The following is a 72,089-nucleotide window of genomic DNA, read 5'->3' as shown; positions in this document are numbered from 1 at the left end:
TCTCACAGCACTCCTTGGAAACCCTGATCTTTGCCTTTCCATTGCTGACAGTGAGAATCCTATGCACTTGTGGTCTTCTGGATTACAGCCAATCTATAGGAGCTAATATGGTTTAGTGCCATTAAACTTAGTGGTGCTTAATACAGACAAAATGAAGCGATACTTGTGCCCAATATGTTGAGGTTTTCCATTAGAACTTAGATGCTGGCCGTAAGAAAAGACGTATAGGATCATTAATGATACCTTAGTTGCATTTAAGAATGTTGTTAAGGCTTTACTCTGAGACTGATATTTAAAATGTATCTCTGTGTTACATACAAGGCATTAAAGGTCTCTATTGGGTCTTTGTAGGGGGTTGGTGACATCCCACATGATACCTCTATCAAATGACCATTCAGGTACCAGGTGTTTTCAGATCCTGTCCCATTATTTAAAAGGATATTTCTGCATTCCAGAAGCTGCACATTCCAGGGCACATTCCAGAGTCATGTTCTGCATTTCAAGTATTCTATTAGGTTCAGCTGGCTTAATTGCAGTTCATGCAGCCTATTAAAAAGTTCAGGAGCTTATGTAAACATTATAGCAGAGATCTGAAACAATGGGCAGATTCAGGGGTTTAGTGGTCCGGCAATACCAGCTGCATGGTGGATAGCCAGGTGGGAAACCTGGGATAAAAGAATCCTAGCATCTGCCTGGGAACATCAGGACTGAATGGAGTAGTAGAAACCCCATCACCTCTGAATCCCTTATACTTGCATTGGTCAAGGTTGAAGGGATGGGGGGGGGGCAGTGGAAATGTGGATTCTCACTGTTCCAGTTCCAGGTTGATGCAGCAGAGAGGTCTGCATTGGGCCTATGACTAATAGCTGAACCAGTTTATGATTCAGGATCTCCTTGACTGAACCAGTTCCTGATCATCATTAAGTTCTGCGGAACTAAGTAAATGGGCTATAATCTGGGATATGATTGTGATGAAGCAAAACCAATGAAAGCAATGATATTTTAGCTTCCAGAAAAGCTGAATTACATACCCCCCCAACATTTTCCCAATAAAAATAGGGACATCCCTTACTATTATTATTATTATTATTATTATTATTATTATTATTATTATTATTATTATTATTCCCTGCCAATGAAAATAGGCATGTCCTAAACAACAACAACAACAACTCCCCTATCAATTGGCTTGGATGCCCAGCCACTCTGAGTGGCCTCCAACATATATTGAAACATACTCAAACATTAAACATTAAGAAACTTCCCTATGTAGGTCTACCTTCAGATGTCTCCTTCTTTGGAGGTCTTTAAGCAGAGGCTTGACAACCATATGTCAGGAGTGCTCTGATGGTGTTTACTGCTTGGCAGAGGGTTGGACTCGATGGCCCTTGTGGTCTATTCCAACTCTATGATTCTACGATTCTATGTCTTCTAAAGGTTGGGTAGTTACTTATCTCCTTGGCTCAGGGTTTGTGTAATTCCATGCCCTCCAACATTTCTCTGGTGAAAATAGGGATGTCCTAAGGAAAAGTGGAACATTCCACGATCAAATCAGAAACCAGGATGGCGTCTGTAAATCTGGGACTGTCCCTGGAAAACAGGGACACTTGGAGGGTCTGGAATGGGTTTTTAATGAAAAGATTTTGTAGGTAAAAATATGCAATCATAACACAAACTAGAAATGTACAGTATTGCCCATTCTTAGTCCTGAGAAGATTTGTTAAAAATATAATTAGATAAGCTAAGGTCTTGTCAACAGAACAGTTTTGGATGAGCTGGCTAGTCCTGGTCAATTGATTCAGCTCCAATTCATCTCTCTGATGAAGGAACACACAGGGACTCCAGATCACTTTATTTTGAGATTGCGGCACAAAGGAAACATCAAAGAAAAAAAATCTTGCCAGCAAATAAGCTAAACAGGAGCTGTTTGGCAGAAATCCAAATGATTAGCATATTGCAAGCTACTGTACTATCAAGCAGGCTTTAGAAAACGGAACAGATTGACCAGGGGAAGATCTGTTATTACTTGCAAGGGTTTGTCGACAAGATTTTCTTCTTTTTTTTTTTAAGGAAGGTGGGGGTGGAAATTGTTCAGAACGAGTACAAGAATGAGCAACCAGCCTTTCCACATATGATTCAGGGGGATGTGACTGCAAGGTCACGTTCCTCTATGAACCCATGAAATATTTAAAATTAATTTCATTTGTCAGCCTCCTTTGTCATTAATAATTAACCGGAAATCATTTCCTGGAGTTCAGCGGGTCCCTCTCGCCTCAGAAACGCTTCTCCATAGACACGCCAGCACCTGTTTTATAAGCTTCAAATGATACTTAGAATTATTTCCTGCGTCTTTCTTGCGCTAAATAAATAAAGAATACCGGGCACAACTACCATAAATCAAACAGCATTATAACAGGGCTTGTGGATGAGGGTGGCGGATTGGAAAGAGAGAGAGAGAGAATGTATATTTGACAAAGATAAACTCCATCTCTGCAATAGCTCTAAGCAGCCTCCTGCGGTCTAAGCGTGCAAGGTTCAGTGGTCCAGGCCTGACATGCTTGCTAGGTTTGTGCCTGTGGGGGTGTGAGTTAGGAGAAGGCTCAGAGCTCTGTGGTAGAACAGATGTTTTGTGTAGAACGTGGCAGGTTGAATCTACTTAAAAGGATGTAGCCGGCTGCACACATACACACACGCACCCCAAACCTAAGACCGGTGAGAGGCACCGTCAGTCATGGCAGACAGAACTGGGAAAGACTGATCAATAGCTCTGCAAAAGGAAACTTCATATGTCTCTCTGATTTGAGGAGGGCTATAACAAGGTGCAAGGCACGCGGGTGGCGCTGTGGGTAAAACCTCAGCGCCTAGGACTTGCCGATCACATGGTCGGCGGTTCGAATCCCCGCAGCGGGGTGCACTCCCGTCATTCGGTCCCAGCACCTGCCAACCTAGCAGTTTGAAAGCACCCCCGGGTGCAAGTAGATAAATAGGGACCGCTTACCAGCGGGAAGGTAAACGGCGTTCCGTGTGCTGCGCTGGCTTGCCAGATGCAGCTTGTCACGCTGGCCATGTGACTTGGAAGTGTCTGCAGACAGCGCTGGCTCCGGGCCTATAGAGTGAGATGAGCGCACAACCCTAGAGTCTGGCAAGACTGGCCCGTACGGGCAGGGGTACCTTTACCTTTACCTTTATAATAAGGTGCATCTCAAAGTTAAAAAGTTCTAGCCTCACCTCCAGCAAAAGGATACTGGGTAGAATACCTGAGCAAACCCCCTCCCGAGACATTAAAAACCCACAGTGTATCAAATCAGATGCTTCTCAACGTACACACCATATTGCCAGGATGCTGTCAGCAGTTCCCGGCTGGTTGCCCAGAAAAGTTTAAAGACAAGGAAAAGTTCCTTATAGTCCTTTTTTAATCTTTACAGAGAGAGGCTATAGAACCCAGTCTCTTGGATAATGGCATTGTCCCGAGTGAATCTCCAGCCCCCCATCTCTCCCACTTCCTCATTCATCAGCATCATCCCCTCCTCTATGGGTGCTACTAAGCTCTTTGAGCTCTTTGCTCTCCTACTTTTCAGGCTCGCCAGGTTCTGGGAGATGGAGGGTCTGGAATGCATTCTAATGGCAACATGTCAGCCAACTGTTGCTCTGGTTCTCCCATGATTTCCCCACTTTTCCCCGCAACTGCCACTGAGCTGTGACCTCCCGCAAACCCCTGTTGTAAACCTATGCTGTTTCTTCTTCTTCTTCCTCCTCCTCCTCCTCCTCCTCCTCCCTGGAAGGGTCAGGATGGGGAGGTAGTCTCCACCATTCCTCCTCTGCCCAGTCCCTGACATGTCTATAGAATCTTAGAGTTGGAAGGAACCCCAAGAGTCATCTAGTCAACCCCCTGCAATGCAGGAATCTCAGCTAAAGCATCCATGGCAGGTGGCCATCTAACCTCTGCCTAAAAATCTCCAAGGAAGGAGAGTCCACCACCTTTTGTGGGAGTCTGCTCCATTGCCAAACAGCTCTTACTGTCAGAAAGTTCTTCCTGGTGTTTAGTCGGATTCTCCTTTCTTGTAACTTGAATCCATTGGTTCAGGTCTTACTCTGGGGAGCAGGAGAAAACAAGCTTGTTCCATCTTCCATGTGACAGTGCTTGAGATATTGGAATATGGCTATCACATCTCTTCTCTGTCTCTTCTTTTGTCAGGCTAAACATACCCAGCTCCTTCAACCATTCCTCATAAGGCTTGGTTTCCAGACCCTTGATCATCTTGGTTGCACACATTCCAGCTTGTCAATATCCTTCTTAAATTGTGGTGCCCATAAAGGGACACAGTATTCCAGGTGTGGTCTGACCAAGGCAGAAAACAGCGGGACTATTGCTTTCCTTGACCTGGACACTATCCTTGTGTTGATGTCCCCCCATCTTATATTTGTGCCGTGAGCACTCTAGTATTCTGTGCTTTCCTCTGGGACCTCTCCCCAGGAAGTATTCCCTCTTTCCAAGTCACACCACTTGATTCCACTGATTTTAATAAACTGCCCCCCAATCTTGTTGGCATCTGTCTGTCTCAGGAGAAAATGGAGGAGTACATCTTTGAGGGTGAAGTCAAACCATTGGTTGCACACATAAATGTACACATTAACCTTTCATATGGATTACTAGGAAGAACAAACACAAGTTTCCATTGCAAATATGTTCTTCGTTCCGAATAAATGCCTCAAGTTAGAGAAGCTAAAAAATCATGCCAACTTCTTACAGGAGAATGACAAAGCTTGTCACATTTGCTATAAATTCATTTTAAATAGTTAATCAGTACAAAATTATGTTTCACCATTAACAGCAATCAAACAGTAGTTCATAGCTTGCTGCCAACTCCCCCGCCCCAAGACTGTGGCAGGAATGTAACACTCTGCATTTCTTTTGAGCTGCAATTGTCATTTCCTTCCCCTTTCAATCATTCCTTCATTTGTAGTTAAGAATATCTGACTAGTACTTGTTGCAAATCTAGAGCACAGTGTACAGAGCAATGTGCACATTACTGGCACAGAGCAAAGCAACATAATGGAGCCTTCAGCATTCTCATCTGTCTTAGATGAATAGTGGATAATTGCATTAGGAGAAGGGGGATTTTTTTTTTAATAATAATAATAAACAGGAAATGTGAAACATTTGTCAACAAGGTACTGGGATGTTTGTAAGAAGAAGGCAAGTGAGTTCTCAGCATAATGAAACTTTACACAAATGCAAAGGCATCTGAGGTCCCATCTAAGTTATTTGGTTCCAGTAATTTGAATTTGTCAGATATGCTGGTGACACAACCTTGATGGCAGAAAGTGAGGAGGAATTAAAGAACCTTTTAATGAGGGTGAAAGAGGAGAGTGCAAAATATGGTCTGAAGCTCAGCATAAAAAAACCCTAAGATCATGGCCACTGGTCCCATCACCTCCTGGCAAATAGAAGGGGAAGAAATAGAGGCAGTGAGAGATTTTACTTTCTTGGGTTCCATGATTACTGCAGATGGTAACAGCAGTCACGAAATTAAAAGACGCCTGCTTCTTGGGAGAAAAGCGATGACAAACCTAGACAGCATATTAAAAAGCAGAGCCATCACCTTGCCAACAAAGGTCCATATAGTTAAAGCTATGGTTTTCCCAGTAGTGATGTATGGAAGTGAGAGCTGGACCATAAAGAAGGCTGATTGTCGAAGAATTGATGCTTTTGAATTATGGTGCTGGAGGAGACTCTTGAGAGTCCCATGGAATGCAAGAAGATCAAACTTATCCATTCTTAAGGAAATCAGCCCTGAGTGCTCACCGGAAGGACAGATCCAATACTTTGGCCACCTCATGAGAAGAGAAGACTCCCAGGAAAAGACCCTGATGTTGGGAAAGAATGAGGGCACAAGGAGAAGGGGATGACAGAGGATAAGATGGTTGGACAGTGTTCTCGAAGCTACCAACATGAGGCTGACCAAACTGTGGGAGGCAGTGGAAGACCGGAGTGCCTGGCGTGCTCTGGTCCATGGGGTCATGAAGAGTCGGACACGACTAAACGACTAAACAACAACAACAACAATTTGAATTTGAATATTGAATTCATAAATGTGCAAATATTTCTGTGTGAAACATATAAAAATGAAAGTAGACAACACATTGTGTCCATGTTGTTGTAACCTGCAGCAAAGCGCACAGAAAATGCCCCTCAAAAAGGATGCTTTTAAATTATTCTACTGTGTTTTCTGAAATATTGATTGTATGTAATCTACAGGGTCAGCACAGCTTGCTGGGTGATGTAGTCTGGTTGTTTAATGAGACAAGAGTATGGAGATCTGGATCACAATTATATCACAATTTTACATTTTTTTAAAGTATTCAAATTTTTAAAACACAAGTAGAAATTTTCTTCTTACAAACATTGCAAGTTCTATCTCAATCCTGCTAGCATTTTTTCAAATGTGTACACTGATTTTCTATATATGAAATAAATTTACTCCAGTCTCTCTGGAACACTTGGTCACTCTGATGTTGGATTTTTTCTGTCAGGTTTTCTGTCATCTTCATCTGCCAATCCTGTATCGTCTGTAAACACAGGTGGGAATCCTATGACCTTCCAGATGTTGCTGAACCACCACTTCCAGCAGCCTCGACCAGCATGGCCAATGATGAGGCATGATGGGAGGTGGAGTCCCACAACCTCTGGAGGGGCAGAGGCACCCATTCTTATCATCATAGAATTGTAGAATTGGAAGGGACCCTGAGGATCATCTGCTCCACGCCCCTGAAATACAGGAATATGCAGGGATTCGATAATAGATTCGGGTGGCACGCCTATCTAGGGCAAGAGAGGAAAAAGGGATATAAATCGTTTGAAAATCATATATTCCGGAAATCTTTAATCAAAGTTTGGGACAGATATAAAAACATATTAGAAAGGGGGGTACCACATTGGCTATCCCCACTAGAGGCAACGGGAGTCAAAAAAATTAACATGAGAAGTAATTGGATTACGTATGGAGATCTGGTGATAAAAGAAGGAGAGAAACGGAGAGTAAAACCATATGAGCAAGTAAAAGAACATGTATTTGATTGGCTGCACTATCTTCAGATAAGTGATATGTTTAAAAAGGAGGTGAAAGAAAAAGGGTATAATGAAAAAGATTCGAGGTTTCAATCAGAAATTGTCAATAATGATTGTAAATTAATATCTAAAATGTACAAAATTTTATTGGAATGGCATACGATGGATGAGGAAGTCAAAGAGGTAATGATCCATTGGGCCAGAGACTTAGGGTATAGTATAGAGCTGGAAGAATGGCAAAAAATATGGAAGGAAAATCTGAAGTTCACCGCATGTATAACGTTGAAAGAAAATGCCATGAAAATGGTATACAGATGGTATATGACACCGGCTAAGTTGGGAAAAATATACAAAATCTGTAACAAATGTTGGAGATGTAGAGAGAAAGAGGGTACGTTCATGCACATGTGGTGGGAATGTAAGAAAGTGAAGGGATTCTGGGAAGCAATATATAATGAGTTAAAAAAAATGCTGAAGTACAGTTTTGTAAAGAAGCCAGAGACCTTCTTGTTAGGGATAACCAGAAAGGAAATAAAAAGAAGGGACTTTAAACTCTTCCAGTATGCAATTACAGCAGCAAGAACATTGATAGCTCAAAGGTGGAAACAAGAACAAGTACCGACCCTGGACGAATGGAGAAGCAAACTAACAGACTATGCGGAACTGGACAAACTAACTGGAAAAATCAGACTTCAAAGAGATCATAAGTTTTTGGAGGACTGGGGAAAATTTAAGGAGTATTTGAAAACTGTATGTGAGGAGAATATAACGCTAGTGTGTTTTAAAGAAGCTTTGTGAAATTTAAGGAAGATTGCAAGATGGTAAATGAGGATAATTTTTTTTTATTTATAAGCGATACTTGAAATAAGGAATGTGTAGATAAGAGAATAACTTTGGATGATTCTCAGGGGAGTTGTGGGAATTTCAACAAAATAGAATATGTGATGTGTAAAATGAAATGACTAGAGATTTTATGGAAAAATTCAATAAAAATTTAAAGCAAAAAAAAAAAAAAGAAAGAAAGAAATACAGGAATATGCAGCTGTCCTCTACAGGAATTGAACCTGCAACCTTGGCATTATTAGCACCATGCTCTAACCAACTTGTGGGATGTGAAACACAAGAGCAGTCAAGTACAACATCCCTAGAGTGGACATAAAAAGGGATGTCTGGACCAGCCAGTCGGAACTTCCTGTTTCTCCTAAACTGGGACAGACTTCCTCTGCATGTGACTAGAGGTGGGCGTGACCTCACCTGCCCAGGTAACAAAAGAGCAGGATTGGTCAGCCATCTCTCTCTCTCTGACCACATTCGCCGAAGAAGCAACATCTGCTTAGCCTAAGATGCTCTCTTGGCTTCCAGCCAAGAGAGGAAGAAGGGACTATCTCCTTATGGGATAGTTTCCAGGTGTATATTACTTTTGTAACTTAAGTCTGCCTTCTGGGATCCATTTGTGAACAGAATGTGAGTGAGTAAACTCTTTTTTATACTTTTATAGAAGACTATGTTGTGTCTATCTTTTTATGAGGGACTAAATGGGGAATTACCAAAGAAACGTATTTTAGAGGCTTTAGCGAGCCTAAGCAAACGCATCCGCTGTGCAAGTTTTAAAAAGGGGAATGTTACTCTGCTAAATTGTAGAACTTGTTAACACAAGTTGGAAAGGATGTAATCAAACAATATATCCTCTCCTGCATCCCTGAACATTCCCACACAATTGAGCTATCCAGGCATATTCTCTTTAATGAATACACCGAATCTAAGACTAAAACAGAGGCTTGTATGTCATGTAGCAAGCTTGGTAGTGGACGCTGGGTTTCTGAATTCAGGGTCAAGCCCCTAGCCATTCCCCCCCCCCCCTGTTTTCTTTGTATATATAAAAAACTGAATAGTAGCACTGTAAGTAGGTAACATTATTTTGCTTTGTACTCAAAGGAAACCACAGTAAGCTGACTACTCCAACTTATACTTCACTTTAAATTTTAATCAGTCTGACTTCAGGGGAGGGGGGGAGGTTTTAAAGCCTTCATATTAAAATAAAAATCCTGCCTTTGGGGGTTTGAGTAGTAATTTGTAGTTTTAGGATATCATTTATCATTCCGTTTCCTCTAATCCCAGGAGGTTATGAGTTGGATTTGCTAGCAGAATGCTGACATTTTTTAGCTACCCCCCCCCCAGAAGATAAACTAAATGTAACAAGCAGAATGAAATCTTTATGGTATGAAATTAAAGGTCATCTTGCAAGCATAAAATGACCTTTCTTCCAGGAATCCATTAGGCTAAAATTTGTAAAATGCTACTAATAAAAAAAGACTTTTACGCTCTTAGATGAATAAATAGGGGCGGCTATACAAATGTAGGAGATAAAAGTTTAAACCCCACCATAGATAAGGAAAACTACCCGAGGAAGCAACGCATAAAAATAATTAGACATATCACTTGTCAATTAGCTCAGAGTCATTTCTTTTAAAAATATATATATATACAAATTTCTGTTTACACAATAAAAAGTTTCTTACATATTTCAGCATTAATTAAATGAACATCAAAATAAGCAAGCAGAAGAAGAAATGTTTTCTGCCACATGTAGTTTGCTATATTGGGCTTTAAGAATGGGACTTAGTAAGTTACATCTTGTTATGTTATCATTCGTTTATATCTAGCCTTTCAGCCAAAAAGGGTCTCGAGAATAAACAGATACAAATACAATAATGCAAATACAAAATAATGCAAACAAAACAAATTCAAAATATTTAAATAGTATTAAAAGCCAAACACATACATGTTTGCCTAAAAGGCAAAGAACGTCCCCTGTAAAAATAAATAAATTAATTTAAAAAAATTGTCCAGTAGCACCTTAGAGACCAACTAAGTTTGTTCTGGGTATAACCTTTTGTGTGCATGAACACAAAAGCTTATACCCAGAACAAACTTAGTTGGTCTCTAAGGTGCTACTGAACAATTTTTAAATTTTATTTATTTATTTATTTATTCATTCATTCATTCATTTATTTTGACTGTGTCAGACCAACATGGCTACCTACCTGAACCCTGTAAATATGTTAAGAGAAGACAATAATACGTAAGCAGCATCTTTGCCTTATAAGATCCTAAGCGAGGCGGAGGGGAAGGCAAGGCAGGTGGAAAAGTTATTTCCTCTGTAGCAATGCTTGCCAGGCAGAACCTCCTCTTTTCCTCCCTGATCTTCTCGTTTGCAAAATATCCAGCCTGAGAAGGAGTTTTGTAGAGCTCAAAAACATACTTTTGTCTGTCATAATAATGAGAATGCTGAACTATAGATTTTGGATTCTTTTTTTCCTGAAAGGAAGGACCATTGCACCTTCCTTTGCTTTTTAGGTGTACGGGGGGCATTCATTAAAGATTTCCCCTGACGTACTTCCTGCGGACTGAGACAAACAAAACTGGGCACAGTTATTAGTCCTTCTCTAGATAGCTGCCAGCAAGAGTCACACACTTCTCCCATCGCTTTATGCAGCTGTGGAGACCTCATCTGTAAAAGTCGGCAGGTTGCATCAGAAGCCACAACGTGACCTCAGAAATCAGCATTTCAACGTCTGTTAAAAGCTTGCCCTTCAAAAATAACTTCATGGTTGGAAAGAGGTGGAAGTCCGATGGTGTGAGGTTGGGAGAATAAGGAGGATGAGGAAGGATTTCATTGCCACAGAACTGTGCTTCTGTCTGAGCAACAATTGTGAACGGGGGTGTTATCCTGCAGGAGGCAGACACCTTTGGTCAGCATACCACACCTCTCAATTTTGATGGCCTTCCACAATTTCTGCAGCAGTGAAGTGTAGTATGTCCCGGTAATTGTGGTACCCCTTGCCAGGAAATCCATCATCACTACTCCGCCCTAGTCCCAAAAGACCACTGCCCACTGACAGCTGGACACGTTCCTACTTTGGAGGTGGTGAGGCAGAGTGCTTCCATTGTTTGGACTGGGATTTAGTTTCAGAGTCATAATGATGGACCCATGTTTCGTCCTGAGAAATTAGTCTGGTGAAGAAGTCATAATGGTTTTCGTGACATGTGGCCAAAAGAGCCCATGAGCATGTGACTTGTTCCTGCTTCAGGAAAGGCATCAGCAGACAGGGAACCCACCGTGCAGACACCTTTCCCATGTGCAAATGGCCATGGATGTTTTTTTTTCTACAGAGCCCACACTGATCTTGACATCTGCAGCTAGTTGGTGAATGGTTATGTGGCGATCCTCCAAAATGGCGGCCTCCACTTGCCGGATGGTGTCTTCATCAATGGCGGACTGTGGTGACCCAGGAATGGGAGCTATTCCACTGAAGTCCAACCACACATGAACTGACGATGCCAGTTATACTATGGGGAACCATCCCCATAAGTCCCTTTCATCTCATCAAACGTCCCGTTTCAAGTACAGCAACCTGATAACCACTTTGCATTCAACTGGTTCCATTATCAGAGGTTACTCCACGTTAGCACCCGCAACAGAGAAACTGCTAGGAGTTCAGAGCTACAAATTACGACATTACCTATGGAGAGATGTACAATTTTATCCTCCTACGATAACGGGAAGTAGGTCGGGGAAATCTTTAATGAACGACCCTCAATACAGGAAGCTAGGCTGACTTATATTTTAACATCTGTTGGATCCAGGCGTTATAAGGGTCTTGCTTACAGTCAGTACTTTTTTCTGGGGGGGATGCAGGGGGGCGCATACCCCTAAACATTTTGTGAATCTAAGTTTGGCCTCGTTGAGGGGCAATATTTCAATATGAGTAGCAAAATGAGAGTACCCCTAAACATTTTTAAAGAAAAAAGCACTGCTTACAGCCAACTTCCTCCCCACCCCAGCTCATAACACTATTATTATTTTTTTACCAAGTTTGAATGCCACCCCTAGCTTTCAGATATTTCATATGACAGCCAATTTCTTGTGTGTGTCAGAGCAGCTGGGGCGGGGCGGTGGTCATTACAGAGCTTCAGCTGGAGGATCAAAAAGAGTGTGGGAAATTTCTGCTTAGTGTTTAAATATATGTCTTCAGTAGGGAGTTAGGAACTGAAAAAAGATCTCCTGGAGGCAGAGACTAACACCAGAAGGAGTCATCTCACATGTTCACACTTGAGTGTATGGAAGACTGAAGAAAATTTCTATTAAATTCCATGTCTGATCCATAAATACTACCTATGATGCCTCTACTGAGCTGACTGTGACACTCCTGGGAACCTCGAAAACAGTCACAAGTCTTTACTGATAGGACTGGTATCTAGGACCTCTCCTGGGACAAGAAGTTGGGTCACAACAAGAAGCACACCACCAGCTGGGGTGCACCCACCACACTTGTCTCCTGGTAGATGGATTGCTATTGCCTATAGTGAGGGGAAGGGGCCAGGATGGGGCTAGGGCTGGCCCAAGACTTTTTGCACCTGATGCAAAATAAAAAACAGCGCGCACACATCCTACCACCACTTCCTGCACATCTGCCCCTACCCTCCTTTCTGGGTTTGCTGCCCTGCTGTCCTGCCACTGTTCCCAGCCTGCTGCCTGAGGTGACTGCCTCAGTGAGGCTAATGGGTAGACCAGCTCTGGAAAGCAGGGAGACCAGTGTGGTGTAAATGGACCAGCAGAAGCACTGGATTGGCTCTGCCAGTGAATTTGCACTGTGCCAGCCTCCCCACCTCTTTGCACCTATTGCTCCTAGTAAACAACGACCTAGCTGCTGGTAAGGTAGAACAGTGGTTCTGCCCAACTCAGGAAGCCACTTTTGTTCACAGCATAGAAATGTAGTTGACAGATGAGGGAAGAGAAAAAACTGGGTGAATTCTGCAGGGAGGAGGCTGGATGTTTAAAGCAGTTTGTACAACTCATACAGCTAAAAAGAACAATTTGACATTAAACTCAAATTGAGTGACATACAACTAAAAGTAGAGTGACATACAACTACAAAGAAGAGTTTGGTCTCAAACCTATGCAGAGAAAAGAAAAGATTGAATAATGAAAGATCTATTTAAAGCTGGGGGGGTGTTGTTGTTGTTACTGGAGAATATTTGGCTCAAAATTGGGGTGGGTGGGGAGAAGCAACATTCTGAGCGTCTTGAAACTAGGGAACAGTTTTGGGGTGCATGAAATTATTTTGAATATTCATGGAAGTGGCTCTTATAGCTGGCAGTTGAAAGGACTTTTTTTAATCTCCTCCTGGTGGCCATCTGCCACAGAGTGCTAGGACCAGTATAAGATGGGGAACACCTGGCTTACTTGCAGTACGTGTGAAAAGGATCTAGGGGTCTTCTTGTTGTTTTTTAGTCGTTTAGTTGTGTCCGACTCTTCGTGACCCCATGGACCAGAGCATGCCAGGCACCTCCTCCCGCAGTTTGGTCAAACCCATGCTGGTAGCTTCAAGAACACTATCCAACCATCTCGTCCTCTGTCGTCCCCTTCTCCTTGTGTCCTCCATCTTTCCCAACATCAGGGTCTTTCCCAGGGAGTCTTCTCTTCTCATGAGATGGCCAAAGTACGCCAGGCACTCCTGTCTTCCACTGCCTCCCGCAGTTTGGTCAGACTCATGTTGGTAGCTTCGAGAACACTGTCCAACCATCTCATCCTCTGTCGTCCCCTTCTCCTTGTGCCCTCAATCTTTCCCAACATCAGGGTCTTTTCCAGGGAGTCTTCTCTTCTCATGAGATGGCCAAAGTATTGGAGCCTCAGCTTCACGATCTGGCCCTCCAGTGAGCACTCAGGGCTGATTTCCTTCAGAATGGAGAGGTTTGATCTTCTTGCAGTCCATGGGACTCTCAAGAGTCTCCTCCAGCACCATAATTCAAAAGCATTAATTCTTTGGCGATCAGCCTTCTTTATGGTCCAGCTCTCACTTCCATACATCACTACTGGGAAAACCATAGCTTTTACTATACGGACCTTTAGTGCACTAGGGGTCTTAATGCACCATAAACTTAAAATTTGCAGCAGCAAAAAAAACCTAAAGTTGTTCTAGGCTGAATCAACCAAAGCATAGTGTCAACGGAAGTAATAATACATTCAATTCTGCCTTGGTCAGACCACACCTGAAATACTGTGTCTGATTCTGGGCACTACAATTTAGGAAGTATGTTGACAAGCTGGAACATGTGCAGAGAAGGGAAACCAAGATGGTCAAGGGTCTGGAAACCAAGCCTTAGGTGGAACAGCTGAAAGAGCTGCATATGTTTAACCGGGAAAAGAGGAGAGTGAGAGGAGATATGATAGCCGTCTTCAAATATCTAAAGGGTTGTCACATGGAAGATGAAGCAAGCTTGTTCTCTTCTGCTCTGGAAGCTAGGATCTGAACCAATAGCTTCAAGTTACAAGAAAGGAGAATCTGACTAAACATCAGGAAGAACTTTCTGACAGTAACAGCTGTTCAGCAGTGGAACGGACTCCTCCAGGAGGTTGTGGACTCTCTTTCACTGGAAGTTTTACAGCAGAGGTTGGATGGCCATCTGCCATGGATTCTTTAGTTGAGATACCTGCATTGCAGGGGGTTGGAATAGATGACCCTTGGGGTTCCTTCTAACTCTAAAATTATATGATTCTAAGATGCTTCTAGAGACCCGGGTGGCACTGTGGTCTAAACCACTGAGCCTAGGGCTTGCCGATGAGAAGGTTGGTGGTTCGAATCCCCACAACGGGGTGAGCTTCCATTGCTCAGTCCCAGCTCCTGCCAACCTAGCAGTTCAAAAGCACGTCAAGGTGCAAGTAAATAGGTATCGCTCCAGTGGGAAGGTAAACGGTATTTCCGTCCACTACTCTGGTTCACCAGAACCGGCTTAGTCATGCTGGCCACATGACCCGGAAACTGTCTGTGGACAAACACTGGCTCCCTCGGCCTATAGAGTGAGATGAGCACCGCAACCTCAGAGTCATCCGCGACTGGACCTAATGGTCAGGGGTCCCTTTACCTTTTTAAGATGATTCTATGCTCCAGTTACACCGCGGGAGAAATCCTGTCTGCTGCAAAAAATTATACCCCCTCCTGTGGCTGCCATTTCCCACCAGAATGTTTGGAGAACTCTGCCCTTTGTTGACTTTTGTTTCCTGGCCTTGCATGACAGCCACACTGTTGCACTCAGTTGAGACCATAGGTTGAAATAGGCAAGACCTATTCTCCAAACTTCTACTGGAAAGGGGTGGAGTGTTTGTTACAAAATGTCGCCTATTCCAAAGCACTTCCAGTTGACAATAGTATCTAATGATACAATTCAGAATGTTATGGGTGGTTCGCCAGCACTGACGGGCTTCTTTTTTTCTTTTTAAGTCAATGTTGAAGCACTGTCATTCAAATATTTAGCTCACAATAAAGTTTCTGAGTTTATCCTCTTTCTTTTCCTTTTATAGCTCTAGAATGGCACGGTCTGCCTTCTGCACATATCAACGCAGGCTGAGCTAATAGGCAAACATCCATCATGCCTTTTGCCTTAAGCAGTGGTTTTCAACCTTCAGGCAATGCTGAGCAAAAATAAAACATTTCTTGGGCACAGGAAACCCTGCCAGCAGTATGCAAAGTATTTATGCAAGTCTCCAGTGAATATTAATAATCTTGCTGCAAGGATACACACACACCCCGATTTGAATTTTAACAAAAAAATAAAAATATATCCAGCATTAAAATCTGTTCAAGGATTCTCAGTATCCTTCTGTTTGAAAAGAGGAGAGCCAAAGGTTCAATTCAAGGTCTATTTAATTGCCTGATCCTTTGTGCTGCTGTGCTGAAACAGCAGGTCGTGGGATTAGGGGTCTGGGACACAGACTGCATGGCTTGTTCTTTGTCACTTTCAGTGCTGGCACACTTTGAATAGAAGACACCTGGGATTCTCTGTAAAGCAAAAGTTCAGGTAAATTTGGAGGGTGCTATTCAGTTGAAGTTTATCAAGGAGTTTCTGTGGCAAAATAATTTGGTACGGATAGCAAGATGTCTTGGGGATGGGTTGCATATGTTTGAGACTTAACAACATTACCTATCTTATAAGGGCAGGTTATATATATTTTTAAAAAATCTAATTTGGAATGCTGGCGTAGGGAGAAGTCACTGTCAGATTGTTGCTGTTTTGTGGGTAGAGTGCAGTACAGCAAACCCTCTTGCTCCCCGAAATCACACTTTTTGCAATAATGTAAATGATGGGGGAAATGCCCTGGGAAATGTGGAGTACCAACTGCCTGATACGAAATCGTAGAAGCACCCCGTAATGAAATCAGGATGAATAAGCAGCCGAAATTGTACAACATCCTTGCAAACTTTGCACGGATAAACCAAAACGAATGCTCAAAAAGCAGGTCAACAGAGGTTGCCATGGCTACTCCTGCTTCTGCACCAGCCACAAATCTGATGGCAGTTTGAATGGGCATTCCCTGCTCACTGGTGTACACATGTAACTTCTCTTAGCCTTAGATTCCCTCTTACATGGAGGCACACTTAGAATAAGAGTTGCTATTCATCTAAGTCCTGTTCACACTGCCAATGAATACATACCTGGTTGCAGTGTGGCTGCTATATCTGTCAAAAGTTGAAATTGTTGTTTCTGCTAGTGTCTCATGAGCCATACCATAGCTCTGAGGCAATAACAAATGCTTCAAGTATCCTTGAAGAAAAAGAAAAAAGGAGGTACCAGAACTCACTATGAATACCTCCCTTGTTGTCTTTTAATAGCAATGCCACTCACCTCAGAGGTGCTGGAAGTGAGTTCTGGTGAGTTCTGGCTGAAAAAAGCCCTGCTGATCTCAACTGTTGGTTTGGGGGGGGGGGGGTGAGGGGCGAGTATATAAAGAGAATTCCTGGCTGCCCAGATCCAAGTTTGAGGCAAATACTCTTTGGTAAGAGAACCTCATCAGGGATTTAAAATCACAAAATATGCAGCAAAGTAAAGTGTGGAAATATAGGCGGTTAGATCATTAAAATATGTGAGTTCCAAAAATTCTCACATCCTCCAGCATATGAAAACACTACAAGTTACATAAGTTAAAAAATAGTTTACTCTTCAAAGGTCAGGTTCATGTGCTTTCCCACATATCAGTCAGGAAACTTGCAAAGGCAGTAAAACTTGGCTTCATTCCATAGTGGTGAAATTTCCTAAATTATGAGAGCCATGCTGTCTGAGCTTGGCACAACCAGCTCAGACCTCTTCACATGGAGCGTCTCCACCCCCGTCGTTCTACCTGGACACTGAGGTCCAGCGCTGAGGGCCTTCTGGCGGTTCCCTCACTGCGAGAAGCCAAGTTACAGCGAACCAGGCAGAGGGTCTTCTTGGTAGTGGCACCCACCCTGTGGAATGCCCTCCCACCAGATGTCAAAGAGAACAACAACTACCAGACTTTTAGAAGACATCTGAAGGCAGCCTGTTTTGTTGTTGTTGTTTAGTCGTGTCCGACTCTTCGTGACCCCATGGACCAGAGCACGCCAGGCACCTCTGTCCTCCACTACCTCCCGCAGTTTGGTCAAACTCATGCTGGTAACCTCGAAAACACTATCCAACCATCTCATCCTCTGTCGCCCCCTTCTCCTTGTGCCCTCCATCTTTCCCAGCATCAGTGTCTTCTCCAGGGAAGCAGCCTGTTTAGGGAAGCTTTTAATATTTGATGCATTACTGTATTTTAATATTTTGTTGGAAGCCACCCAAAGTGGCTGGGGAATAATTTATTATCATCATCATCATCATCATCATCATTATCATCATCATCACCACATGTTGAACTTTTCAGGTAGACTGGAGAGTGCATAATAGGCCTGGTTACCTTCCTCGCAAAGTGAGGGGAAGTGGACATAGCTAAGCATAGCAGGACAGCTTACTGTAAGGTTACCAGATGTCCCCGTTTCCCAGGGACAGTCCCTGGATTTACAAATCAGTCCCCTGACAAAATCCATCTATTTAGGAGGAAGTTGAAAAGTGTCCCCAGATTCATTGAAGAAAATCTGGAAACCTTAGCTTACTCTTTGCTATCAAGCCCTTCATGTATTAATTAGACTTTAGCATGTTGGCTGTATGAGGCTGGTTATCCCACACCAACCATTAGGAGGAAGATCAGTATTATTACTCTCATATTGCCAGCGGTAGAGGACTCAGGATGAGAGACAGTGTCTTTCCTGAGACCACCCAGTGGAGGTCTGCAAAACTTGTGACTCGCATGCTCATCACAGGCACCAAGGATTCGGTAAACTGCTTGGTTTTTGTGTTGACAAAGAGTTGGAAAAAAAGTTGGGGCAGAGGCTACTACTGAATAATACTTGGCAGGCCACAATGCACGGCTGATAGACTGCATTTGATGTGCGAGAGCGAAATTGTGCAGACTGGCAATACTTGAACTCAGGACTTTTCTGGTCTGCAGATCAGTCTCTTATCTGCAAGATCTCCCAGTTACTCTGAAACGACCCCTTTCAGTATTAATAATAATAATTTATTATTTGTACCCCGCCCATCCGGCTGGGTTTCCCCAGCCACTCTGGGCAGCTTCCAACAAAGATGAAAAATACACAAAAATGTCACATATTAAAAACTTCCCTGAACAGGGCTGCCTTCAGATGCCTTCTGAATGTCAGGTAGTTGTTTATCGCTTTGACATCTGATGGGAAGGCGTTCCACAGGGCGGGCGCCACTACCGAGAAGGCCCTCTGCCTGGTTCCCTGTAACTTGGCCTCTCGCAGTGAGGGAACCGCCAGAAGGCCCTCGGCGCTGGACCTCAGTGTCTGGGCAGAACGATGGGGGAGGAGACGCTCCTTCAGATATACTGGACCGAGGCCGTTTAGGTCTTTAAAGGTCAGCACCAACACTTTGAATTGTGCTCGGAAACGTACTGGGAGCCAATGTAGGTCTTTCAAGACCGGTGTTATATGCCCCCAGTCACCAGTCTAGCTGCCACATTCTGGATTAGTTGTAGTTTCCGGGTCACCTTCCAAGGTAGCCCCACGTAGAGCGCATTGCAGTAGTCCAAGTGGGAGATAACCAGAGCATGCACCACTCTGGCGAGACAGTCCGCAGGCAGATAGGGTCTCAGCCTACGTACCAGATGGAGCTGGTAGACAGCTGCCCTGGATACAGATTTGACCTGTGCCTCCATGGACAGCTGCAAGTCCAAAATGACTCCCAGGCTGCGCACCTGGTCCTTCAGGGGCACAGTTACCCCATTCAGGACCAGGGAATCCTCCACACCTACCCGCCTCCTGTTCCCCAAAAACAGTACTTCTGTCTTGTCAGGATTCAACCTCAATCTGTTAGTCGCCATTGCTTCTCCCTCCCCCACATGCCATTATTCAGCTTTGCTTTCCTCTCTCGCTCTTGATTTCCTCATGATGTGTATTTGCTCAGAAATGCAATTTTCTTTTCTTATCCATCCATGTCCTTTGGATGTTCCTCTCCCCACCCCCCAGGCTTCTTTTTCTTTTTTTGCCCCCCTCTCTCTTCTGCAGAATTTTGACAAACAAAACATTAAAACCAGTCCAGGGGAAGGAAAAATGTATATATATTTTACAGTCCATTTGCTGAGCTGCTTGCACAGTCTCCTCCGGAAAAAAAGAAAGGAGGAAATATAATGGAGTGTGTTGTACAGGAGAAATACTGACATACAGCACATTCAGTGACCAAAAAGTCCCCCCCCCCCCCATAGAGCAATAATGCTTGACATGAATTTAATCTGTTATAGGGCACAGAACTGTCCTCAAACTCTTTTTATGGTCGTTAAAGCTCCTTAGAGGTTTCTTGCTGTTAGCAAAGTCAACTTAAATAATGCAGATGAAGCCCAGAGACAGAATCCTAATAACACTTTACTTATGAAACTGAATAAAAACAGTGTATAATTTTGAGGAGAAATAAACAGAGAGAGGAGTATTCAAATAATTCTGATTCAGAGTAAATCTTTGGAAGTTAATAGTCATGACTAACTTAAGTTTAGTAATTTCAATCAATCTATTCTGCGTAGGACTTAATAGAATTCCACCAAAAAGTTTTATCTTTCTTGCTTCAGGTCTTGTACAAAGCAGGGAGAAAACTCTTTTTTTTAAATGATTTTTATTATGTTTACATTTTTTACCATAGTCACAATCCACTCTTATCATCACCTAAGATCATCATCCTGAGCCTCAACTCCCCCCCCCCTTCCACTCCCTGGCAAAAATATTCAATATATTTCAAAAATATTCACTTTCATCATAGTGTTTCTATATCAACTTATTTACCTTCTTCCTATGCTTATGAAATTTACCTTGATAATTTTAAACCAGCTCCAAAAATTAACATTACAAAATATTTTAACTCAAACTTGCAAATGTTTTCAAATGTTTACAATGTTCTCTCATATTGTATAAATTTATTCCAGTTCTTTTTGAACAGCTCGTTACACTGGTTTCAGATCTTCCCCGTCAGCTTTGCCAGTTCTGCATATTCGATCATTTCAGTCTGCCATTCTTCCAATGTTGGAAGTTCCTGCTGGTTCCATTTCTGGGCTAAAGGTGTCCTCGCAGCTGTGGTAGTGTACATAAATATATTTATGTCTTTTTGGGGGGAATTTCTTCTCCAATTATACCCAACAAAAACGCAGGGGAAAAACTGAACAGAATCTATTTTGAATGTTCCCCATTACTTCCTCCCATATTCCATCTTAAGACTGTGGCTAAAAACCTCCATGCATAGCTTCAATATCAGCTAAACCTTCCCCCGAACCTTACCTTCTAGTCTGATGAAGAGTTCTGGAGAACTTGAAAGTTTCAAAACGATTATGTAATCTTTTTTGATTGGCTTAATTTGGTATCACCCAAATGCAATGTCACCAAGTTTCAGAACTGTGCAGGTTTGGCAATGACCCCTATCCTTCTTTCAGAAACAATAATGTGTTGTGTTATGCATTGACTGATCCAATAAATATGTCCCTGGAAGCCTTGGCAAGCAACAATTCACAGAAATCTTTGTGACGGGAACTTGTCGTGATGTCAGCACTGACCTTGTCCAAGGTAAAGCCTTGTGCAAAGCTCTGACTATGCTATAAGAATGAATGAATGAATGAATGAATAAATTTATTACGGTCATAGACCAGAAGAAAAGAAAAAAAAAAAAAACATACAAGGCAACAGTAGTTTACGAGGGAATGATGGTGTCAATTAAAAGTTGTAAAATTATACATAAAAACAATACACATATGCACACACACCCACACACACACACATATATACTCATATATGCACTACAGTATATGTATAGACTTAAAAAAAGGGGGGGGGGCTTGTCCAGGGGTCAGATCTTTTACTTTTTTACAACTAATGCCCTCCGCTTGATCGCGGCCGCAGAAAACTTGGCCACTTTCAGTGTTACTTCTGGGTTTTTATCTCCTAGTAGGATTTTCAGCCGCTGAGATTCAGATCGACCTGGAAATTTCTGAACGATAGGGGAGATAAACAGTGACCTGATATCCCCGTAAAGGTCGCAGTGTAACAACACATGTGAAGCCGTTTCCACCTCCTTCAGACCACATGGGCAAACTCGTTCAGCATAGGGTGTGCCCTCGTATCTGCCCTTTAGTAAGGCAGATGGCAGTACATCAAATCTGGTAAGGGTAAACGCCCGCCTATATTTTGCGATTTGTAGATCCAGCAAATATGGGGTTAGATTAAACCCTTTTCCATAATCTTGGATAGCTGGATATTTATCTATCTTGCTCATATGGTCCTGAAGCTCTACATCTCCTATTCGCTGGCTCACCATCATTTTAGCCTTTTCAAAACCTGAGGCTATAAGTTCTTGTGGGGAAAGCCCCAGGCCCTTCAATTTTTCATAAAGCGACAATCTCCATTTAGACTGGAACGGGTCTAGTAGAGTCAATGGAGCCACTCCCACTGGGAAAAATATGAGTTTTAGCCAGAAGTGAATCTTCAGGATCCATATCCTGGCATTAATAGGGAGTTGACCTACCTCCAGCCTAATGGCAGTGTTGGAGACACAGGTAGGTAACCCTAGTAGGGAGCGGTAAAATTTAGTTTGTACAGATTCCAGGGACTTGAGTTTTTGACAATTAAATATCTGGGTGCCATACATCAATTGTGGAAGTATTTTTGCAACAAAGACCTGGGAGGCAGCAGGAACATATTGACCTCCTTTTCTGTAAAAGAATCTTATGATAGCTCTGAAAGATCTTTGCGCATTTACAATGGAATTCTTAATCTGATGGCACCAAGATCCCTTCTCATCAAAAATTATTCCAAGATATCTAAAAGATGTTACTTGCTCAATAGGTTGGTTATTAATTTTCCATTTATGTCGGAGTTTTCTCTTGGAGAACACCATAATTTTTGATTTAGTGTAATTTATTATTAGGTGTTCAGCTTCGCAATACTCTGTAAGAGCTCGTAAAAGTTTTCTTAGACCCACACAAGAGAAGGAAATAAGTGCCGCATCATCTGCGTACAAAAGGACTGGGATTGGTATATTATTTAGGTTTGGGGAATGAGTACTTGCTTCCTCCATCTTTCCGACTAAGGAGTTTATATAGAAGTTAAATAGGATAGGGGCAAGAACACAGCCTTGCTTGACACCATGGAAACTTTGGATTTCCTTTGATAGGTTCCCATAACGGTCGCATCTAACACGGATCCGAGTATTTTCATGTAGTCTACGGATAAGAAGCAAAAGACGTCTATCGATGTTTGTGGCATTTAATTTTTCCCAAAGTCTGTGCCGGGGTATCAAATCGAAAGCTGATTTGAAATCTATAAAGGCTACATAGAGAGAGCCTCCTTTCTTTGAGGTGTATTTCTCCACTAGATGTTGCAATACCAGTCCTTGGTCTAGAGTTGATCTATGTGCTCCTGTTCCAGCCAGTCCGCAAACTTTTCACGTAAGTGAGTTGCATAAAGTTTGCTAATGATGCTTAAGAGACTGATTGGTCTGTAATTGGCTGGATCAAGTTTACAGCCTTTCTTGAATATGGGAACGATGATTGCCAATCCCCAGTCCTCTGGTATTATTGCTGTTTGATCTATGCTGGTGAAAAGGGTGGCAAGGACTGGGGCCCACCAGTCAATATTGGCTTTGAGAAGCTCAGGAGAGATATTATCTGCTCCCGGGGCTTTTCTGTGTTTGAGTGCCTGAATAAGCCTCCTAATCTCCGCAACCGACACCGGAGGCCACTCATCACCTGCCGCACACTGTATTAGTGGCTGTGTCAAAGGCAGAGCTGAATATGAAGATTGGAAAAATGCCTCCCAAGATCCTGCAGGTATAGTATACTCCACTTCTGAGGAAGTAGATCGCACTCCATTTGCTACCAGTCTCCAGAAGGTGGCCGAATCTCTCTCTCTGGATGCATCTATTAGGCATTTCCATTCTCTTTTCTGTGCCAGGAGTTTTTTGTTTTTGATCAAAATTTTATAATTTCGTTTATCTTCAAACCAGCCCGTGGGGAGTTGGGGTAAATTGGCTCTCTATAAGAGAGCACAGCTCTCTCAATTGTAAGCCCTGCTTCTACTGAAAGTTGCCTCTTCAACTAAAGGTTGTTCCAGCAGTGTTTGACTCTTACTGTACTAGGGCTTGTGTGATGGAGTCCTCTGAGTTACAGGATGACATTGTGACATCATTGGGCCAGGGCAGCTCTGCTGTAATGGTCTCCCTTGCAGATTTGCTTCTGAGGCTGGCCTTGCATACATCCTCAGTCTCATCCTCCGAAGAAGAGAAATCCAATCTCTGGGTCATAACAGAATTGTTGGGAACCTACTTCTTTCTAAGACTTTAATGCCTAATGATTGTGGAACAGTCCTCTTCCTCTGAATCACTGCTGTTGAAAGAATAAGTTTGAGGACTTAGGGGAAAGGGGGAAATGGTGGAAAGCAGAGAAGGCTTGGGTCAGTAGAGGATTGGCAGGAAAGCACTTGGAATAGGGCAGGTTTCTCCAAGATCTCAGTGCACTGTGAAAAAGCCTGATAAGAATGAGCCCATCAAAAAACTCAGACTCAAAATTTAAAAAATCCTTCCAGTGGCACCTTAGAGACCAACTAAGTTTGTTATTGGTATGAGCTTTCGTGTCCATGCACACTTCTTCAGATATTTTATTTTTTCTTGTGACTGTATATTGACAGTGACCTGTTGTGGAATTTAGCTTTTTGGCTTTTGTTGGTCCCCACCCCAATAACTTGTCCTGTATAGTTTGGTTGCTTTCTTTAAAAGTACTATCTTTCTATTTGATTATACATGCTGGCATTTTAAAAAATTTGATTCCTTCCCCCCAAACAACAACAACAACAACAACAACAACAACAACAACAACAAAAACAACTGATCCAGGCAGGAAAGCAAACTTCTGACATCTTTGGTCTGTGGGTATAAAAGTCACCCCAAGGAATCTTTTTGGTTATTGAGATAGATATATAGATATAGGACTGAGCTAATGATAAAACATTGGGGTGTGTCAGAAAACAAATCCTACTGTGGATTATAATTCCAAATTATTTCTTGTGTGAAATTATTTCTTGTTCGAGTGAAATGAAAAATGTAGAAGAAGGTGGCAACAAGTATGAAAACAACAACAACGTAACCCTACCATTATCAGGTCCATACTGTGGGTATAGATATGACTTAGTTGAGGACAATTTAATAAGTATTGGGCACAAAGGGTTTCATATACTTGTGACAGGAATTGGTTTTAAGGTTTAAATGTTAAAGTCACATTTTAAATACTTAATTGCCCACCTGATATTTTAAAGGTAAATGTATTAACAGCATGCATTCACTTAAAAAATAGAATATAATCTAATTTCTGGGAGGAAAATGGCATACAAATATGGGACAAGCAAAGCTTCTTCAAGGTTCTTTATGTTAAACAATGATCAATGCCTCTGGGAAGGAACTTTTGGAAATGTATGCAAGTATATGAGACGTATCTAAAATTCCCTTTTAATGAGATTGATGGCGATACCTACCAAGTTTCCTCTGTTTAGCATACAAAGGAAATGTTTGCTCATAGCTTTCCTCTTTCTGATTATCTTATAGATTGTAATTCAAAAGGCCTGGTGATTAGTTGTGCTATGTTTAAATGTTATCAGTGTTCTGTTTATGACACGACTGAGGCAGATAGGATTAGCATTGCCACAGAGATTTCTGTCGTGGAATAAACAGTCCCATGTGAACAAGTTCTCTGATTTGAACAAAGACCAAGGGCTTGTTCATCTGAAAGCAAAATGGCGTTAATTCAGATTAATTTTCCTGTTACCTCACAACTATCACATTTGAGTTAGAGGTATCCCAGAATATTGGGCTGCTTACCTTTGCTGAAGATTAGGAAAGCAGGTGGTAGCTGTGTGGTCTATAGGCATGGAAGTGTCAATCCGCACGTTCATGTCTACTTCCTGATCTCCTGACTTCTCAATAATCAAGGTGAGTCCACACAAACATGTTCTGGAATTACGGTATTTTCCGCTCTATAAGACGCACCAGACCACAAGACGCACCTAGTTTTTGGAGGAGGAAAACAAGAAAAAAAATATTCTGAATCTCAGAAGCCAGAACAGTAAGAGGGATTGCTGCGCAGTGAAAGCAGCGATCCCTCTTGCTGTTCTGGCTTCTGGGATAGCTGCACAGCCTGCATTCGCTCCATAAGACACACACACATTTCCCCTTACTTTTTAGGAGGGAAAAAGTGAGTCTTATAGAGCAAAAAATACGGTACATTTCACTCAGATCAATCTGTGGTGACCCACCCAGCAATTTCTACCGCTTTTTAATGAGAGTTTATTGCAATACATACACAAACTATCCAATATTTCTCCTCTCAATTCTCCAAAAAATAAAATAAAATGCAAAATTATTAAGTAAAAACCAATAATTATAGAAAGAGATCTACTGTTGCTTTCTTTCTCTCCATCTGTCTCTAGCAAGATCACAAAACAAATACTAAAGTAAAGTAAACAACAACAAGCAGCTCCTCAACGTAGGAAAAACTCCCTGTACATGTTTGGTATCACAACTCCTTGCCTTCAGTTTCATATATAGGGTGTCCAAATTAGTTTGTTACTTTTGGGCATGGAACACATTTCACAAGTATTGCCAGCCCCTGCTGTGCAGTGATATGTGATCTTAAAAACGACACTGGCAGACACCCGTATCATCTTTGTCAACCTCTGTACGAGGTTGTCAATCCAGCGAGGCTGCCTGCTTTTAACATGCCAAAACCAATGCAAGTTATGGGTTTCTAGCCTACTATAATCTGATTTTTTCAAGCAAAGTAATATTGTATAACAAGATTTATAGTTCTTTCAGTTCCTTGGCATTAAAACTGTAATAACACCATGGTGGTGAACCTCTGGCCCACAGGCATGATGAGTCCCAGCAGGGGTCTTAATATGACCTGAAAGTCCTTTCCCCCCAAGCCATACCCATCTGCCCTACATAGGACATCACTTATGAGATCATGTGTGTAGGGCAGGTAAAACATGGTTTGCAGACACCACCAATCAGCTGACTGTCAGCACTTGTGGTGTCTTGTTCCTTTGCCAGAGCAGTTTGATTTCAAACCACCCCAGCAAAGGAATCAGATTTGCAGGTACAACTGACCGGCTGATCATCACTTCACAGTGTCATCTTAAACCTTGTGGGCAAACTGATGTTATGGTAGCACCAGGTGATTGGCAGATGAGGGGCCTGGGGGTGGGTGTTGGTCAACCTACACATCTATCTCACCACACCAGAAATGGGCTCCACCCTTTCTGGTATTAAGAGTATTAAGATCAAATTATTATGATTTAATCATTGTCTTTTATGATCTTACTGAAAACTGAGACGACACCTTCTTTTGAAACTATTCTCTTTTCCTTGCACTCTTTTATTGGTTGCAAATAGTATAACTTTTGCTTTTTGGTATAGTTTAAAAGCTAGTTGCATATGAAAAGGTTTCTGAACTTCTTAGTCTTTGGAAAGATACATGAAACGGAAGGATAGAACAGTAGAAGGCGATGTCTCTTTATGGAAAACAATTTCTTACTGCCAATAGTGCTAGGACATATTTTGGAACTGCTGTGTTATAATGGAGGCCATGAAAAAAGCAATCATTTCAATAAACTATTATGCTAAGTAAATCACAGTGCTATGAGATGCATATACAGGGTGTTTGGGTTTTTGGTATTTTTTTCACTTTAATGCTCATTAAAATTCACAAGCAGGAAAATTGGAATTGACACTCTTTCTTCTTTAATGAAGCTATCCCTTTATTTCAGCAGTGAAACTTTAAAAAGCAAATTAAGATAGAAATCTCATTTGGTTCTGATTAAAGTTAAAAATTTACAAACAATTGGGTCAGGATTGAATTATTTGCATTAGAGATAGAGCTTAGAAAGTACAAAGCTGGGCTCTCTAGTGCATATCTCTTTTTTATCTGAACAATGCTCAGCCCTCTTAGCACCTGAAACTCAAAAGGTGATTTAGGATATATCTATCAAAGGCTTATTTTAATGCTTGTTGTTGTGTTTTTTGGGGAAAGAAAGGAAAAGAAGGGTTGCCCTAGATAATGCAAGAAAACTTAAGTGCAGCAGCAAAACCCAAACATCCACATCTTACCAAATATTTGGGATATTTTAGATTAGTCTATTTATACAGTTAGGGCAGGGATGGGGGACAAACACACCCCATTCTGCCATACTGATAGATCTCAGCTCCCATGATGTCAGGAGCAGGTTAGAAATAAATCACATGACATAAAGTTAACCTTTTACTCAAGGAAGCAAGGTCTGTTCAAGAGGCCAGCAACTCATTCCAGTAGATCTGGAAAGTGTAATGCTGGTGGTCTATAAAAGAGGTTTAAAGACTGTCTCAAGGCAAATCTTTAAAAATGTAGTATAAACACTGACAACTGGGAAACACTGGCCTGTGAGTGCTCTAGTTGGAGAACAGCCTTTACAAAAGGTGTCATGGGCTTTGAAGACACTCAAACTCAGGACTCAAGGGAGAAACATGCTAAGAGGAAGGCACACTTGGCAAATCCACACCGTGATCAACTCCGGACCGGAAACCAATGTCCCCACTGTGGAAGGACGTGTGGATCCAGAATTGGCCTCCACAGTCACTTACGGACTCATTGTTAAAACCGTGTTTATGGAAGACAATCTTACTTGGCTACGAGTGATCTCCAAAGAAGAAAAAGATGACAGCTGTCAACGATTCATTCATTCATGTATCCATTTGTTACAATTGTTCATGTCTCAATGCTGAAGATGAAAAAAAAAACCTTACAAGGCACCCAACAAGCAGCATTAAATTACCCAGGATCCTTTCCAAGGCACAGTTGAAGGTAGAAGGTCTTTGTAAGGGGTATGACTTAATCCAGCTGGAGCGGATTCAGAGAAGGGCTTCGCCTGTCCATCCCTTTTTCTCATAAGCCTCACCAGAGGACAATGAATGATTGATTGCCCTGTGTCATTGGGGTGGAGATAGTTCAATGGTAGCAGGCTCTGAGTCATCTTTATATACGATAGTTGTGTTAAATATTCTCCAGTTTCAGTTATCACATTAAAAATAGCATAGCAGTGGGCTTGAAATCCTTCCCAGAACATGCTGCATATGATCCTCCACCTTTGTGCGGTCCTGACCAATGTTTTCATTTCCCCTGACTGCTTCTGCTTTGGTGCCATTTATCCCATTGGCCTGGTGCTTCCTTCCTCATTGGTCATATCAGTGATGCTAGCCAACCAAAGATGACAGGATGTTGTGTCATGCAGCCAGTTAGATTTGACTATGTAACAAACATCACAGACAGCAAATAAAGAAAGTTGAGAGGGCAGCACTAGCAACCTGGGTTTCTTACATGGAAAATTTTGCCTCAAAAGTTAAGTGGCTAAATGGATTGAATTTGGCTGTTTCTGGTGTAGCCTTATGAGGCTTTGCCCTCGGGTGGGAAAAATATTGCGCCTGGGAAAGGGAAGTGGGAGTCAACAGACACTCAAGGAATAGTTTCGGAGAAAAGGCTTTTTATTTCTACCATCCATGAACTGGTAGAAGGAGCAAGTGTGATAGTTCACAAAAAGCATGCACGAGTTCACAATCATGTGCACAAGCATATATACCCTTCCAGTTCCCTCTTCCTTTCTCCTCCCTCAGGAGTCCTGCCCCATGTTGAGGTTCCTGAGCATGTACAGAAAGCTGTCTTGGAACTACTGTGGACTCTTGGCAGGAAAGGGGGTGAGGGGGTTTTCAGAGTGCTCCCGTTGTTTCATTCTTGTGCTTTGGCATGGTTCTCAGAGAGAAAGCAAGTTGCAATGTGGTTCTGAGAAAGGCCTGAGAAGACAATGGGCTCTGTTCTCTACCTTGTTGCAATCTTTTTAGTTACAGCAAGTGGAATGTTTCTGATGCTTAGCTGCTGAGAAAATGATTTTGAAAAGCTTTGAGCCTGCTTTGGTGGGGGGTGATTTCGGGCCTAGGTGAGGTCACCTGTCCTCACCTTCCTTCACTGGCAGTTATTTAGGTAGGGTTGGGTAGCCTAACTTTTTGTTATTTTTGTAGATGGGGTTAAAAATTAAAGTAATCTTGTGGAGGGTGTCTTCTTACCTCAATATCAGGTTTTCATTTTTTCTCTCTCCATTTTTAAAAAGAGCCATTGGGTTACTTCAAGCAATAGCTTGGCTTTACCCAGTCTCGTGTAGCACTGTTCCCATGGGGTTTCAGCCTTGAAGTGGTGTTAGCCTTTGTTTTCAGATGAACTCACTTGGGTACTTTGTATCAGGCAATGACCCTTCTCAAGTAAGAGTTAATAATTCATTTCACACCAAAATTCACCAAATGAACAGTCCTGTGAAAGTGATGGGGGTCAAGATACCCAGTCAACCTTTAGCATCAAGGCATGGAGCCGATTGAGAGCAAAGAAGGTCATAAAAATAAATAGGCAAGACTTTTTGCAAGGTGTGTCAAAGAAGAAGAAATAAGCCTTAGGTTGTGACGAGAGAAATTAAAATAGATGCAGTGGGCACATTCAGCATATCTGAATAGCAATCCACCTCATTCATTTTTACAAAATTAGCTCTTAATTTAGTAGCTGTTAGTGCAAATAGTTTAAATTGATTTCTTCATTCTTCGCCTTGAGAAGGAACTTGATTTTTTGATTAACCAACCAATAGGACATTCTAGCTCAAATAAGAGACAGTAACTCACTTCTAACAATCCTCTGCAGAGACAGGGATGCAGATTGTGACCGAAGTTTTTCATTGCTCCATTTCACTTAAACAAAGCTTGAGTGCAAAGTCCAATTTTCTGTAACAGCCTTGTAGAACAATTGCAGGCATTGTTTTGAATGTGAAAACCATGAAGAGCTTCTTTAGGCTAGTCCTCTTCTCTAACAGAGTAATCCTATGCATGTCTATTCAGAAGTAATTCTTACTGACTTCAGAATTGGACTTCCTCTCAGATTGGAGCTTGTCACTTATGAAGTCTTATTTGTATGTTTAAAAGAGGGGAGAAATGAGGAACCTATATACTAGCAATAATACAGTCTTTGACATTTTCCTCTGAAGACAGTTTGGAAATTTCAGCTGAAACAGAATTCAGTGGCTTGGTTGCTAACAGGGAAAGAGCCAGGGCTTTTTTTTCAGTAGGAATTCACCGGAACATTGTTCCAGCACCTCTCAGATGGGTTCCGGCACATCTCTGGTGGGCACCATTGTCATTCTGAGCAAATGAAGGAGGCATTCATGGTGAGTTCCAGCACCTCTTTTTCTAGAAAAAATAGCACTGGTTAGAGCATATAACAGGGGACGTGGGTGGCGCTGTGCGCTATACCACAGAGCCTAGGGGTTGCCGATCAGAAGGTCAGCAGTTCGAATCTCCACAATGGGATGAGCTCCCGTTGCTCTGTCCCTGTTCCTGCCCACCTAGCAGTTCGAAAGCACGTCAAAGTGCAAGTAGATAAATAGGTACCGCTCCGGTGGCAAGGTAAAGCCACTTCCGAGCTAGGGAGGTGGTGGGGTTGTGGCCTTCACGCCCCTCCATACACACACGGGGGCTGGCTTACAGCCCCCACGATACCAGGGGAATCCTCGGATGCGGCATCCCCCTATCCGGCCCTATTTAGGGCTGGTGTGGCCGAGGAGCTCCCTCTTTCCTGCGCCTCAGCTGATCAGGTTTTCCCTCCCCTCCCACCCGTTAGGCTAGGCTCTCTGACTTTGCTATGGACTTCGGTTGGTCTCCGTCAAGGGGCCTGGTAGGAATTTTTCCATTTGGCAGATTGGCACCAGCCTCTTGGTTTTCGCCTATCTCGTAGCAAATCATCACAACTTCCAAGGCATTGGCGGTTAGACATTGGTAGGGGTATTGTGATGTAGATGAAGGGGGTGGGGGAGGAAGCACCATACCTTTTCCCAAATCAAAGGGTAGTCCGGTAAAGCAGTGTTCCCCAACCTTGGGCCTCCAGGTGTTTTTGGACTACAATTCCCATCATCCTTGACCACTGGTCTTGCTAGCGAGGGATGATGGGAGTTGTAGTCCAAAAACAGCTGGAGGCCCAAGGTTGGGGAACACTGTGGTAAAGGATCCCGGGGGGCGTGGCCTTGTCCTAAGCCTATGGAGGTGTGGGCCCACGGCATGCCCCCGAGCGGTGACCCTGGGGGAGCTCCTAGTTGATGTGCATCAGCGGGACTTCCCCTACTGGTGGTTAACCCTTACCGGTCTTCAAGCAAGCAGGCTGAAGCTTGATAGGACCAATGCCTAAGCCAATACCATTCAATTCCTGTAATCAATAAAGTTGTGGCCTAATTTGACCCATTAACCTGAATTCTCACGGTCAGGGGTACCTTTACCTTTCACTTTAGAGCATATAATGTCAATCCTGGTCCAACGATACTGGCTGCCAATTAGTTTCTGGGCCCAATTCAAAGTGCTGATTTTGACCTATAAAGCCTTAAATAGCACAGGTCTGCGGTACCTCAAGGACCACCACCCCTCATACGAATCGATCCAGACTCTGTGATCATCCTCTAAGGCTTTTCTTAGTGTGCTTCCTTCACAAGAGGTCTGGAGGGTGGCAATACAGGAGCAAGCTTGTTCTGCATTGACTTCCCACTTGTGGAAGCTCACATTGCACCTTCATTACATGTCTTTAGGTGCCAGGTGAAAATCTTTCGCTATAACCAGGCCTTTGGCAGATTAAACATTCTATTGCCTTTTAAATGTGTTTGCGGGAGCGGGGTTATTGAGGTTTTGTTTTATTATGTATTTCTGCTTTCATTTTCTATTTTTATGTTGTGATCCACCCTGTGATCTTTGGATGAAGGGCAGTATACAATTAATAATAAATAACAAATAATAATAATAATAACCTGACTAGCACAGCTGTTTCACCAGAAAAATGGTCTAAAATATTTCAGAATAATACAGCAATCATATACACGTCTACTCAAACATAAGTATGTATGAAGCTTTGGGAGAAGTTACCTCAGAAAGAAAAATGTGAAGACTGAAATTGTGGAAAGGGGATGGAGGCCCCTGATATCAGCGACTGCAGTGTATTGAGCCTACAGATGAGTACAATGATGGCCAGAAGTCAAACAAAAGCTGGTCTGTAGAAATAAAATATAAGCTACAACAAATGGAGGAAAAGCCTGAGGAACAGTGTTCTTGAGTTGAGTATGCTCTAAGGGGCCAGCACTACAGTGGTACCTCGGGTTACATACGCTTCAGGTTACATATGCTTCAGGTTACAGACTCCACTAACCCAGAAATGGTGCTTCAGATTAAGAACTTTGCTTCAGGATGAGAACAGAAATCATGCTCCGGCGGCGCGACAGCAGCAGGAGGCCCCATTAGCTAAAGTGGTGCTTCAGGTTAAGAACAGTTTCAGGTTAAGAACAGACCTCTGGAACGAGGTACCACTGTATTCAGAACCCTGAACTGAGAGTTTGAAACTTTGTGTCAGGAGTGACACTACTCACCAAAGGAGAAACTGTATCAATGGATCAATAAACCTGTTTCTTCCGTTGTTGCCATGTGCATCGAGAGCAAACATTGCTTTTCCTCAACCACACCGTGGCTCAGATGGCTATAGCCTCGAGACAGGAAGAGCCGAGAGAGACTCCCGAAGCCCAGAAAGTGAAACAACGAAAGCGAGGAACATTGGAAAAGAAAGCTTAAAGTTACCCTGCCATAGCTCCATATGTATGTTCTTGACTTCTGATATTTAACTCGGATAGCAGGATTATAAAATTCATAATATGTTTTATTCTGGGGCCATTAGTGTGCTGGGAAGCACACTGCAAGTAATCATCATCATAATAATGGCATATGTGGTTCTACAGGGTTGCGAGAAAAGCTGGTAATAGTAAAATCCTCTTTCCATGCAGTTTTGGCAATTACATTATTATTCCATTGAAGCAGCTAGTTGAAGGGGGAAAACAGACCTTCAGCTTAGGCTGAGCTATGCACAAGGTGCCTACCTCTAGACTGACATGTGGCTGGTGATTGGAATAATCCCTTAAGTTACTATAATAATTATTGTGGATGAGCAGACTGTCAATCCAAAAATGGCCAGATGGGGTTTAGCTGGCCTGGTTCTGGAGGGGATAAAGCGAGATCGGATAATTGCTAGTGTTATCAAATTTTGACCTGATTCAGAGTCATCTTGCTTTTTAACGTTCAGGAGCCAAGCATTTCGGAATCAAAGGTTTTCCAAGGTTATGCATACAGAATTCCTTACTCTCTCCCTACCCCCCACCCCACCGGTTGAAATATTTAAAGAGTATATTTGTAATAAAATCGAACCATGTACAATGCTTCAGTGCGTCGGGTATGCCGTACTTTTCCGTGTATAAGACAAGGATTTTTTATTAGAAAATTATGACAAAAAGGGGGTTCGTCTTATACGCTGATAGTGCATCAGGGGGACATGGGATTGGTGGCTGCTGCTACCCGTAGATTGTTATCGGATATTTGGTGTGTAATTGGTGGCTGAGGCAAGGGCTGCTGTTGATTTGCTGTCGCTGCGGCAATTGGGCGGGCAATTGGTGGTGAGGGGAACAGATGAAAGGCAGCTTTTGTGATGCACCCAGGTGTCAGCGTAGGTCAGGCTGGTGAGTGATTTTGGGCAACCCCCCCCCAAAAAAAAGCTGAACAACTCTGGACAATCTCTCCCCATTTTCCTAATTTGCAGCCCCCCAAATAGGGGGTGTCTTATACACAGGGGAGTGTTATACATGAAAAAATATGGTACTTAGCTTCAGCTAGGGCTCTGGAAAATGTTTTGCCACATTGTGATGTAAACACAGCTCTGAGGAGGGGCAGGAAGCTGCAGGTGGCAGAAAACGCCAGAATCTATTCTCCTCGCAGGTTTATTGCTGCAGATCTGTTTATCTGCAACCTGGGGTTTAGGTCTACTACTGAATGTATATTTGTGGTCAAAGGTGATTTGTATCAAGTTCTTTGCTTCGCATACTTCATGATGTCACTGAAAACTGTACTACTGAAAGACAGAGTGACCTTGGACCAGTCCCAGCCTAGTCTACTTCATAGGGTTGTTGTCAGGATAGAACAAGAAATGAGATATAAATGCAATAAATAAATAACATAAGGTAAGATACACTGTCTTCTGAGAAAGATTAGCGTGCAAATTCTAATACTTTTTATAGAAGCCAGGATTTCAAGCCATGAATTCCTGTTTTTAGAGAGGACAAATAAACTATTATGGACACAAGCCACTGACAGACAGATCAGAATTTTCTCAACTAAAAGGACATGTATTTTCATGCTGTTACAGAAAAAGATGTGTTTTTCTTGATTGTCTGTGGCCCAGCTAGTACAAGGTCAAATGTCTATGACTGGAGCTTCCCTGGGTACCCTTTAGTTTAAAGAAACACTGATTTTAAGTCATTTCTGTTACAAAAACGAGAGACCCAAATACAGTATCCTCTGCCAAGTATATAATTTGCCTTTTATTCCTCCACAGCATGCAAATATTTTGTCGTATCAAAGAGTTTGAAATAACAATCCATTTCTTTCCCTTTCTGATAGCAAAGTCCAAAGTTTTGTAATAAAACTGTATAGCTCAAGGTAGAAGATGATTAATTCTGAAACTATGTATTCTTGAACTCTTGCATAGAAATTAATAATGCATTTCTGTCCCAGTCCTTTGAATTGCACTTCTATTGTTCTTCCAGTGCTCTCTGTATGTAGACAGGGCAAGAATTTTACTGAAGTGGAAGTGATTGTAAATAGCTCTTAGATGGTAAAAATGTGAGAATACCTAGCTGTGTTAAGGGTTCAGAAAGTTGTTACAAGTTGTGGATGTAAAAACTATTCAGGCGTTATAGTAATATGAAAATTTCACGCATGAAAACCAATGGGGATGAGCTAGCCTCAAAAAACCAGTATCTAATTAATGCATGAAATGGTTAATGCCATAGCAGTGCTGGATTTAGGGCAGTGCAGGCAATTTTCCCTCACAGAGCACCTAGCCAAGGGGACACAGAATTGAGAAGGTCCATGTGGCGTTTGCCTCCTAGATGGTTCATAAGGAAAGGGTTAAATGAGTGTGATGTGATTGGCCAGAGAGAAACTGATAGGAGGAGTTAGAGTGAGAGTGGGTGTTGTGTGAAAGTCAGTTGAGAGTGGGGAGTTGAAGAAGGAGGAGGGAGGTTAAGTCTGTGGGTTGGTTGAGTTGTGTGGTGAGAGAGTGAGAGGAATTGTTAGGTGGAGTCAGATAGATAGTAGGAATAATCAGTTTAAAGTTGTTAGGAAAGCATAGGACAGTTAAGGAACTAAGATTAAGAAACTGCCAAGAAAAATTAACTGAAACCATAAGCTTGTTCATGCCTATAAATAAACTTGATTATTTGTTAATGTTAACAACTGTCTGGACTCCGTGATTACCTGTGAGGAAAAACGGGTTGGTGGCAGCGAAGAAAGCAATCACAGTGGTGGCACAGGGTCAATAGACCGTCAAACGTCCGGGGGCCCTGTGTGATTGCCACAGTCCATAATTGAGAAGATCCATTTGGGGATGCGAAATTGTGGCCTCGCATAGGGTGCCATATTATGAAAGACTACCAAAGTCTGCACCAACCCTAGAGTAAACTGTCCCACCAGACTTAGTTCACATTGAGAGTGACTAGGTAATCAATCGTTTGTTCCCTCAGTCTGCCTGAGAAGTTCAGTGTGTGCAGAGGTATTGAGCTGGTGGCTGCAGCTCAGACCACATGGCTCTTACAAGCCATCATAGGAGCCAACTCCTTGGAGCAGAAGTCTCTTCTCCCCATATAGATATATATATATGAGGGCATCACCCTCAAGTTGATTGGTATTGCCATGCAAATAGTGATTGTGCTTGATTCATTATGTGAGGCGGGCTTACCTGTCCTCCCCATATTTTATTCAAGTTGGCACTCCTGTAAGCCATACTCTGTTCCTATCCCAATAATTCAGGGATTTTCACCACTGCAACTAAGCCAAGTTTTACTCCTTGTGTTCTCCTCCTTTAATTTCCCTCTGCTTACCCCATAAGCAGCCCCTGGGCCTATTTGTCTTCACTTTGGTAGAATTGATCCACACTTGAGCAGTGAAAATGGCTGTGAATTGTATTCACTTTGGCCAAAGGAGGAAAAAAGTTATGGCCATATTTAGATTCCCACGGAGCATAGAGCAAATTAGATTTAAAAATAAAATCAGACAGAGACACAGAAACAAGGTGAATATTGGGACCTCTAGACATCCCTATTAAAAAGTGAGGGAAAATTTATTAGTGTTTGTGGTCAGGGATCACTTAATTTCCAGAACATTATGCATCATCTCCAAATTCTCTGCCTGAAATTATTTAAATCACTCCACCACTGCTTATAATTTTATTTTCTATGTCCCTGAGCATTTACTATAATTCATTTTAGATATACAAAGTGAATCAAATTTTGAAACAAGAAAGAATGTATTATAGAATAGCAAATTCCATACATCACATTAATGCTCCAAATCCAACATGCTGAAGGTTCTTTTCTTCTTAATGAAATGAGGCATGTTTAAAATATTGTCTCTCTTTGTGAGCATACTTTCAAGGCTTATGCTTGGTATCTATTGGAGTCACACAGGGCACAACCCACCTTACTCTATTTATAGCTTAGCTGCTATGAGCGCTACAAGTTTATTCACCTGAAGAAAGACTACTGAAAATTGTAGTCATACATTGCTGTGTACCAGGGTTTGAAAAGCCATTACGTATATGAAAAATCATACCAAAATATTTGGGACTCATCTCAGTCCCTCTAATAGCAAACCTAGGGGCCCCGTACCAACAGAAACAGAGCCAAAATGGGATCACTAAGAAAGAAGAGGGTGGAATCTCAAGGTTTCCATAAAAAGAAATGGGGCCAAACTCTAGGGTTGCAATATTTCAAAAGGTACAATTCAGGACATCCCAAAAGTTGAGCTTTTTTAAAGACGAACCCCAAAGTTGTTGAGCCAAAAGACCATGATTTTTCATTTGACTTGCCTAAGATCCAGGACCAAGCACCGCCTCTCATAAATTTTCCCCCGGACATCAATTCTGCCTTTGAAATCCCATAACGTCTGGGGAAATCCAGATGTACCAAACTCACTTAGAACAACTCATTGCTGATGGAACATGCTCAGTGACTGTGGAACTGTGTAATGTTGAGTGGAGCATAAGTTGAAGAAGAAACATAGAAAACCAAGAGTGACTTCTTTGACTGAACCTCCAACAACACAGTATCCTGGAGGAAGACTTGGCTAGTTAGGGACTGATTGTAGATCCCACTTGTCATTTGTATCTATAATTTTTGTTGCAGTCTCATAAACACTTTGGCTCATGGGACAGATTGTGATTTACTTCAATAATGATAATAATAATAATAATAATAATAATAATAATAATAATAATAATAATAATAATAATAATAGGTTTCCCCAGCCACTCTGGGTGGTTTCCAGCAAAATATTAAAATACAACAATTTCAAATATTTAAAGCTTCCCTAAACAGGCTTCCCTTCACATGTCTTCTAAGTAAGTATGCCTCATATTGTGCACATCAAATTAGGATACATGGGGTTCCTTTGTTGTTGGAAACATTTGAAGCCATCTAGGACTAATGGATGACTCTTAGGGTCTCCTCCAACTCCTCAATTCTTTGATTCTGTGATTTTCCAGTTTGCATATTGCTTCAAGAAGTGCACCTGTGGTAAGTTTGTCTTTAAAATGTGAACTGAATTCAATTTCTTCCCCCTTCCTTACTGGTTTATCACATTTTGAAGGAAATGAAGTAATACACATACCATCTAAAGAGGAGGTGGGTGTGGACACAATCATATTCTGGTGCTCTGAGAGGGGTAAGAGTATTAAGTCCAGAATCTAAAGTTACCAAACTGCACAAGTACCCATAAATTTCATTTCTTAAGGGAAAGAAGCCCTGCTATATTCATTGATTGAGCATAATATGCCTGGGCCCAGCAGAAATTTGCAACAAACCCCCACCCCCAATGATCCCTTGCATATTTTGAAAAAAAATATTGCAGGGTTGCCTGAAGTCCTTTAAATTTAAGGTACAGAAAACTAGAATTACAAATGTGGTTCTAGTATCGTATTCCACATAATATACCAGGGCAGTTCACAGTAAATTAAAAATACAATATTTTTAAATGAATTTCTGAGCAAGCTTCTTCTGCTGTTCTAGAGAACAACCTAGGCTAAGAGCTCCATCTTCTGAACGTTGTCATTTTTGTTGTAACATAGCCTATGATTTGCCCCCGGAAAATCCCACAGGTTTTTAGAAGAACTGGGTGTTCCAAATAGATTTGTATGGTTTGCAGAACTGGGTCTATTTTTGTTTCACTATCAAGCCTTATTATAGTCATAAAAGTGAGCAAGCAGAGTAAAAGAACCCAGAGGTAGGAGAATAATTCACAGTCTGCATAGACTTAAGCAATGAATAGGTTAATTAAAGAAGAGCCAAGAGGAATAATCTGCCTGTATTAATTTAATTGTTAATTAAAAGTTTGCAAGGACAATATTTGTGCTTAAAGCTAGTCACTCTCCAGACTCAGCTAAGTTCCAAAATCTTGTTTACACAGTATCTCCTTCTTTACTGTTTGTTTAGTGGTGGCGATGCGGCAGACTGTTTGAATTGCCAACAATTGTACTCTTTTGAAACGGTAATAAAAGATGAAGACTGCAATCCTATACATGCTTACTTTGAGGTAGTCCCCTCTGAACTCCACAAGGGAGTAGAAATGCATATGTTTGTACTGCAAGGCTGCAATTCTATACTGTCTTTCATGGAAGTAAGACCCATTGAAAGTACAGTGGTACCTTGGGTTACATAAGCTTCAGGTTACACACTCTGCTAACCCAGAAATAGTGCTTCAGGTTAAGAACTTTGCTTCAGGATAAGAACAGAAATTGGGCTGCGGCAGCGCAGGAGCAGCAGGAGACCCCATTAGCTAAAGTGGTGCTTCAGGTTAAGAACAGTTTCAGCTTAAGAACGGACCTCCGGAACGAATTAAGTACTTAACCCGAGGTACCACTGTAATGGAACATGCTTCTGAGCAGACAAGTATTGGATTTGCGGTAAATCATAAAAAGGGTGAAGTGACTGAAGAACTTGCTTCCTTTCCTTATCATTAACCCACATAGACAAATTGGTCTAAGTCATGGGTAGGCAAAGTAAGGCCCGAGGGGCCGGATCTGGCCCAATTGCCTTCTAAATCCAGCCCATGGACGGTCTGGGAATCAGTGTGTTTTTACATGAGTAGAATGTGCCCTTTTATTTAAAATGAATCTCTGGGTTATTTGTAGGACCTGCCTGGTGTTTTTACATGAGTAGAATGTGTGCTTTTATGTAAAATGCATCTCTGAGTTATTTGTGGGGCATAGGAATTCGTTTATTCCCCCCCCTCCAAAATATAGTCCGGCCCCCCACAAGGTCTGAGGGTCAGTGGACCGGTCCCCTGCTGAAAAGGTTTGCTGACCCCTGGTCTAAGTTCTTTAAGCTTCCTGTAACCTTTCAATTGATTTTCCCACCCCACAAAAATCTAGCACCCTCCAAATAGGGATGGGATTCAGTTTTGTCAATCTTTGAATGTGAACCAGCCCCATTTACCTTTCCTGAAACAATATTCAAGCCGAAGTTATTTGAACATCACACTTTTCTGAATTTTCTAATACATTTCTCGAACCAAGTAATGTGCACGAAACGTCTATATCATGGAATAAAATTGTACATGGAAGTGAATAAAGGTAAAGGTAAAGGTACCCCTGCCCGTACGGGCCAGTCTTGACAGACTCTAGGGTTGTGTGCTCATCTCACTCTATAGGCCGGGACCCAACGTTGTCCACAGACACTTCCGGGTCACGTGGCCAGCGTGACAAGCTGCATCTGGCGAGCCAGCGCAGCACACGGAACGCCGTTTACCTATTAAGCGGTCCCTATTTATCTACTTGCACCCGGGGGTGCTTTCGAACTGCTAGGTTGGCAGGCGCTGGGACCGAGCGACGGGAACGTACCTCGCCGCGGGGATTCGAACTGCCGACCTTTCGATTGGCAAGTCCTAGGCGCTGAGGCTTTAACCCACAACGCCATAAAGAATATATTCATGGAAGTGAATATATTAATGAAAATAACAGAACAAATGTGTCAAGGTGGGGTGGGGGAGAGAATGCTTGCAAAAAGACTACATACAAAGGCTCACTCCAATGCTGACAAATTTTCATTAGGATTTTAAAATAATTGCAAGCTGTTGTGGAAAACTGTACTGCCAATTTGTTAGCAGGCCAAATTGTATACTATTAGTATATAAATAAGGGGTGGGGAATTTCTTGCAGCCTGAGGGCCAAATTTCCTTGTTGGGAACCTTATGAGAATTACATACCAGTGCTGGGTGGAGATGGAGGCAAAAGCAGACAGAGCAATGAATGTACATTTTGCATTTTACGTTTGTACAGTAGTCTAGTTTCTATAAATGCACACCGAGGTAGCTTGCTTCCCAGAAGTCAAATCACTGTTGCTTCATGGGAGGGAAAGGGGAAGGTGGCAAGTAGTTTGGCACAATGCAAATATACCCACTGAACTACCGTATTTTTCGCTCTATAAGACGCACTTTTTCCCTTTTAAAAAGTAAGGGAAAATGTGTGTGTGTGTTATGGAGCAAATGCAGGCTGCGCAGTTAAGCCCAAAGCCAGAACAGGGAGACGGAGCACTGTGCAGTGCTCCATCTCACTGTTCTAGCTTGGGGTTAGCTGCGCAAAGCCTCCGCAGGGCAGCGGGTTGAAGGCACCCCGCTGCCGTGCGGAAGCTTCAAAGACTGTCACCAAAGCCAGAACAGCAAGACGGAGCACTGCGCAGTGCTCCGGCTTGCTGTTCGAGTTTGGGGATGGCTGCACAAAGCCTCCACAGGGCAGTGGGGTGCCTTCATTTTGGACTCTCAGCTGTCCATGGAGGTGCAGGTCAATTCTGTGTCCAGGGCAGCTGTTTACCAGCTCCATCTGGTACGCAGATTGAGACCCTATCTGCCCGCAGACTGTCTCACCAGAGTGGTGCATGCTCTAGTTATCTCCCGCTTGGACTACTGCAACACTCTCTACGTGGGGCTACCTTTGAAGGTGACTCGGAAACTGCAATTAATCCAGAATGCGGCAGCTAGACTGGTGACTGGAAGTGGCTGCTGGGTCCATATAACACCAGTCCTGAGAGATCTTCATTGGCTCCCAGTATGTTTCCGAGCACGATTCAAAGTGTTGGTGCTGGCCTTTAATGCCCTAAACGGCCTCGGTTCTGTATACCTGAAGGAGCGTCTCGACCCCCATCGTCCAGCCCGGACACTGAGGTCCAGTGCCGAGGGCCTTCTGGCAATTCCCTCACCGCGAGAAGTGAGGTTACAGGGAACCAGGCAGAGGGCCTTCTCGGTAGTGGCGCCTGCCCTGTAGAACGCCCTCCCAGCAGATGTCAAGGCAATAAACAACTATTTTACTTTTAAAAGACAACTGAAGGTGACCCTGTTTAGGAAAGTTTTTAATGTCTGGCACTGTGTAGTTTTTAATATTCAGTTGGAAGCCATCCAGAGCGGCTGAGGAAGCTCAGTCAGAGGGGTATAAATAATAATAATAAATTATTATTATTATTATTATTATTATTATTATTATTATTATTATTATTATTATTATTATTATTATTATCTTGCAGCTTCAGAAAACAATTTCACAGAACACAAACAGTACATAAAACATATCCTACTTGCAAATGGCTCCCAGTGTTGAGATGACCAAGTTAGCACAGACAGACTTTAAAAAGAAGAATAGGAAGAATTTGCTATTATTTTTTGGCCTACAGGACTTTGCATCCATCCTTGCTTTCTCTGCTGTTAGAAGTTAAGCTGCCGGGATCTGTTGAGTCTGGGATATCTTTCTCCAGCGCAATGGGAGACTTGTGGAATAACATTCTGGTATCCTCCAACTTTCCATTGTTGAAAGACTCCCTTCAAAGGATGCAAGAAGTCTGGATAAAGGATGCTTTGTCATGCTAATTTGCTCTCAAAATTATTTCAAAGGCTGCAGTGTCTGTGCAAAAGGGAAAGGCAGGAAACAGGACTGGAGGGAGTGTTTGGGGAGCTTCTCTTGTAAAATAACCCTTGAAGCCAACTTGGCTGAACTCTAGAGCACAACATGTAAAATTAGAAGAGAACTAAAACCTCACCCCCCCCTCTCCAGAAAATAGCAATATAATTACATCTCAAGTGAAGTTAGCAAGGAAAGATCAGAGTACTTCTTACACATGCAGCCCATTGTCAGGCTTCAGTATGGTCCTATTGCAGACCTTCTAAATCCCTCATATGATGAGGGAGAATGAGGACAATGCCTCTTGTTTCTCTGTCTGGATAAAGAGTTAGATAGGGGTGTGTGAGTATGTGTAGAATCTAGCAATGGCATTCATGTCTCCACATACTTTTGCCTCTGGCCCCAACCACCACTGGCTTGTGGGTCTCGGAAGGTTGTTCCTTAAACTGAGGAAGATTGTCTATTCCTGCTCTAAATGAATGGGACTGATGCTAACATTTTCCTTTTGAACATTGCTTTTAACAACCCGAAGTACCACTGTACTTATATTGTGCAAGACCCACAGTCAGTACCATGCCAAAATGACTTCATACAAAAAAATAAAAAATTCTGCAAAAACAAACAAACAAACAAAAACCACACTGCTTTTAACACTGGGGACAGGCAGACCCAGGACACACCATTTATACAAGGTGTGACCGGAAAGTTTGGTGAATGGTCAATGAAATATACTCGGAGTCGAGAGTGGATTTCATGCTCTTTATTCAGATCATAGTGGTGAGGAGGAATGGAAGTTCCCCCAGAATGTCTGCTTTATATACATTATTTACACAATGGGCCCCACGTGGTTGGCTAATTTCGGGATTCTCCTGTAGGCCAATCAGGTTGTGGATTCACTTCCACCTGGAGCTGGATTGGGTGGCTCCTGTGGAGCAATCAGACTGCTGCATTCTGGGTCCTATTGTTCTAGGACCAATCAGACTGCTGCATTCTGAATCCTATTCAACTCAGTACATGGCAGTCACAGAAATTGGACAACCAAAAGTGATTCATTGTTGAGAAGATGCAATATAGTGCCTAATCCACCCTCTCACCAGTAAACTTTTTTTTTCATATATTGATTGCATTTAGGTATATATCACTTTTCTCACATGACACCCAAGGGGGTTTACAATATGGGAATCCAAAGATATGTTATAAAATGTAAAGCTGGGACAGAATGGAACAGGAGAGATCTCTCAAAACATCATACAGACCCTTGCCCTCGCCACCATCTGATTTTGCTCTTTGTGTTCAGTTGGCTACTGAATATTCATTGAATCTATTTATGGCATATGCATGCTAATCATTAAGTTCCAGGCTACTCTTAAAGCACTTCAAGACTGGATTTACCCAAAAACAATTAAAGTCCACTAAGTGTACCTATACTAGCATTCTGATTTCCCTTCATTGCAAAGGAAAACATAGCAAGAATTACTTGCCAGATCAGACCAAACCTATGTAGTACAGCATTCTGTTTCTAATAAGAGCCAGAAAGATACCTCTGGGAAGCTAACAAGCAGGGCATGATGATAATAGCCTTACACCGTTTGACCCCCAACATCTGGTAATCAGATGTTCAGTGTAGAGGAGGTGTTTTGCTATCATAACTAATAGGCATAAATAGGAGAAGTCAAGTGATTCTGGGTTGGCTGTCTAATGACTGTCTACATTTATTTATAGAGTGGTGCTTTGTAGTATGGATGTTTACTTTGGAGCTTTTATTTATTTCTTACCTTAAACATATGAAAATAGAGGTACTCTTGTATCAGTTTACACCAGGAAAATAATGCAAAGGAATGTGTTCAAAGACAAGCATATGTGTGTTGTGGTCCCATTCTGAACTGAGGTTTCCATGGTTGGCTATATAAAAAAAGATAATGAATCATCTATATTGTTGTTGCTGTTGTTATTTTAATTTATATTCCTCCAAAGGAGACCAGCGTGGCAAATAACAAATGACTAAAGCATATATTTTTTAAAAAAAACAACAACAACCCTTAAGAACAACTTTTTAAAACCTATTTAAAGTATATTTACAAAAATTCTTTAAAATATCTTTAAAAATAAGACATTTAAAAGCATCTTAAAGCATCTTTATATCTCACATCAACAAGATTTTTTAACAGGCACTCCCAAACACCTCCAAATATCCCTGTAGGACAAAATGTGCAATGTTCTTCATCAAGGACAAATCCCAGAAAGTGTGGTAATGAGAGATAGCTGGAATGAACTCAGATAATGTTGCATTGAAATTTGAAATCTTAATAAAATGGTGATTAAACAAAAACTTGTTGTTGTTGTTGTTTTATAAAAGTTGCAAAACACAACCCGGAGTAAAGCAAGGGTGTTGGGGTTTTTTTTGGCCAGCATTATACTACTGAACAGTTCTACATCATCAAAGTTGCAACATTGTGATGATATATTGCCCTAATAAAGCACAAGTGTGACTACTGAGGTATTTTTGTAGCACTATACATCATCACAACAGTATCCCTTGAATGATTTATCACGGCATTCCATCACTGAAGTGACGTCGCTCTGATGTTACAATGCCAGCCACAATGCATCACTCGGGCCAACCAGCCTACTTTGGTTAATTATTCAAAAATATTACTTTTTCGTGGTGGAAATTTATCTAGAAAATGGACCGAAGATACAAATGGTATATATATAAACCTAGAAAAGCCTGGACTTTTGTATGTTATCTCTGTGCTCTTGTAAAGAAAATGTATATCTGCATAAATCCAAACTGAACCAGATCCAAACTGTTTCCTTTTCCTTCTCGAGAAAGGGAAGAGTGTGGCTTATTTCTAAGTGAATGCAGCATCCTTAATTTGAGAGGCCTCAATGCAGAAAAAGAAATGTGACAAAGCCCATTGATTTCAATGTGATTTAAGCAGCAATCCTATGCATGTCTACATTGGTTCCACTAAGGTCAATGGAACTTATTTCCAAGCAAGTGTGTATTTGACTGCAACCAACATTTATCTGAATTATAAGGATAGTATCCAACTTATGCCCTACGTCATGGGTAGGCAAACTAAGGCCCGGCGGCCGGATCTGGCCCAATTGCCTTCTCAATCCGGCCCGTGGACAGTCCGGGAATCAGCGTGTTTTTACATGAGTAGAATGTGTGCTTTTATTTAAAATGCATCTCTGGGTTATTTGTGGGGCATAGGAATTTGTTCATTTATTTATTTTCCAAAAATATAGTCTGCCCCCCCCACAAGGTCTGAGGGACAGTGGACCGGCCCCCTGCTGAAAAAGTTTGCTGACCCCTGTCCTACATTCAAGGCTGGGATTTAGATGTGGTAGCTACATTCACAAATGGAAGAGTATGGCAACTTATTTTTGCTGATTCCACCCTGTCTCTACAACCTCTCTTCTATCTTCTACCTACCCTTGGAGTCTCCCAGTTCTGAGGATATTATTTTAGAGTGTTAGCACAGAATAATATAGTCTTTTTACTTAGGTACCACCCAGTACAAGTGGTACCTTGGTTCCCAGTACAAGTGGTACCTTGGTTCCCAAAGTTAATCTGTTCCGGAAGTCCGTTTGACTTCCGAAATGTTTGAAAACCAAGGTGCAGCATCTGATTGGTGCAGGCACCTTGGAAACAATAGCCAACAGCCACATCGGATGTTCGGCTTCCAAAAAACGTTCGAAAACAGGAACACTTCTGGGTTTTTGGTGTTTGCGAACCAAGGTACCACTGTAATCTGTTCAGGCTTTGAGAGCTCTGATACACACCTCCCCATTCCTTTTGCTAAAAGGAGTTCATTTACTTGCATGTATAGATTGTGTCCCTTTCCTGTTATGAATGAGGACAACCATGCACAATAAATAAATGTATACATTCAGCTATACATATGGACCTTTGTGTCACATTTACCTTTATAAATGGATCTTTGAGTAATTTCAAGATTTGAGGTTGCAATATTTGGGGGGGGGGTGAGGTTATATTCTGCACTTTGTTCTTGTAACCCATGCAAAACAGAAAGCTAATGCTATTTGGTGAGGGGTCATTTTCAAAGAAATTAAATCTAAACCACACACATTAGCTTTTTATCCTACACCTGACCTTGAACCTGAGATTCACAGCAAAATAATTACCTGTATTTTTCAGAGAGAAGTTAATGCAATCAGACAAAAGCTGCACTGTCCAGCAGGAATTAGAATTCAGCTTATATTAATCACTCTTTCAATCCTCTCAATGTTATGCCACAGAAATGAAGGACAAAAAGAAGGGTCACATAAATAAATGGAGACACAGCACAAAATAAAACAGAGAGGGAAACATATTCTGGAACTATGGTATTTTTCTTTGCCCAGGCAGGGACATTATGTAACTCATGAGAGCAGCAAAAATAACCAGACTGTACAATGATGGGATAAAACCAGGCCAAATATTTACTGACAGCAGCAGGCAGGGCAAGGGTTGGCATGGCATTGGGTCTCAGAATCAGTTCATCGTTCCATAAGCCTAGTGTTGATGGAATGGATCTGCTGGGTTTGGATCCCTCCAAACCTATACGACAGGAGTTGGCAAGTGTTGAACCTTGCTGTTGTGCAAGCCAAGGAAACAAGGTCTCACTGGGGAACCAGGGTACAGATTAAAAATACATTAAAACATCAGTCATTAAAAACTTCCCTAAACAGGGCTGCCTTCAGATGAATGCAAGTATAATGCCTAGCACTTTAGGGGTATTATTTAGGCCCCTTATCTGTTTGTTTACATGCTTGTTTGTTTGTTTAGGTCCCCCTCCCCTGTAGAAAAAAGGTCTCTTGATTTTTTACATATGGCAAAACGAGGGGGCATATGGAAAGGATATTCTATCTACCTGCTCATTAAAAAGTACATCTGTTCCTGCCTTGAAATATTCTGGCCATTGAGCACAAAGTGATTGGATTGATTGGCAAGCATTTGGAAATTTGTTTTCTTTTATCCGTGCTAAATATATTTTCATTTAAAGATGCTAGACTTGTTGCATTTAGCCAAGAGAGGTTCCTGCATCGTGAGCAGTAGAGCTGCCCACCCAACCTGACAACAAAGGGGGGGAAATAGAATTAAAGATAATTAAAGGGATAGGAAACATTATTTTAGCCCGAAGGGAACATTTCAAGAGATGCATGACAGCAGAGGGCAGAACCCAAGGTAGGAAGAAAAATTGATGGAGAAATGGGTGTGTTGTTTACCTTTGTACATTGGGCTGCGTTCCGGACACACAAAACACAGGTGTTTCTGTAGACACCCACCTACACACCTCCATGTCATGAATAAGACAGCTCCCAGTGAAGGTTTACAGCCAACTAAAGAAAGCAGCCAGGAACAGAGAGAGTTAACTGCCATGCAGGAGGAACATCGGCTAGCTCCAGCTCCCTCGCCCCTTGGAATGCTGGGTGATAAGAGAATGACTGAGAGTGGGTGGGAACCCAGCCAAAGCTCTCAGGAAGTTCCAACAGCAGTGAACAGAGAAGGAAGTAGTCTGTCAGAACAGGAAGAGATTGGCGCTGATCCAATCCCTCCCTAAAGTCGGCTAAGGGGAGGGCTGTTAGACAGGAAGCAAAACAAGACATAAGATATGCAAGTTCAATATTTTCTGCAAAACCCGGAAGGGGTCTTCAGCAGGGTCATCTTGAGTAATGGTTCCGGAGGCTTTGTCAGAGCCATCCGGAGCTGTCTGTTTTTTTCCAATAAATCCTCCTTTTAATTACCTAAGCTTATTGTGTTATCAAGCTGGGAACCTGGACTCCTGACACTCCATCTTGGGCGAGGCCCAAGGTCAAGACAAGAAAGGCGTAGAGAGCACCTTTTGGTCCTGAGATTGAGGGTCTCTATCCGTGTCTTAACACATCAGTGTGGAAGGAACCACCCCCCCACCCCCCGTTGCAGTGCTATCCCTCTTTCAGACACTGGAAGGCACAGGAAAGCAATTAAATAATACAGTCATTCTGCTAACCAATCAGGTTTGCCTTTCTCGATGTTGCCCTATTAGCTTTGAGCAAGAAATGGCAGAGTTTATTTGCAGAAAGAATCACAAATCTCACTTCCAACTGGCAGCTCCACACACTTCCACAGGCTCTATCATCTCATAGCCTCTGGCCTAGAAGCTTCACCCAAGGACTGTGATCCTTACCAGGATCATATTTCTGTGCATCTGTCTCTTCAAATAACTCAGTTTGACCAGTCTGCAGTAAGCTGCTATGGGCCACAGCCAAAGTTCGTTTCTCACATCCAGTAATTGTGGAACATAAATACTGCAAAATGCATGCAACACCCAAATCAGAACAGGGCTGTGCCTTTTTCACGGTGATAACTATCATCTATATTGTATAGAAGTATTCAGAGATTCTGTAATTCAGATGGCAGTCGGTTATATTTGTTCGGTATTCAAGCACAAATCTAAGCACAGCTTGGAAGTATATTTTGGGCTTCTCCCAAGAGCTGTCTTTGAATGTGGCTTGACATTGCAGCTTATAAGAGTTGATTGCTCAAGGTTCCATTATATATTTTTTCTTTTGAAAGAAAGAAAGAAAAAATCGCATCCAAATCCAGGTCATGCAAGCCATGCAGATCTAAGCATCAATGCAAAATACCATTGGAATGGAAATGGCATCAGGAAGAGACTGAATGCATATATAATAAAGACAGATGTGGGGTCGGAGGACCATACAAAGTAACATACCATAAAGGAAGTATCCACATCTTGCCCTTTTCCATTCCTATACAAGACTCATACATTTGGGAATTCAGCTGTTGAGCTGAGAAAGCTTTGAAAAAACTCGAGTATTATTAACACCTCTAGTTTGACCTTGAGGTTCTGATCTACTCCTTTAAGCTTACATTCATACTATGATCATAGTGCATTTCTGAGATGTTTCCTTCTCCAGTAGAGTGCTTTAAAAGGGGGAGTAGTGTCCTACTTTTGAAAGAATAATCAGTGATGGTCCTGGAATGGACCAGAAGAACTGTCTGACCATAGAATCCTGGGAAATGGAACTCAGAAGAAATGGCTAGATTTTCAAGTCCTTCAGAGGGGGAAACATTTATGAACTTCAGCTTGCAGCAAAATTAAAGTAGTTACATTTTATTAGATTATGGGAATATTGTTAGGTACAGTGGTACCTTGGTTTAAGAACAACTTAGTTTATGAACAACTTGGATTAAGAACGCTGCAAACTCAGAAGTAGGTGTTTTGGTTTGTGAACTTTGCCTTGGAAGCAGAACATGCTTCACTTCCTGCTGAGTGTGTTCCATTTGTAAATCGAGTCCCCCGCTGCTATGCGAAAGCATGCCTTGGTTTAAGAATACTTTGGTTTAAGAATGGACTTCCGGAACAGATTAAGTTTGTAAACCAAGGTACCACTGTAATTGGGTAGAACTAATTCAGTACTTCTCATATGCCTGTATGTCTGTATGCACTTCAGTCTGAGGTTCTCTTCCTTCAGAATATCTGTCTGAGATTCTATTGCTAGGATGTGGTGATGACCACCTCACAGCCTGTCCCAGCTGAACTCCACCTGACACTACTGGGTAATGTACTATCAACCTTCATGTGGGAAGTATATTGATGAGTGCTGTTCAGCCAAGTAGACTCACTGAAATTAATGAGCGTGACCATGTAAGGTTCATCGATGTCATTGGGTCTACCTATTGAATAAGGCATTTTTGTATGTTAATATTTTTATCTTGGTTTTTTTACAAAGTATAATTGTTGCTTGTAAGCCACTGTGGCAGGATTTATATCCCAAAATGTGGGGTATTTATTTATAGATGATAGATAGATGGTAGATAGATAGATGATAGATAGATAGAGAGATAGATAGATAGATAGATGATAGATAGATAGATAGATAGATGATAGATAGATAGATAATACATATAGATAGAGAAAGGTCGAAAGGGCACACAGAATATAAAATGGAAAAATGGTATAAAGAGGTGTGGGTAAGACGAGGAATATGCAGGAGAAATGATTTTGAGGAGATATGGAGGGTATTTGTAGAATTTGTGCTGTTAAAACGGAAACAGTCAAAGCATCGCAAGAGGTACTGAAATTTTGGGAGGTTGGATAGTTACAATGGAATGGTCTCATGAGTGGGGTGCACATTTTTATTATTATTCATTTATTATTATTACTTTGTCAAAATAAAATAATAAAAAAATTAAAAAGGAAGAAAGAAAAGAAAAGAAAAGAAAAGAAAAGAAAGAAAGAGGAAGGAAGGAAGGAAGGAAGGAAGGAAGGAAGGAAGGAAGGAAGGAAGGAAGGAATTGATCAAGGGATGTGCAAAATCTAAATCTGGTTAGCATTGTCAATACTCTGGACGTTCCCCCATACCTCAAAATTACTTGCTATTTCTAGCAGTGATAAGGGTCAGAACAAGAAGGTTGCTAAATGGAACATCTGTACCAAATTTTGCCTATAACAGAAAATTGAGACAAGTCTTGAGAGTCTTGCTAGATTCCAACTTCTGTAGGACTTTTGATGGAAACTCAAAGAATTACAAGAAGACTGTTGAAATTTCTTTCATCACAAAGGACACACATTTCTATCGTCAGTAAAATCTGCAACAAATAAAATCTGTAGGTTTCCAGGAGCTTCAAAGTTTGTCCAAGTAGGGGTTGTATCTTATGTCTTTGCTTACAAAGGCTATCGAGTAACATACCGTAACTTTCCCCCCCTAAAAAGCAAAAATGAAATAACTGCTTTCCCTCCCTTTGACCATAAAAATGATATGCCTCAAGATCCAAGCTGTAAAGACAAAAAAGGACTGAAATTGGATTTTTATATCGTAGTCTTCTAGCTCGCAATTGCTTTGGACTGACACATCCTGCGTACACATTCTCTGTGGACAGAGTTAAGAGAGAAAATTATAAAGGATAGTGAAAATACAAGTACTCTCAGAGGTACCACAAATATTGGCTAAAAAGCTACTGATACTGTCAGCTATGGCACGTGTGAAAACTGTGCAATCTCATTTGCGATCAAGGCCACAGTGGTAGTGCAGCTGCTTTTTTATGCAAAGAAAAGACTTAGTGTGTCAATATAGCATTTCTGAAGACCAATATAGTGGTACCTCGGGTTACAGACGCTTCAGGTTACAGATTCCACTAACCCAGAAATAGTACCTCGGGTTAAGAACTTTGCTTCAGGATGAGAACAGAAATCATGAGGCGGCGACGTGGTGGCAGCGGGAGGCCCCCATTAGCTAAAGTGGTACCTCAGGTTAAGAACAGTTTCAGGTTAAGAACGGAGCTCCAGAATGAATTAAATTCTTAACTTGAGGTACTGCTCTCTCTCTCTCTCTCTCTCTCTCTCTCTCTATATATATATATATATGGGGGGGGGGGGGGTTATATTGTTTTTTAAAAAGTTGATGCAGACCCTTCAAGTGCCTCTATTTTCCATGGACAGTCCCAGATTTACAGAAGCAGTCCCTGTTTCAGATTTAATCCCATAATCGCCTGCTTTTCTTATTTCCATTGGAGAAATGCTGGAGGGTATGGAGTTCTGCAACCCCCTAAGCCAAGAAGATAAATAACTATACAACCTGTAGAAGACACCTGAAGGCAGCCCTGTATCATTTTATTGTGTTTTTATATGTCTTGGAAGCTGCCCAGAGTGGCTGGGGGAACCCAGTCAGATGGGCGGGGTATAAATAATAAAATGAGGATGAGGATGGAATAGGGTGTCCTTATTTTCATCAGAGAAATGTGAGAGTGTTTGTTGATGTTGGCCAAATTTGAAGAAATTTGAACAGAGAAGAAATCAGGAACAAAAGACTGAGGATTAGTAAGTATTTTCAATTGTGTGTTTTTCCATTTTATGTAGTAGTCAGCAGTGGGGTAGTTGGTTGGGAAGATCCCTCTGTCTGCTCTTTAGACAGGATCTTTAAAGAGCAGGCAGATGGATTTTATCTTCTCATCTTAGCTTTAGCCATTACAGTGCTAATTATTTGAAAAGGCAGCATTTCTACTCACCCCTAGTGCCTAGTATGAACTCCTGCCTTTTGCTGACAAAAAGCATCCTTTGCTGCCCATCTCAAAGTGTGCTTATCACAGCATGGTCATGCTTAGATCAGAGATCAGGTGATTGGCAGGTGGGTGTTGTTTGCCCAGAGCCAAATGGAAAGCCCTGGCATGCTAATTTAAGGTCGAGGTTTTAGCAGACATCTCAGATTATTCACATATAATTTGTAGGCACAAATTATTTTTTAAAAAATAATTTATAAAATAAATAAATGGGGAAATAGAAAAAATGTCCATATATCTCAACATAATTAAAAATGCATTTTTAAAAAAAATCCAGCAGATGCTTAATCCACGAAAAAGAAAATAGGAATGATGATTAGCAAGTGTTCTACTATCTTAAATATTTTACTGGGTCTGTTCTGCCTTTTTCTATGCAGTTTAGATAATAAAACCTCTCTGTTCACTGTACAAAGCATGTTGTTTGGTTTGCCCTGTGGGTACTCAGAGCTTGTGTGTTCTTTTTTCAGAGATTGTGAGAAAATGTTTTCTCTATTGTTGCTCCTTCCAGGGTTTTCCAGAAATGGGGGGGACGACAGTGGGGGGGGGTTACAAGTCTTGTTGCCTTCAGCATAAAAGCAATCAGCTCCTTCCTTTTAAAGAATTTTGTTTGGTCATCTCAGATACTTAGCAAAGCCAGGGTCAGAACAGGCAAAATGGCTTTCTTAATAATAGTATTACTTTCCAAGAATAATTTCCTTCCAGAGGCATAGCTGTCAACTGTCCCTTATTTGGCGGGAAAGTCCCTTATCCCAGTGCTGCCCCTTATTGATGATATCCCTTAAATTTCCCGGGTTTCAAAGGAAGCAGCTCTTCTCCCTCCCTCCCTGCCGGCCAGGAAATAGGGAGGCTCCAACTGTGTTGCTTGGCTGCGTTGCTCACCCAATAAGGAGTCTAAGAACGACTGGGGGGTGGAGCTTGCATACCTTGTGCCGATCAAATCAGCCGCATTGCCTGGGGACTCACCTTTGCTCAGCGCTTCCCAGCGGAGAGGTGACGGTGGTTTTCCTTGCTGCATCCCCTTTGCTGGGTTGCTGCGCTGTAGGAACCACCACTTGAGACTTTGTTTGGCTGCTGGCTGGGCTTTCTGCCTTTGGCTTGGAGGAGCTCAGAAGTTGAACATACCTGTACTTGGAAAATCCCTTATTTTGGCTGCTAATCCCTTATTTTTGAGGCTACTGGTCCCTTATTTTCAAATCTGTAAGTTGACAGCTATGCCCAGAGATTTGCCACACAGAGCAGTCCCAGTAAGGTCAAAGATCCACTGAGGGCAAAGATCAGGTGTACAGCCCCAAATTCTGCCCATGAATCCATTTAAAACGAATTCCTAGTCTGGAGGGCTCAAAATTCTGAATGGAACTTGAAAGCAAGATTGCTTCAGAGGAAGCAGATGACTACTACATTCTTCATGTCATTTCTGTAAAATATTTCCATTTCCTGTCTAGCATTTTAAAGAAAGATTGCCTTTCATGGCTTGTCCTTAAGAGGGAAAACTGCTTTCTTCGTCTGTTAACGCTTTGACAATCTTTTCCTCTTCTTTTCTCTGTTGTACCCCTTGCAGGCAGAAGGTTTTCTTTCCCTTCTAATGTCCTTTAACCCCACTGTTTAAGAAGGACAAAGACAATGTTTTAAAATTCTGCCACCGTTCTTAGCAAATGTCATTTTTTTGGCAGGGCTTCCAAGGAGTAGCACAGTTTGATCCCCCTGAACACTCCTCCACATAGCTAGTCTTGACATCCAGGAGCGCTTTCCATGACAGGCATAAATTAAACTGGAACTCAGTTGTAGACTTATGGATTATTCTTAAAAATGTATAGCCAGAAAGGCACATACGAGCAAGTCAACTCTTCTCCTCTGAAACTGTCTTTTCTTAAGGCAAAGATGGGTCAAGAAGATGTTTTCAGTATACAGGAGCTCAAGAATTTGTAATAATAAAAAGGGATTTGTGTTTGGATGTTTGGCAGTACCATTGCCATAGGCTTAAGATTTTGGTTTTTTTTTTAAAAAAATCTGTATCTTAAATAAATGCATACGAAAGGGGAGGGAGAGAATAACCTTAAAAATTACAGTAAGGGGATGGAATGCCCATCTGTTTCGATACAATGAAGAGGACTCCAGTGGTAAGCTGACCTCTTGTTCCCCCTGCTTGCTGCCAACCAGCCTGTTAATTGACCCAGTTTAATTAGAAAATTGCCTGAGCCAAAAAGTAGTATTTAGAGGGGGTTTAAAATAATTAAATATGGGTTGGTCGATACCACAGGGGTCAGTTCCAGATGGTGGTTGTTTAGGGGTATGCAAAGTTAAGCAAGAAAAAGAAAAAAAGCAACAACAGAGCAAAGCAGAAAATCACACAAATGCAGAGGGTGATGATCAGTGGAATAAACCCAAAGGGATTCCTTGACAGGCTAAGGCAAGAGATTAAGCAACATTCTTCTTTCAGGGGAAGTGTTTTCGTATAGCGTTTTCACAAACCCGCCATGTGCACATACTCATAAACTTGAGGAAAAGTATCCCTCTTTTTCATTAACTGGGGTACTACTACGACAGCTGATAAGGAAGAAAGCTTATGGAGTTTACACAAGTAATTCCCTCCCCCTTCCTCATAATCAATCAGTCTACCTATCTATCTTCCAGTCATTATTCAATATTGTGTCACACTGTAACAAGACCAAAAAAAGCGCACCTGTAAAATGCAGCTGATAGCACCCAAATCTCCACTTCAGTCTGTTATCTGAATTCTGTGCCCTTCTGTATAAACTAAAGCTCAGTGTTCCCCATTCACTACACCAAGGAAACTAAAAACAGCTGTTTTCCCCTTAGGTCCAAAATATCTAACATGTGCATGCACAGGGCCTCTTGCCCCAAGTGTGGGAATGTTCAGGGATGCAGGAGAGGATATATTGTCTGATTATATCCTTTCCCAACTTGTGTGAACACATTCCACAATTTAGCAGAGTAACATTCCCCTTTTTAAACTTGCAGCAGATACGTTTGCTCAGGCTCGCTAAAGCCTCTATAATAACTGTTCTGGTATTTTCCCCTTATTCCCTCATAAAAGATAAGACAAGACACAGTCTTCTACAAAAGTATAAAAAGAGTTTACTCAGATATCATTCTGTTCACAATAGGATCCCAGAAGGTAGACTTAGCTTAGAAAAGTAACATACACTTGGAAACTATTCCATAAGAAGACAGTCCCTTTGTCCTCTCTTGTCTGGAAGCCAAGAAGGCATCTTTGGCTTAGCAGATGTTGCTTCTTTGATGCATGTAGACAAAGGAGAGAGATGGCTGCCCTGTCCTGTGCTTTTGTCCTTACCTGCACAGGTGAGGCCACACCCACCTCTAGTCACATGCAGAGGAAGTCTGTCCCAGCCCAGAAGGAAACAGGAAGTTTACCTGCTGGCTGGACAAACATTCCTCCGCATGTGTAAACATGTTCACTCTAGGAATGTTGTACTTGACTGCTCTTGTGTTTCACATCCCACACCAAGTGGATTAACTTTTCCAGTTTGCCAATATGTCAGTTCATTGACATACCTCTGCCAACTGGTTCAATGGGAGCTGTGGAACTGGTTGTAACACGGGCAATGCATATTGAAATCTGGTGGAATCAGCCAATGACATCTGGCTATCAAGGGAAGAGCCTTGTCTTGGTTTTTGTCTTGGGAGTGGAGACATAGTACCAGGCAGATCACATGTCAAAACTTCTGAAGCTAAACAGAAAATAGCTTATCCCCTTCATATTGACCAGTCATCTGGAAATTTTGCTCATCCTTTGAGATGAAATCAAAAACCTCAAAACCTCAGAACCAGCCCACAGACTTGGCAACCCTAAGACATAAAGGCACACCTCTCTTGTCCTGCCATTACTTAGAGTAAAGCACGGGCAAATTATAGAGCTACATAGAGTGAGTCTCATGTGACTGGGGCTGATCGATTTAAAAGTACTGTGGTGAAATGACTATTGGCAACATAGCTCAAGTGGAAAAGGCAACAAAATGAAACAAAAACCCCAAACCATCTTGAAGGTGACAAAGGACAAAGACTGGGATTTATGTTTCAGTTAGCAACACAGGAAACCGCCTTACAGTGAGTCACACTAATTGGTCCATAAAGCTCTACTGACTGGAAGTAGCTCTCCAGGGTTTAAGATGGGAGATGTTCCAAACTCCACCTGGAGATACAAACCTTTGACCTTCTGCAATGGCCTCTGAGCAATGGCCCATCCACACACCAAACACTTAGCATACGTGTATATACATTCATGCATTCATACATACCATTTATCACTTTGAAAATCAAAGTCTAGGTCCTGAAGCAAGACCCTAATTGAGGGGAAAATGAGACTCACCTGTTGTGATTCAAAACCCAGCAACTGGAATAACTAATGTTGGTAATTAAACCATTTTTTTTAAAAAAATTCTTTTTCTGAAGTAACATACTTAATGTATGTTCCTCTCTGGGATTTGTGATGAATATAGATTTCTTACCAATTATGCTTTAATCTTAATTTAACAGGGGGGTTGCATTGAAGTATTTCTTATAATGTTTGTTGATAAATACAGTGGTGCCGCGCAAGACGAAATTAATCCGTTCCGCGAGTCTCTTCGTCTTGCGGTTTTTTCGTCTTGCGAAGCACGGCTATTAGCGGCTTAGCGGCTTTAAGAAAAAGGAAACAAACTCGCAAGAACTCGCAAGACGTTTCGTCTTGCGAAGCAAGCCCATAGGGAAATTCGTCTTGCGGAACGACTCAAAAAACGGAAAACCCTTTCGTCCAGCGAGTTTTTCGTCTTGTGAGGCATTCGTCTTGCGGGGCACCACTGTATGTGGTTTTAAAAGGTAAAGGTAAAGGTACCCCTGCCCGTACGGGCCAGTCTTGACAGACTCTGGGGTTGTGTGCCCATCTCACTCAAGAGGCCGGGGGCCAGCGCTGTCCGCAGACACTTCCGGGTCACGTGGCCAGCGTGACATCGCTGCTCTGGCGAGCCAGAGCCGCACACGGAAACGCCATTTACCTTCCCGCCAGTAAGCGGTCCCTATTTATCTACTTGCACCCGGGGGTGCTTTCGAACTGCTAGGTTGGCAGGCGCTGGGACCGAACAACGGGAGCGCACCCCGCCGCGGGGATTCGAACTGCCGACCTTTCGATCAGCAAGCCCTAGGCGCTGAGGCTTTTACCCACAGCGCCACCCGCGTCCCTCGTATGTGGTTTTACAGCAGTTAATTACGCATTTCCCTTTCTTTAAAAAAGAAGAGAAAGTTTTACGGTAATTCCAGAGAAAATGAGCAAAAGGAAAAGCAAGGGCCAGGCTGTTTTAAAAATTATTTAGGTCAGCCTTACCTTGGCAATTAACTTACCAGGCTATTCAAAACAGGAACCATGAAGGTAAACCTGTGGACATGACAAAATTGCTACTCAGTGCAAAGTGGACATGGTCTATCGCTGCCACTGAAGATTATTTCAACCAAAATTCATGGCAAATGGTTATGCAAATTTTGTGTGGCCACTTTTCTGAACCGAGAAACTCCTAGGGTTTTCAGATTCCTGGAAAGAAAGAAAAAGCATATAGCTGCCATATCAGCATTCTACATTCTGAAAGTTGTTTTATTAGACACAAGTTTATCAGCAATTCTTGCAAATCCCATGATCTCTAGCTGAAACCGATACTGCTGCTCTCCCCTTTCCACAGGTAAAGATTAAGAGGAAACAGTGGGGAGAACTTGGGCTGTTTGAATGTTCAAACAAATCATATTTGTGCAATGTTCAACAAACCAGTTGCGCTTGGCACCAAGGAGATGTCCACCTAACTCTAGTGAGAAACCATGGCTTGAATCCTTGTGGTACGTCTGGCCCAGCAGTAGTCCGCTATGATAGATGGATTGAAGGAACTCCATTTTAAGGGGAATAGAGAAGACAATGGGGGATGAGACTAGGGGTGGATTACTAAAAGTCCAACTTGGCAGCTGAATTAGCATGCTTTGTTAATGTTACCCTCACCAAATAGTTAACATTGGGATTTTACCTAGCTTGCTTTGGTTTGGATATGTGTGCTAGGAAGGTTTTTGGTAAAGACTGAAAGAGACCTCTCTGCTCCATGATCTAAGAAAGCTTTGCTCGCCTTTGATGTCGACCTAGTTTTATTAAGAAATGAGCATCTGTGCGCTTCTTTGGTGAGAGTATATATCTGGGTACAATTTTCAGATCAAGAAAGAGGAAAAAAGTGATGAACAGAGAAGGGTGTCATTGCAGATTCCAGCCAGGCAGATACCAAACCCACGCTTGTGCACAATGAATCAAATCTGTTTGGTATCATCTGTTTTTGAATGAGTTACATGGTGCAAACAAGTCAACTGAAGATACTAAAATTATTGTAACACACAGGAACAATTTAGATCTGTTCCCATTTAAGTATTCCTTATGTGTTATATTAGTGGGCAGGAAGGCATAAATCCAATGGAATGTAGGGATAGATTTTGCACTCTTTAAGTTTTCATGTTGACCCATCCCAAAATTCTTAGTTGTAAACCCTTGCCGGTTTTGTTACAATAGTGTAGGGAATCTGTGAAAGCACCTTCAGTTAACTTCAGAGACCCATCTCAGTGTGCCCATGCTATCAAAAATGAAGCAAGTAATGATTGGAGAGAAGGGTTTTTTGTTTGTTTGTTTGTTTGTTTGTTTGTTTTGTAGAGATGTCTCAGTTGTGGAACACACACCTAGAAAGGCCTGCCTACTGCCCTCACCGACGGTGAGGCACTTTCACCCGTGGGCCTAAATAGGTCCACCAGACCTCATCATTTGGTTTGCCTTATACCTAATGTCATATATGTCATGAGGTGTGGGTCAGGAAAAGTTGTGGTTGGACTTAAAAGGGCTTTTGTAGGTACTATTGACCACTATCTATAAAGCTCTGTTCATAGTGCAGAAACAGCTCTTTGCAAGCCAATCTCCAGTGCCTGCAGAAAGCTTTGTGGAGAACTTTGAAGCCTTGACTATCAACCGATTGTCCATGCTTTAAAGTTCTGTGCTGTGCTCTCTGCAGGCATAAACAATCAGCAGATCACCAGCGCTTGCAGGGATCCCAACACTGTTGACCTTTTGCTGCTGGATGAAGACTTTTTCATTAGGAACATCATTAGTGCTGTTGAGTGCTTGAAGCATCAAATAATTGGATGCAGAATACCCTACATAGAGAGAACTTCAGTTTCTTCAGACATAACAGCCCATACTAGTTTGCAAAAAAAATATGAAATAAAATACACAATAAAGAGTAATTTAGCATTGACAATAGATTTTGAAAATCAAAGTGAATTCGACAGGTTCCTCCTCAAGTGAAACCTTTCTGGAATCTCAGGGATAGCCAAATAAACATGGGAAAGGAGACAGCAGAAATTCTCAAGGATATGTGTTGCTTGGATGGTACCAGCTTTCACAGAGAGGAAGATCTTGTTCAGCAAAAAGTCTGAGGAATTTTTAAACACACTAAACTATTCCCCCTCCCAACAAGCTTTTAACAAAAATTCAGAGGAGGGAAATTTCCCAAATCCCCGTCACAATTCTTGCACATAGGACTATGCCAGTACTGCAGATTGCTCATGTATAGAGTTCAGTAATGATTGTTCAGTGATGAGCTCTAACATCTTATTAAGGTGTGTATTTTATTAGATCATTCAAGAATCATAATTTGTGTTCTTTTTCATTTAAAAAAAATGTTTGTGTTTTTCTGCTCACGGCTTGACTGTACTGCAGAAATCTGTGTTGCAAACAGCAAAATACCAGAATTGATTTCCACAACTGATGTGCAAAATGCATTCACTGTACATACATAATTGCGAAATGCATATAAAAAAGTGTTAAACGCCACCCCTAAACTACGCTGAGCTGTAACAAGAGTCCAGGCGCTCACACAGGATAGTGTTTCCATTGGAAAAACAAGGCACATCAGTGTCTGCAGTGTCTTAGAAATACGGTTCATTCACATATGATGGACAAAGGATTTGGACTAGATCAGTGATCTACCCCCTTTTGGGGGGTTCAGGTAAAAAATATTGAGCTTTTTTTAGGGAGGAGGAAGGCCCCGGGTTTTTTTGAGCTTTTTTTAGAGGAGCCAATGTTCTTTGGGGAGAGACAATGATCTACCAGTGATCTACCACAGACATCCACTGATCTACCGGTAGATCACAATCTACCTTTCAGATGTGCCTGGACTACATGATCCATGTGGTCCCTTCCAACTTTACAATTCTATGATTCAAATCCCATACTGCCTTGTTTGAAGAGGTACAGATAGTCAAACCTAAGATCTTCAATGGAGGGAGAGTACAGAGCATTACGCCCCAAGCATGTCTCTCGTTGCTCCTCTCATAGCTTTAGCAAGCTTTGGTCCAAAACAGCAGGCAGTCATGGCCCCTGGTCTTGCGGTGCAGCCTTCTCCCTCCAGTGCCACATGGCGTTTGGCCAAATTTCCTCCTCCTTGTTCCCAGCAGCCTTTGCATAGAACAACTCCTCTCCTTCCACTTCCAGCATCCCCTCCTGCTGTCGTCCTGGCAACGTCTGTGGCATTTGCCCTCCTAGGTGTGTGACATCATACTGGGTTCATAAGGAAAGGGTTAACTAATTGTAAAATGACTAACCAATGGGAACCCAAGTGGAGGAGTTAGAGTTAGGGTGGTTGAGAAGTCAATCTGGAGTTAAGAGAAGAGAGAGAGAGGATAAGTCTGTGGGTTGGGCTAGTCCGATGTGAGACTGTGAGAGAATCTGTTAAGAGGAGTCAGTCGAGCAGTTGATATAATCAGTCAGAAGGTATTAGGAAGGTATAGGCTGGTAAAGAAACTAAAGTTAAGAAATTGAAGGAATATTATCTGAGAAACCATAAACTTGTTAATGCTTATAAAATAAACTTGTTTATTTAGTTCAATTTTAACAACTGCCTGGACTCAGTGTTTTACCCGAGAGTAACGGGTTGGTAGCAGCGGCGAAGCAAGCACAGTGGTGGCACAGGGATCAATAGACCGTTAAACCTCTGGGGACCCTGTGTGATCGCCACAACATCTATTTCATAAGTCTCTTGCAAAAGGCCCCTTTCCCTGTGGTGACATCAGGCCTTCTGTCATCCTGGCAGCCTCCCTCTTTCTTGCCTGATGCTGAATGTCTCACCTTTCGTCAGGATAATGACTTTGCTATCACCTGCCTTATGGTGTTGGAGGAGACTCCTGAGAGTCCCATGGACTGCAAGAAGATCAAACCTCTCCATTCTTAAGGAAATCAGCCCTGAGTGCTCACTGGAAGGACAGATCATGAAGCTGAGGCTCCAATACTTTGGCCACCTCATGAGAAGAGAAGACTCCCTGGAAAAGACCCTGATGTTGGGAAAGATTGAGGGCACAAGGAGAAGGGGATGACAGAGGACGAGATGGTTGGACAGTGTTCTTGAAGCTACCAGCATGAGTTTGACCAAACTGCAGGAGGCAGTGGAAGACAGGAGTGCCTGGCGTGCTCTGGTCCATGAGGTCACAAAAAGTCGGACACGACTAAACAACAACAAATCACCTGCCTTGGTTTTTTGATGGCACCTCTCTAAACCCAGCTCCTGAGGAAGCTGTATTGACTTCAAACCCCACATTTACTAATTTCAGAAATTATGGGGAGAATGTGGCACCCAGGAATTTTAGGGGATCCTTGCCCTCTGCAAACTGATAACAATATATTGAAGGAGTTTAAACTGCGTTTTCATCTTTTTTCTTACACAAGAAATAACTTCTTATATGTGAATTGTTACAAAGCAGCTCCTTCTTTTATCTGCTGCCTTTTTCTGTTTCCCTCCCACCCACTTTAGTCTATTAAATTCAGTCATGTATCTTATTTTTGTCTGGGAAAACAACATCTCCTAGCTCTCAAAGTGAGTTGATTTTCACAGCTGCAATGTTGTTCCTTTATGGTTGAATTATTGTAGACTTTGATATCACTCCTCACTCTAGAAACAAAAGGAGAATTTATACTTGGCCAGGAGTCCATTTATTTATTTGTTTGAGGATTTATAAAGTTATTGATGTGGAGAACAATGTCAACATCCCCAGTTCCCACAACAAAATGTGAACTAAATCAACGTCATAACCTGAACAGAAGAAAAAATGGATGTGTGCACATTTGAGTATTATTTAGCTATTAGTATTAAATTGGATTGGAGTAGTCCAAAAGCCACATCTATTTGAATTTATCTATTATGAGCATCATTGGTCTTTCCAGTTCAAACAAGTAGGTGTTCCCTTTTATGTTTGTCCCCACCTTCTAATTTGTTGATTCTATCATGTCAATTAAGCACTGACACGTCATGCACATAGATATCTGTAGGTACACCTTGTTTTTATTTTATATTATTATTATTATTATTATTATTATTATTATTATTATTATTATTATCCCACCCAGAAAGTGTGCAAAAGCACAGAGTCAGACAATTGCAAATCATCAGCATCTGCTTTTTATATTGCTGCACAAAGTGTGGGATTTTCCAATCATCTCTCCCTTGAGCTTGGTCTATGAAAAGTTTATGCCTGAGGGCAGCCCTGTTTAGGGAAGTTTTTAATGTTTGATGTTTTATTGTGTTTTTAATATTCTGTTGAGACCCGCCCAGAGTGGCTGAGGAAACCCAGCCAAATGAGTGGGGTATAAATAATATTTTTTAATTTTATTTTTATTACTATTATATATAGGTGCCCCCATGCACCCTTGATGGGAGGATATCTGAGGCATTGTCCATTGTATGTTTCGTATCAGAATGACATGCCCCAGCAATGATTGAAATGTGTTATCACAACATTTTATTTCCAGATTGATTTTTTGGGGGGGAGGTAACATTTAGGATCCATTTTAAAGTACATACATATTTATTAAATTTTAGTTATTAAATTTGTATACTGCCCTATGGCATGGAGTGCCATGGTTTTCCCAGTAGTGATGTATGGAAGTGAGAGCTGGACCATAAAGAAGGCTGATCGCCGAAGAATTGATGCTTTTGAATTATGGTGCTGGAGGAGACTCTTGAGAGTCCCATGGACTGCAAGAAGATCAAACGCATCCATTCTTAAGGAAAGCCCTGAGTGCTCACTGGAAGGACAGATCGTGAAGCTGAGGCTCCAGTACTTTGGCCACCTCATGAGAAGAGAAGACTCCCTAGAGAAGACACTGATGCTGGGAAAGATGGAGGGCACAAGGAGAAGGGGGCGACAGAGGACAAGATGGTTGGATAGTGTTTTCGAAGTTACCAGCATGAGTTTGACCAAACTGCGGGAAGTAGTGGAGGACAGAGGTGCCTGGCGTGCTCTGGTCCATGGGGTCATGAAGAGTCGGACACGACTAAACGACTAAACAACAAAAATACTGCCCTATACCCACAGGTCTCATTCCAAGGAATCAAGAGTGCATATTCAGTAAGGCAAATTTACCAAAGGGTATTGTGTTCTTTTTCTTTATTTCCCCCCAGAAAAAGATTTATTTCTCCTTATGCAGTGGGATAAGTATTCAAATTGTTCTGTTCCCACACCATTTAACTACATATGCACACTATGATCTGTTCTTTAACATGACTTTCTTTCTTTCATTTTGCAAGGTATTGCAAATGCTTTTCTACTGCACATAAAACAACAACAAACCAGCATCTGTTCATATAGAAAACTGAGAATATCTGCTAGATGGTTCTATTTTGCACAATAGAATATTATAAATAGAAACTCATTCTTTGTATATACATTGTTAAGGATGGGAAACATTGTGTAGAAATTCATAAAAATGTAAATCACACTATATTTAATCATTGTTACTGAGAGCGAGTAATTGTACATTTGCTATTAGGAGTGGCTTCTGTGTGCAAGTTCAATGTTTAATTACTCCAATATGTGGATGAGCCATTGCTCATCAAACACCACATAGAGAACTTTCATTCCACCTGATGCCTACTTAAATGTAATGGGTTGAAGCCAGATTAAGTTGGTTGTACTTATTTCCTATTTAAAGTCATGATTAACTAGTGCAATTGATTTCAATAGAACCCAAGCTCAGCAAAGGTAGGCTGCAATCCTATACACACTGACCTGAGAGACATTAAACTCATGGGGTCTTATTTTTAGATAGACATGCATAGAAGCGCACTGCATTCCTAGATTCAAACCTATACCTTTTAAGGTGAAATCAATTCACATATTTGGCTTCAAGTCATGAACGGTGAGTCATGCTATTATGAGAAGTCAATTAACGGATACATGCATTTCAAACGATGTTTCCATTTTGAGTCCAGCTCTACTCCAAGACTTCAGCATGGATAACTGCAACATTTAAAAAATTCTCCAAAACCATCACATCTTTTGTGGGCTGATTTCTGGTACTGTTATTAGCAATGAGCAACGTAATTACTGTATTTTTCCATCTATGAGACGCCCTCATGTATAAGACGCCCCCTATTTTGGGGGACTCAGATTTAAGAAAATGGGGAGAGATGTATCCGTGTATAAGATGCCCCCTAATTTTTGACATTATTTTTAGGGGGGAAACCTAGTCTTATACACAGAAAAATACGGCATATAGGCCCATCAAATAAATAAATGCTATAGCAGTGGAAATGCTGAATCGCTGTCTTGCCTCGGTAATGGATTGGATAAAAAGCAACAAACTGAAGCTCAATCCAAATAAAACTGAGGCACTTGGTGAGCAGTTTTTCAACAGGCTCCTCTTGAGGTTTGGGCAGCGTGGAGTGCCTTCCATCAACATCTCCTGGTGGCCCAGGTGCGTCCCTGTGGTCTATGCTGTAGTAACCTCTAGGATAGATTACTGCAATGTGTTATACATAGGACCGCCTATGTATAACCAAAGGCGTCATGGGCTTTAAAGACGCTCGAACTCAGGATGAAAGGGAGAAACGTGCTAAGAGGAAGGCACACTTCGCAAACTCTCAGCATGATCAACTCCCACCCAGAAACCTATGTCCCCACTGTGGAAGGAGGTGTGGATCCAGAATTGGTCTCCACAGTCACTTATAGACTCACTGTTAAAACCATGTTCATGGAAGACAATCTTACTCAGCTATGAGTGATCGCCAAAGAAGACGATGATGATGATAGGACTGCCTCTGATGATGGCTTGGAAACATCAGTTGATTCTGAATATTGTGGCCAGCTTGCTCACTCAGGCAAGACTGTTGGGGCATATTACACCAATCCTTGCCTGATTGCAATGGCTGACAATTAGTTTAAATGGCTCACAACTGCAATACCTCAAGGACCACTTCTCCCCATATGAACTGACCTGGACCTTGTGATCCTCATCTAAGGCCCTTCTTAATGTCCACCCTCCATGAGGTGCAGAAGGTGGCAACACAAGAACGGGCCTTTTCTCAGGTGGGTTCCCATTTGTGCAATGCTCTCCCTCTGGAGGCTGGCTTGGCACTTTGATTACATAGCTTTCGGCACCAGGAAAAAATGTTTGTCTGAATGTGTCGGCTGGGGGCGGGTATTGATTTGTATTGGTGTTTTTTTTATGTATTTTGTCTTCTCATTTTGAATTTTTATGTTTTGAGTCACTCCGTGATTGGACAAAGGACGGTATACAAATTACATCTACATCATCATCATCATCATCATCATCAATTTGGTGCAGCGATGAAGCTAACAAGAAGGAGAGTGTTGGTTTGGGTGGTTTGCTTGACTTCTCTCCCTATCAAGGTACAGACGACAGTCTGTGTCATTACAGATTCCTTATTCATATTTATTTCTGCAATAATACTATGTCTACTTACTAAGCAGCACACTGAAGCTAAACTGGCACTTCTGCTATTAAAATGTATGACTGAAAAAATATAGTATCATGTAATTGTACTATATTCAGGCCTAATATTTGATTGAAAAGCACTGGCTCTAGAAGTATGAGTAGCATGAATTGGACAGAGTGAGGCTGGCAGGGAGCCATTCTCTGCTGGTTCAGTTGGTATGTTATTTGCATTAGCTGTGTCATATGCAAATATTACCTGGCACTTACCAGTTACTTAGCAGAAGGCAAATTTAGAGACCGTGTGTTTCCTCTGCTGCATCTTAAAAAAATCCACAACTTTCATCTTCTGAGGCTCTGTTGAGCTAGTGTAGTTCTTGAAATACCATGTGGAGTTCTGGTCACCCCATCTTTGTAATCTCTTATCCCAAATGTTCTGAGGGATGCGGGTGGGGCTGTGGGTTAAACCTCAGCGCCTAGGACTTGCCGATCATAAGGTTGGCAGTTCGCTCCCGTCGTTCGGTCCCAGCGCCTGCCAACCTAGCAGTTTGAAAGCACCCCCGGGTGCAAGTAGATAAATAGGGACCGCTTACCAGCGGGAAGGTAAATGGCATTCCATGTGCTGCGCTGGCTCGCCAAATGCAGCTTGTCACGCTGGCCATGTGACCCGGAAGTGTCTGCGGACAGCGCTGGCTCCTGGCCTATAGAGTGAGATGAGCGCACAACCCTAGAGTCTGGCAAGACTGGCCCGTACGGGCAGGGGTACCTTTACCTTTACCTTTATCCCAAATGTTGTTCTGCCTCTCTCCCAGATTTTGGGTGATGTAATGTAAGGCATGGAACCATGTGAAAAACAGACAGCTTTTAATCCCTTCTCCGAATCAGTATGACTGATGTGTCCTGGGAAAATGATGTGATTCACGGTGATTGCGAGCTATAGTTCTTTGCCAAAGCAAAAGATCCTGCTCACCTCCTCTCTTGAGCTCTGGATGCTTCCCTAGCCAGCTTAGTCTTGTTTCTCAGAGTGGGTGGTGCATTTTGTGACAGCTGAGGCCACAGAGCAGCTGTTGAAGTTGGAAGAACAGTTGAAAGCTTAGCGAGTCCCTGATCCAATTCGAGACACCTTGTTAATGGTGTGATCCAACAGGGAAATGTAAGAACCTTTCCTGAAACTCCCCAATTCACCTTGTATTTTGCCGTACACACAGAGCTGATGCAAACTCCTAGTATACCTCTTTTAAATGGGAGCTTTCCCTTAGCATCCTTCCTTCTTGCTTATCCCCATCAGCTTGTATTCAGAGGTAAACTTGCTTCTGCCATGAACCCACTTGGCAACCTTAGGCACTGTCTCCCAGCCTCAGGCCCATTTGCAATATAAGGGCAATAGTGTCAGCTTACCCTACAAGGTTTATGGAAATAGTGTAAGTGAGGTGAAAGCTAAATATAGCAACCACGATAATTTGAATAATACTCTACCAATCCTATTAAAAAAAGAGTAGATGAGGAAAACTACGGGCATGTCCAGTTAAACTTTGGCCTTTGTAACTCCATTGAGTTAGACAAGAGAATTCAGTACAGGTAACTCTCTTTGCATATGTGATTGCGCATTCACACACCATGTTTGGCACAGGAAGAGGGCTTACACAGGTTCTGCTGATGTGTGCAATGACTTGGAAGATAACCCCCATGTAAGTGGGGGGGGGGGTTGCCTGTATATCTCAGCAATGTTATTAATGACAGTATTTCCTTGCTGACTATAGTCACAATAGGCACAAGAGAAGGATAGGACAATGGTTTTGATACAGTAAGATCTAGGCTGGAGACAGATTTATTGGATGATAAGAGGAAAATATTATCAAAACTGTACAAATTACTTCTGGAGTGGCATACTAAAGATGAAGAGGTTAAAGGGGTGATGACACAATGGGTTAAAGATTTTGCATATAATATTCAGTTAGAATCTTGGGAAAGGCTGTGGAATGAAGGTATTAATTTCACTGCATGCAGTGCACTTAAAGCAAATGTGATGAAAATGATGTATAGATGGTATTTAACACCATCAAAACTTGCTAAAATGTGTAGGACAAGAGCTAATGAGTGTTGGAAATGTAAAGAAAAGGAAGGTATTTTTTACCATATGTGGTGGACTTGTAAAGAGGTAAAGGCTTTCTTTTTACTGGGTATAGTAGGTGAGAGATACCGAGAGAGAGAGAGAGAGAGAGAGAGAGAGAGAGAGAGAGAGAGAGGACTGTTCATGTATGCAACAACAGCAGCAAAAACTCTTTTAGTTCAAAAATGGAAACAACAAGAAGTACCAACAAAAGATGAGTGGCAGATGAAAATTATGGACTTTGCAGAACTGTCGAAGCTGACGGGGAAAATCCGAAACCAGCACGATCGAGTATTCCAAATGGACTGGAGTAAATTTATACAATATTTGAAAGATCATTGTAAGCAATTAACAACACTAGCAGGGTTACCCGAAGACTTGCAATGAGAAATTTTCACCTTTCTATAGTTATTTAAATTTGGAGGTATCTTGCAATGAGTTATATTAGAATTGGAAAATATATAAAATGTTGTGATATAAAGATTACTTTTGAAAGCCATTAGGTGGGAGGGAACGAAGTCGATAGGCTCTAAAGAGCCAAAAAAGTAATGTGGATAATAATGATGTGATTAAATATGTTTAAATGGAAAATTAATAAAAATTAGTTAAAAGAGAGAGAGAGAAGGATAGGATGTTTCCCATCTACCCTGGTTACTTGACAATCCTACCTTCCAGTTGTGCCCTTATTAAGATATTTTCCACCACTCCATCACACTTTCTAACCTCTTTGTTTGTCTGAGAAAGAACAGAACTGCCACCATCTTAATGAAGCACCAGGACAGAAAAAACTGGTGGGTTACTAAGCAGCACCCAGCATGCTCTGCCAGTCTTCTGCGCAAGGGCCCTGAATCAGTTCAGGGGCTGAATTCATGTCAGAGTAGTCCTGGACTGTCCCAGGGTGGATGAGTGCAGTTCAGGTCCCAAGTCAGATGAGGGGACGTGTGCACAGCCCTAGTAAAGACTTCTGCCCACACAGTTCATTCTGATGCTGTGTTGACAGACCAAAAACTGTAACTGGAGCTCTTGGGAGCTCTTCCTGTATGACATTTAAACTGAGTGCCAGGGAAGGATAGTCTCATGAGCATAAAGGCTATGTACATAGATAGAGTGTCTTGAGGGCAAGTATAGAGCATGTGGGTAAAACTACCTGGAAAAGGAACATAAGATGCTTTAGTGAAATGGGATTCTTCGTTTGTCCTCTCTTGCTTACATAATACATGGTTGTGAGTTGGGTTTGTGATGTTAGGCAGTATGCCGGAGTCCTTCTAATCCCTGAATCCAACAAGGATAGAATAGGGCTGCCATATGTCCGGATTCTCCCAGACATTACTGGAATTGACATCCAGGCGCTTTGTCCTGGACCTTAGACAAGTCTACATTAATTTTTAAAAATCACAATTTTTTTGTAAATAAAAAGCTCAGCAACTTTGGGGTTTGTCTAAAAAAGCTCCTTAAAAAAGCTCCTGGTTTTTACTTTTTGAAATATGGCAAACCTGATGCTTTTGAATTATGGTGCTGGAGAAGACTCTTGAGAGTCCCATGGACTGCAAGAATATCAAACGCATCCATTCTTAAGGAAATCAGCCCTGAGTGCTCACTGGAATGACAGATCCTGAAGCTGAGGCTCCAATACTTTGGCCACCTCATGAGAAGAGAAGACTCCCTGGAGAAGACACTGATGTTGGGAAAGATGGAGGGCACAAGGAGAAGGGGGCGACAGAGGACGAGATGGTTGGATAGTGTTTTCGAGGTTACCAGCATGAGTTTGACCAAACTGCGGGAAGTAGTGGAGGACAGAGGTGCCTGGCGTTCTCTGGTCGATGGGGTCACGAAGAGTCGGACACGACTAAACGACTAAACAACAACAAGGATGGAATTGGTGAAATGGCCATGCCTGAGTATTGCAAGCAGGTTTCTGGGCTATCTTCCAGGATGTACACTCAGTTCAACCCAAGTTCACACAAAGCAGTGGCCATGCTTGACAGCCACTTGCGTGAACTGAAACCAACTCCTGGAAACACACAGGAACAACCCTACCATTAGGGCAAATGAGGAGACTGTCAGGAGGTCCTACACATGAGTAGGAGTCTGGTAGAGACATGTGCCCGACTGGCATGTTCTCTCCCTCCTGGTCGGTCGTTTGGGAGATTCAAAAGCTTTCTCCAGCCCGAACATCACAGCGACTGATACTAAGAAGCATCAGCACACTTCGGGATCAGTAGATTATAGGCAGTCAGCGTTCAGACTCAGTAGCGCAGCAATTTGGCTAAACTACGTTGATTTACATATATTCACTCGGAGAATCGTAACTCAGCTCCTCCCTCTTCAGCATCAGACAGTAAAGAGAAAGGACAAGGGACAAAAATCCTACGTCACGGAAACACAGTAATAAAAACATCCTGTCTCCATCACTTCCCGCAATGTGGAATGAAAACATACACCATCATGTGATAAAAAACAACCCCATGACTGCAACACGGGAAAAGAATTCTAACAGAGACCACTTAGCACGGTAGATGCTGCAGAGTTGCAACACGCCCAAGCTCCGGCAGAGCCAGTGTGGTGTAGTGGTTAAGAGCGGTGGACTCGTAATCTGGTGAACTGGGTTCGCGTCTCCGCTCCTCCACATGCAGCTGCTGGGTGACCTTGGTCTAGTCACACTTCTCTGAAGTCTCTCAGCCCCACTCACCTCACAGAGTGTTTGTTGTGGGGGAGGAAGGGAAAAGGAGATTGTTAGCCGCTTTGAGACTCCCTAGGGTAATGATAAAGCGGGATATCAAATCCAAACTCTCTGTCCCCATCCTCATGAATCTGCCCCAGCTGCAGTGATGTTTGCTTGTTGTTGTTCTGCGCTGGCTGCTGTCTCAGCTGGTCATCTTCTTCCAATGTTTCACAGACAGAGCTCTTGAGAAAGTGTTGACCGAGCAAGCAGAATGAAAGCCACTTCGTGTCATGTGCATATGTATGCCTCACTTGGCTTACGTAGCGAGCATGTGCATCGTGAGCACAGTGCGGCTGCTGCTGGATTTAAGCATCTGTTTAAGCAGGTGGCAAGTGGGCAGCAAGGTGTTAGATGACCTAGATGTGTGTCATCAAACCTGCTCTGCACCTCCTAAGCTAGTCTGCTGACTCAGGTGCAGTGTAGGAGACTGTCCCATTGCCAGAATTAAAGTAAGATTTTAACTGTGTGACCAGATGGCTCATGCCTGTGCACAGGGGAACTGTGTACCTTGTCCTTCACCTCAGATGTAAAAATGTTTTCAGCTAGCAAGATCCGTTTAAGAGAAGATCAGTAGATGAAGAAGATGAGTAAACTTTCAGGGGAGTTTGATGTCATTGACCATCTTCGGTGATCTGACATGCACCCACAGAACCTGAGCTTTGCTCAAAGCACAGTCTTCAAAATGCCAGTTCGGTTTCCCTGGCACTCAAGCAAAAGTAACACCTGCTTACACCTTTCTGAGCTGTCCCTCATGAGTTCAAATTCATGATGCAAGGTGGAGTCCGGTGCCTGTGCAAATCAGTAAGCCTGTGGGATTGCTGATCGGGGGGAAACAATGTGTGATTTAAAATTACAGC

The sequence above is a fragment of the Podarcis muralis genome, chromosome 9 (assembly GCF_964188315.1).
Source record: "Podarcis muralis chromosome 9, rPodMur119.hap1.1, whole genome shotgun sequence".
Taxonomy (NCBI): domain Eukaryota; kingdom Metazoa; phylum Chordata; class Lepidosauria; order Squamata; family Lacertidae; genus Podarcis; species Podarcis muralis.
This window is presented reverse-complemented; position numbering follows the sequence as displayed.